This window comes from Sarcophilus harrisii, chromosome X (genome assembly GCF_902635505.1).
Source record: "Sarcophilus harrisii chromosome X, mSarHar1.11, whole genome shotgun sequence".
Lineage (NCBI taxonomy): Eukaryota > Metazoa > Chordata > Mammalia > Dasyuromorphia > Dasyuridae > Sarcophilus > Sarcophilus harrisii.
Window position 1 is genome coordinate 32820618 of NC_045432.1, and position 72089 is coordinate 32892706.

The 72089-nt window shown below is 36.2% G+C and overlaps 1 long non-coding RNA gene across 1 annotated transcript; it reads right to left on the minus strand.

The window, feature by feature from the left end:
- Positions 1–32900: 32900 nt before the first annotated feature.
- Positions 32901–55144, minus strand: LOC116420272. The gene is made up of 3 exons (XR_004230572.1): positions 55005–55144; positions 35645–35705; positions 32901–34819 (listed from the first exon to the last, which is right to left on the minus strand). It is a non-coding gene; the product is annotated as an uncharacterized LOC116420272 (long non-coding RNA).
- Between the last annotated feature and the right edge of the window lie 16945 nt (positions 55145–72089).

Consider the following 72089-nt stretch of genomic DNA (forward strand, 5'->3'; position numbering starts at 1 on the left):
AAACCTTGTGTTAAAAACCTTTTCTTCCTCCCTTCCCTCCATTCCCTATCCTACACAGCAAGTAATCCAATATATGTTAAACATGTGCAATTCTTCTATACATATTCCCACACTTGTCATGTTGCACAAGAAAAATCAGATCAAAAAGGAAAAAAAATGAGAAAGAAAACAAAAAGCAAGCAAACAACAACAAAAAAGTGAAAATATTATGTTGTGATCCACATTCAATCCCCGCAGTCCTGTCTCTGGATGCAGATGGTTCTCTCCATCACAAGTCTATTGCAACAGGCCTGAATCACCTCACTGTTGAAAAGAGCCATGTCCATCAGAATAATCATCGTATAATCTTGTAGTTGCCGCAAGCAATGATCTCCTGGTCCTGCTCACTTCGCTCAGCATCAGTTCATATAAGTCTCTCCAGGCCTCTCTAAAATCATCCTGCTGATTGTTTCTTATAGAACAATAATATTCCATAACATTCATATAACCATCACTTATTCAACCATTCCCCAAGTGATAGGCATCCACTCAGGTTCCATGAACTGAGTCTTTAAAAATCAACAACCTTGTATTCTAAGTGGAGGTGAGGAGGTATAGAATATTCTGGCCAGCACAAAGGCACAGATATAGAGGTAGGAGATAAAGCATTGTGTCAAATATGGCTTGACTGAAGACAGTGAGAAGTAATACACAAGACTACAAAGATATAAAGAGGCTGTGTTATGAAGAGCTTTAAAAACCAAATAGAAAATGTTATTTGATCTTTAAGGCAATGGGTATATACTGAGATTTCTACTGAGATGAGTGTATGTGTTGCTGGTTGGGGGTTAAGGTAGTTATCAATAGATTGCATTAACCTCTCCAGGGAATAGTTTTACTTTTAACCAGAGCCTTCTGGAGACATGGCTTTAAACTAAAATGGTAAAATTTCAGCTTAAAAAGGCCAAGATCTCCCATTGCATTCAGAGCCATCTCCAGTCATCCTGTCTGTATCTTGCCTTTGGACCCAGATGGCTCTGGAGGGGAAAATGAGACAGGTGACCTTGCACAGCCTTCCCCCCTCAAATCCAATTCACTTGTATGTCATCATGGTATCACCTTCCTGATGTCGCGAACCCCTCTGAGAATGAAAGACAAACAACAACAATCTCTAATATGAAGTTGTTTAGTCTCTGTGGTTGGCCAGAGGTAGAGTCTTTGAGGTAGTGTTGACATCTGCGGGGAAGAAACCTTTTATTGTCTTTCAAATCAAATTAAACCTACCTAGTAAATGGATAACCCTGGTGAAAGGAAAAACAAAGAAAAGAAACAAAAAAGACAAGATAAAGTAAGGAGTGACAATTAGTTTGCTTTCCTGGATTCCAGTCAGCATAATTACACAGGCACAAGTGTGCTTTCCCCAAAGAAGATGCTCCTTCATTCAGCTTACCATTTATAGAGCTCCCTGAGACTTATGCCTAAATCCACTGTTCTCCCAATGTAGTCTCTTGAGCAATTTACCCATTCCCTGTCTGCAGCCCTCATCCCTACATCTGTCAAATTTACGAATATAAATATACAATGAGTGTGATCCATTCATCTATCTAACTAGCTATTAGAAATTTTCAGCTGGATGTTTCATGGTTCTCTGATGCTTCATGATGGGGTGAAAATGACCCTGAATTTTTAAAGTTTATGTCAATAAAGGGAAATCTTTGAAAAGCCCTAATGAGTTGGAGACACTTTGAATACAAACTCATTGATAGATTGTAGGTATTGTGAGAATCATCATCACTGAAGTCTTAGGCCAGGGGTTCTTAGCCTAGGATGGATAGAGTTTGGCCGTCCATGAACTTGGATAGAGAAAAAAAAATTCTTGATTGTCAATTTCCTTGGTAATCCTATGCATTTTTGTTTCCTCAAAACTATTCATCTAATGAATACTGAGAGGCCTGGAGACACTTACAGGAACTGATGCGAAGTGAAATGAGCAGAACCGGGAGATCATTGTACGCGTCAACAACAATACTACATGATGATCTCTCACAGGCTAATCACGAGCAAAGCTCTTTGTAAATCTAAAAGCTTTATGAAAATATGTATTATTACTGTTGTTGCTGCTGTTAGACATCTTGAAAGTTAAAACCAAAACTTAATGAATCTTTACTTATACAGTCTTGTATAAGTAAGTATAAGCCATTTCTGATGGACGTGGCTTTCTACAACAATGAGAGGATCCAAATCAGTTCCAGTTGATCAATAATGAACAGAATCAGCAAAAGAACACTGGGAAATGAGTGTGGACCACAACATAGCATTTTCACTCTTTTCTGTTACTGTTTGCTTGCATTTTTGTTTTCCTTCTCAGGCTTTTTTCTTTCTTTCCAGATCTGATTTTTCTTGTACAACAAGATAACTGTATCAATATGTATACATATATTGTGTTTAACATATACTTTAACATATTTTACATGTATTGGTCTACCTGCCATCTGGGGAGGGGGTGGGAGGAAGGAGGGGAAAAGTTGGAACAGAAGGTTTTGCAAGGGTCAATGCTGAAAAATTACCCATGAATATGTTTTGTCAATAAAAAGCTATAATAATAATAATAATATAATAAAAAACCATTCATCTGAGAAGGAGTCTATAGGCATCACCACACTGCCCAGGGGGATTTGGGACACATAACAAAGGTTGAGAACTAGAATAGAGGCTCACTAGATAATACTAATTTCTGCTTTTAATGTGTTTGTGTATATGTATATATATATATATATATATATATATATGTGTGTGTGTGTGTGTGTGTGTATGTAAAACACTAATTCCTGCATTAATATGTTTGTGTATATATATATATATATATATATATACATATATTATATATATTGTTGAGGCAATTGGGGTTAAGTGTATATATTTTGAAACATTCTGCACTTCCCTCTTTTGTTTTATTATTTCTGGGAGTCCCTTCAAATTTATCACCTTTCTTTTTCTTGAGTACTTTTAGGTTGCAGTCCTTACTGCATACAGTTTATTTAATTTGTTATACAGGTCATGATCATCTACTCATTGTCTCATTACTCTGAGGCGACGTGGTACAGTGGAATGAGTACTGGATTTGGAGACAGAGGGCATAGATTTGAATCCTGATCTGGGTATGAATTTGGATAAGTCCCTTCCCCAACCTAGGACCTAGTTTCCCCACCTATAAAGTGAGGGGGTTAGCCTGTGAAGTCCCTTTCAGCTGTAGATCAAGGATTCTCTGTTTGACTTTGGTAAAGCCATTTCCCCTCTATGGGTCTCAATTTAATCTCCTTTAAAATAGGAAAGTTGACAAGGAGCTGAAGGGGCCTCTAAGGTCTGTCTATTCTATGTCTAAAGGATCATATGATCGATTCTATAAGAAACCTTGCAAATTTCAATTCCAGAGTCTGGAGAAATCTTTCTCTCTCAGAGTTATAAGAAATCAGTGCTTCTGTGTTACTTGGTACCATATTTCTACGATTTATGCATTCTTCCACTCTGAATAACTGGACTGGGGGAATCTAAGTGATATCTGAGAATTGGCCATGGGTGAGGGGCTGATTTAATTGGACCTACGTGGCATGAAATATCAAGGAAGAAAAGATCCCATCTTGTCTTGTACCACTATCCATTCTCTCAGCATAGAAATTCCTTCTCTATACCCTTCTGTCTTTCCCCAATCCCATTGTTTCTATCATCAGTCTATAAAATATATATTTTCCTCCTTTGGGATGGAGGTAAATGGGAGATCAGATCAGGTAACTGCTACAAGTGGCCAAGATTGATGTCTTTTGGCTGAAAGAAAGTCTTATTCAGATGCTCTCTAGATTCCAGTTTCTTAAACTGTGGGTCAGGACCCAAATGGGGTCTTATAACTGAATGTAGGGATCTTGAAATTATAATTTATTACCAAAAATGTTAGATTTATATCTCTGATTTTATATACCTATATGCCCTGGGTCATGTAAAAATTTCTTGGGTGATAAAGGGTTGTGAGTAGAAAAAGTTTAAGAAACCCTGCTTTAGAATCATGAACTAGATAAAGAATGCATAGGCAAGCTGATGATGGCCAGTGTGATTGAGGCGTTCCTGCAGCTGTTATTTATTTCATAGGGTTACTTATCACGTGGGAGTTTTTTCCTCATCTCCTCTTCTTGCTTTACTTTAAATGACTATGTATTATACTTTAACATATTTAACATGTATTGGACTATCTGCCAAGAAAGTTTTGCAAGGGTCAGTATTGAAAAATTACCCATGCATATGTCTTGTAAATAAAAAACAGAATCTAAATAAATGACTATGTATTTGGTGCTTGTAGCTTCATGATGACAAGTGGAATCAAGAAGGGCCTTCAGCATGTTGGGTGGGCCCCCTGTAGTCAACTTATAAGAAGACATGGACAAAGGATACATAAAATGGGCAGGCACGCATGAGCTGCAGTTTTTATTCTGGGAAGGTACTACCAAATAGATGTGATCACAAGTCCATTTAGTAAATATGGTACTTTTCTTACAGGATATGGAGTGAGAGTCACTTACACCGCCATCTTGCCAGTCCTATGTAAGCCCACACATTTCTAAGATTCTAGCGATTGTCAATAGTTAAAAATTTCCCAGGGTTCAAAGATTCTGTCCCATTTCACTGGTCAGGAAATTACAAATTGTAGCAGATTCTGTTCTTGGTATAGATTTCTCTGAGGCTCTTACCTGGTTTGACCGTTTTCCCTCTACTCCCTAATTAATGGCTGTCTTAGTGTCATGTAGAACATGTTTGCACTTACTTGTTAAAGTTTGCTTTTAGAAAATTCCAAGCTTACTGGCTTTTGGGAATCCACAGATGCTTTGGTTCAATCTAGCAAGACATACCTTGTTCTGAACCAGTCCATTAGGCACAGCCTTTACAATGTCACTTCTGGACAAGTACCATCTATTAACCAAGGCAGAAAGTGCTTGGAGCACCCTGCACCCTGAATATTCATATAGCCTAAAGACAGAGATAACTCCTTTCATATGGAGGTAGAGAGGTGATCTAGTTTAAAAAAAGAAAGAAACTCCCTTCATTTTCCTGTTCTAACATCTACCATTTAAAGTGAAATTATTATATTTTGTTTTTACATCCTTCTCATTTCCCAATATATCTATCCCTCCCTATTATCTATCTAGAAATGAAACTCTTATAATAAATAATAAAAATGAAAGAGGGAAAAAGAAGCCATTTAGCAAAACTAATCAATACAGCATTACAGAACCAGGGTACCTATCACCTCCTCTGTAAAAAAGAGAGGGAAGCAGATTTTTTTTGTGTGTGTGACCAAGATGAAGCATTATAATTTTATACAACATCATTTTATTTTTTTTTTTTGCTCTTTCTTACCACATTGTTGTTGTTGTTAATATGTACACTGTTTTCTGGTTGTACTTCCCTCTTTATATCCATTCATATAAGACTTTGGTCAGCTTTAGGGGTTCTTAATCTTTTTTATGTGTCCTGGACCCCTTCAGCAGTCTGGTCAAGCCCAGGAACTCCTTCTCTAAACAGTGTTTTTAAATGCATAAAATAAAATACATAGCAGTTGAAAAGAAACTAATTATACTGAAATGCAATTATTGATATATAAGAAGTTCTCTGAATTCAGGATACCAAATTATGGTCTATCTTGTCTCTAAAGTGGGAACCAGGGATGGAGTAAATATGGAAGGGAAAAAACTCAATCCTTTTCAATGAGAATTTTAAAATATTTAGGAAAAGAGAAAAAAATGTAATCTCATTTTTATCAATCCATTAAAGTTTGAAGACTACCATATCTAAAAGAAGAAAAACAAAACAAAGTGTACTGCCTTAACTTTGTCCTGAGAAATACAGTTTTAAAAACCATAGAATATTCAATGGCTCATTGGGTTATAAGTTAAGCATAATTGCAATGGCGGAAATAGCCTTAAATATGTATTTGCATTGGGGTCAGCAGAGATGGAGCTCAGTAATACCTGAGGAAAATACACACATACATGCCTCCTAGGAACAACTTATATATACTGACCTTTCTACTATGGGGTGGGGGGGGAGAAGAAGAGAAGGGGAGAAATGTGATAGTATAATACAAGTCACATAGTATGGGAAGGTGTGGTGCTAAGGAAGTGTGGTAGATGTCTGAAAAACAGGGGCAGTCTCCACCCATGCCTTAGGATATTTACCCATACCCTGCTAGGAAGGCATCTTGTTTAATTTAATAAGTCTTCTCTTTTTCCAGAAATTGGAATTTGGAATCACAGAAATTAGCATCTGGAAGCTCTTGTCATATATAATAGTTTCAGCCCTGAAAAGAAACCGTTTTTTATTCTCTCCAAGATGAATGGATTCTGTCCCCATCCCAACCCTCAGATAAGAACTAGGAGAACAACTTTAGGTTTTCCCCAAGCAGCTCTGATAATTTCTCCTTGTAGCCATTTTTCTGGTAATCGCTGTATTCACTCCTCCATGAACAGATTTAGCCAGCTTGGAATCAGAGATATTAGGGGGAAAAAGATGATCCCATATTTCTTCCTGCCACTCACTCTATCCTTTTCTAAAATCTTATACTTTGGGAAAGACTTTCATAAACTATTCTCAAATGGAGAGTTTCACATCCCAGAAAAATTTTTCCAGGTCTGATGCTGATTCATTTAAAAAAAATTCCAACCTGTTGATAATTTTATACAGCGATCACAGGGATATACACCAAATAAAAAGGTGTAAAAGTATTTTGGGACAGAGATTGGGCCTGGATTTTCACTGGAATAATGGATATCCACATAGGGAAAATTGTTCTGCTAATTCAGATCAGCACCTTCTCTGAAACTGAGAGCCTTGAATGGTGATCTAGGCCAGGCGTCTTAAGCTTTTTCCACTTGTGTCTCCTAGAAATTTTTATGCGACCCGTATAAAATAGTAATAGAAATAACAAAATATTTACTGATAATAAATGATAACTTTATGATCTTCACATTCAGTTATGAGACCCTAAATGGAGTAACAAACATCCCTGGAGTCTAGAGCAATGAGACATGACTTGCTCAGGGTCCCAGAAGCCAGAATGTATCAGAGGCAAGACTTGAATGGTGGGGACAAGGAGGAAGAGGAGGAAGAGGAACAGGAGTAGGAGACAATGGGGGACATGCAGACAGACAGATGGGGGACACACAGACAAAGAGGGGGAAACAGACAGAGAGGGGGACACACAGATGGAAATATAGACAGAGAGGGTGACACACAGACACAGGAAAGGAGAAAAATGCATTGATGACTTTGCAAAAGCAAAAAAATTAAGGCAAGTTTTCAATTTTTTTACTTAAGTATTTTTTCATAAACTCATACAAATTTTATGTATTCCTACTCTTGGAACAGGTAGGAGCTTAGTACACAAATAAATCAAGTCTGCAAAGCTGAAACATTGGTAATATCATAGGATCATAGATTCAGAGTTAGAAGTATTTTTCTCTTCCAATCCTTTCATTTGATAGAAGAGGAAAATGAAGATGAGGAGCAAGAAGTAACTTCTTCCAAGTCACAGTCAGGAAACCTAAAAGCAGGGATTTGAATAGTGGTGCTCTGATCCCAACTCCAAAATACTTCCTGCTGTTCCAAACTGCTTCATTTAGGTACTAGCTCAGTTTTGCTTTTTATGAATAGTTGCTGATGTCATTCCAAGGTTCTTACCCAAGATCCTTATGTGTTGGCACCTTGGGCCTATGGCTGCCAGGAAGGCAAGCTTTCTCCCCACTTTCTAGACGTCTATGACTTTGTATGGCTAGGTCTTCCACTTTCAGATTCAGGGTTCTTAGTCCATTACCCCCTTTAGCACAAGGGAATATGCCAAGGCCCGACTAATTTTAGACCTCTGGAGTAGGTAGGCCACTGGGCCTTGGCAAGGGACATGGTGGTTCTCGGTTCATTCACAGCTGCCATTTCGGGACTGGCAGAAAGAAGGAACATTGGAGTAGAAGCAGATCCCTTTCAGATGGGACCTGAGTGCTGAGAAATGGGTAGAAACGAGAGATACTCTGGAGGGTTGTCCATGACAGGCTGAATGATTTTCAATGTTTTCCTGGTTCTTTTCTCATCTCTCTAATCACTTTTTTTATCTCCCTCACTGGTAAATCCCCCAACATGAATTTAAGGCCCCCATCTGCATGATGTCAAAAAAAGAAGGAGCCAAAAACTGAAACATTCAGGCAAACAAGTCATTTAGAATTATGCAGCTGAAACAGGCAAACACAAATTAAAGTTTAATTTTTTTAACTGAATTTAAATATTCATATGTATAGACACGGCAGAAAATTCCAGATCCAACTGTTAAAAATAAAAGAGGATATCTAAGTAAATATTGATATAGTGAGACAGAGGCTAACATATACTGTTATTTCTTGTTTGATTATGTAGTCACACATACATGAAGATATATTGACTTAATGCTACCCAGGACAGTTCTGAGAGTTACACGTTGAATTTGCCGTATGCTTAAAAGGAATAGCAAGCTGTACACAGTAGAGATGCTTAAAAGAAAAAAAAAAACAAGCTGTACAAAATAGAGATTTGAAGTTTCATGCATCATTTCTCTTTTTCTACTCTACTTTTATATAGAAATGCTTTTAGTTGATGTTTGTTAATTTCAGTATAATTTTTAATTGCAATATATGATACATCATGGAAGGATAATGCATATAACAATTAAAAGCAGCTTTACTGGAAATTACCTTGAATTAAATTGGACTACTTTATAACCAGTCTTGCCCTAGTATCTTTCTTTCTAGACAGAGATGTCACAGAAACAGACTCTAAGGGACCCACATGACCAAACTCTCCACAGAAGACACACATGCTTGGAGAAAGCAGGCCCACTTGGCTCTGTTTTGTACCTTAAAATACGCTAGAGTTTGATTATTTCCTAATAATCACCATCTCTGTCATGCTTTATTACATAAATAGTCATCTCATCAGAGTATTTGTGAAACTTGAAGAACGTGACCTAGAAAGTTTAGCCGTTACTGCCGTTTTCCTTCCTTGGTGATTTTGCTATCAACATTGCATTAATCTTTGTCTATTTTTGAGCTTAGCAGAGACAGCATATTATCATGGAGCAGAAAAACAAATGTTAATGAAGCAAACAAATAGGTCTGTGTTTCAGAATTAAAGACTCAGGTTTGGGAAACACAATCATTTTCTACCGTCTATTCATCCACGTGGCCCACGTGGCATGTAACACGTGGCTAAGAGAGCAGCAAAGCCACGCATCTTTATTTTGTTAATATTAATATAGCTCTCTGTTCATGGCCACACATAACATTCCAGGTGACAAAGACACAATATTCTGCTGTTTCTCAAAGGGCAACATTTCAGAATGGATCTCAAAGAATAACAATCTCTGGTGATAGTTCCTTCTTTCTTGTATTGTATTACAGATCTTTGATTTCACTGGAATGGGGAAAGCCCCTCTATTCCTGCAAAACAGCAAATCTTCTACAATTTGGAATCTTTGAGAAACACTCTGAGACACTGGGAGGTTAAGTGACTTGTGATGAGGGTCATATAGTCAGTATATGTCAGAAGCAGGATGTGCCCCCATGTCTTCGTACCATTGAAGACAGCTCTGCTCACTGCTATGTTTCCCTGTCAATTTTTTAAAAGAGCATGGCGCCGACACCATCTCCCAGAACAATGCAACACAACATGAAAACATAACAAATGTGACAGGATGTTTTGACAACTCTCCTTTCAACTTGATTCTGTGTGATTTGGATATTGGCTACGGGTCGTTTCCTCTGGAACCGTCTGGAGGGTAAGATGAAGTAGAAATAAGTACAAAATGAATTTTAGAAAACCCTTAGATTGTTGATAAAATTGCAGGTGTACTATACTGTCATAACCTAACTTTTAGGGCCAAGGTTCTGAGGAGCCCCTCTGATTGTTTGTGAGCATTCATTCATTCGTTCATTCAACAATCATTTATGGAGCATGAGCAAAGTGAATGGCACCATGCTAAGTCCTGGCATAACACCACTTAACAAATACACCCGGAGCTAATTCTGTACCTCTATGATGCAATTATCTATTACTGTCAAAAATTGGTGCTAGTTGGTTGGGTCTTACAGGGCTCACCACACAGGTCCTTTATGCTATTTTCATATGAACACATGGCAGGTGGGGAGGGGGTGTGTGGGGAAAGGGATGAAAACTAATTATTGCATAAAGGAGGTAAATCTTTCTCTCTGCACGTGGTGTGCCAGGTGATCTTGACAACATGCAGGGGATTCTTAAGGTAACTCCACTGCCCCAAACAATTTTATTAGTTGCAACAGACATGGCTAAAAATTATTAAGAGACCAGACACTCCTAGTCACAGCAAGGGATGATGGAAAAATCCTTGGGACCAAAAGGATCATTTTTAATAATAAAATTGAGATATAAATGAAGACTGAACCTTTTGATATATAATAAAATGTCATTAATATAGAATGGATGAATAAATGAAAATACTCATTAAAGCTTTTGCTATTTTACAAAACACTGTTAAGCTCCAGGGATACAAAAAATTGAAGTGGAAACAACTCTTGATCTCAAGGAAATCACAATAATAATAGTGCATTCTAAAAGACAACACAGAAAGGAGGCTTCAGCTACAAATCAAATGTGAAGGCCAGATCTATTCAATTCAGTAGAAGGCTTCAATTATGGACTATTTTCTTACTACTATTAATAGTTAACTTATAATATTTTAAGGTTTGCAAAGTATTTTACATACATTCTCTGATTTAATCCTGACAATAACACTGTGAAGAGGTTTGAGGAAACTGAGGTGGAGAGAGACTAAATAACGCACCTAACATTACAAAGAAGCTAATTCCAAGTAAAGTTTCAAACTCATGTTTTCAAGTTCAACATACCATTTATTATGCCTGGCTGTCTTGTAGTGGAAAGAACATGGGACTAGGAATAAGAAATCCTGGGTTCTAATTCTCACTCAACTTCTAACTTTCTATAGGATTTTAGACAACTCCCTTCACTTTTCTGGGTCGTTTTTCTCTCATTTTTTTTTAATCTGAGTTTTTTTTTTTTAATTTTCAATGAACTCTTGTTTTTACATTGCTTTTGCTCCTAAATAGATCCCTTCTTCCTCCCCTACCTAGAAAGCCTCCCCTTGTAACAAAGAATACAAAAGAAAAGAAATGGAAAAAGCAGATCAGCAAAACTAGCCAACATATTAATAATATCTGACAAGATGTAGAACGTTCCACACCCATAGTTTCCCCAGGTTTATCTACAAAAGAAAGAAGGTAAATTTTGTCATCTTTTCTCCAAGAAGAAGCTTGCCTCATTTTTAAAACAAGATGAGATTAGATTAGATGATATCTAGAGTTCCTTCTATTTGTGAAATCAATGATTAAGAGAAACACGGTTTATACTTCTTTTGGTTGTGTATCTGTAGGGACTAAAAGATCCAAGATCAAGCACAGCAGAGAACTCTTAGCTTCTTGGGAAGAGCTGTCTGACTGGGAATGTAGGATTAGAGGTTAAAGGTTAATAAAGGGTCTTCAACAACTATGGTAATAGGTTTTCCATTTGGAAATTACCCGAGAGATCATTTACATTAGATATAGAGAGTATAGAATACCAAGAATAGCTAGCTTTTTTCTTATTCTTTTTCAAGGCAATTGGGCCAGGATCACATAACTAATAAGCTTAAGAATCCAAGGCCGTATTTGAACTCAAGTCCTCCCAACTCTAGGGTCAGTGTTGTATCCACTGACCACTGAGCTGCCCCAGAATAGCTAATTTTTTATAGAGCTTTATGGCTGGCAAAGTAATTTTACAGATATTATCTGATTTGATCCTCGCAACAACCCTGGAAGGCAGGTAGCATTATTATCATCTTGATTTTTACAGATGAAGTTGAGGTTTATTAAGTGACTAGCCAAAGAGAATATGTAAATATACAGTGCCTGCACCAGTATTTGAACACAAGATTTCCCGACTCCATCTAGGAAATAAATAGAAATAGTATAAAAATTATAGTAATAAGCAGTAGAAAAACTGACATCTATATAGATATATATTTCACTCAATCTTCACAACTCTGTTATTTAAATACTGGAGATATTTTTTAGTTCAATTTTACAGATGAGAAAAGTAGAACACAGAGGGATTAAGTGATTTGCCTGTGATCATATAGTCAGTAATTATCAATCTGGATGCAAACCTAGGTTTTTTTCTGACTCTAAATTCAACTCTTCAATCTAGTTTCTGGTAATAAGATGAAATTAATGAAAAAGTATAATTTACAATAGACCTTCATGACATAAATATATATAAGAAATTTGAAAATCCTTTACCATACCAAACTTGGAAGTTGAAAAAAATATGGAGTGGTCTGAAATGCTATGGCTTTTAATTGGATGTCTTTTATTCAAAGATAAGGCACTCAAAATTTATGGAGGGAGAAATCATGAAATCCTTCGCTTCCTCGCCAAAAACCAAAATTCCTCTGACCTAATAGTTTACAAGTTAGTGCATTGTCTGATAGATAACCCCTTTAAGAAGTTTACAAGGGAAAAGTGATTGAAAGAAATGATTAAATGCTGGGGATCTTGTGAAGAAATCATGAGGGAAGAATTTCTTATTTGATAAGAATTGCCAGAAGAACTAGAGAGCAGCTTGTCAGAAATTAGGTTCCAAACAGTATCTTATATCATTTACTACATTAAGTATGAAACCAATGTACAAATTAATTATTAGAGAACTTTTTTTTTGGCACTCTTATTCATTGATCAATAAAAATTCCAAGGAACACAAAGGTTATTGTTACATCTACAGATAAGTGGGATTTTTTGATATTTTAATTTAATTTTTTATTTTCCTCGAATTACATTGTAAAAACAATTTTAACATTATTTTCAAATTTTGAATTCCAAATTCTCTCCCACCCTCCCCTCCCCACGTTATTGAAAAGGCAAGCAATTTGACATACATTATACAGAGAACATAATTTTTTTTAAAAAAAGGAATACAAAAAGATATGACTTCTATAACCATGATAGAGAATTCTTAACTAAGCAATGGACAGAAGTGATCATAAAAAGATGGTTCTAATTAAATACACTTCAAAATTTTTTGTATATATGGAATCAATGTAGCTAGAGTACAAAAGGAAATTGTGAACAAAATAGGCCTGCATCAAATATCTCTGATAAAAGTCTGATGTTCAAGAAATAAACAACTAGAACACATATAGATGGTCCAGAGCCATCCTCTGATAGATAAAGGATCAAGGGACATAAATATTTTTCAAAAGGAAAAACACAAATTATCAACAGTTGTGTTAAAATATGTTCCAAATCAACATGAATAAAAGAAATACAAATGAAAACAAATTACATCACTCTCAGAAATTTCTCCCAAAATGGGAAATGATGGAAATAGTGTTAGAAGGTCTCTGGGGAGACAGGCAAACTAATAAACTGCCTGCTGGTAGAAATTCTAAATGATCTAACCATTCTAGAAAACAAATTGGAATAATGCTAGAAAAGTAATTAAATTGTTCACATCTCTGACCCAGCAATCTCACCACTGGCTTCATATCTTAAGGAGGTAAGAGTTTCTAACAGTTAAAAGGGAAGGATTACTTTGTTTCTAGGTTTTTCCTACCGTAAAAATTATGTGAATAGCTGGCTACTAAAACTAGAAACAAAGTAGGTGCCTACTGATCGGAGGGAGAGTAGTAAATTACTGTACATATGTATTATATGTATGTATATTTATATGTATACAATGGAATACTCTTTCTTATGGAGAAAAGACTAATATGAAAAATTCATAGAAACATGGTAAAATGCTTGAAAAGATGCAGAGTAAAATAACTAGAATTTGGAGAACATTTATACAGTTGTTACAATAATGTAAAAGACTAACATGGAAATCCTTATTAATTGAAATGATGAATCTCAATCCAGGGGAAGAGATGAAAAAGCACTTCTCTCTGGAGAGAGGGGGTGGATTACAGGTACAGAATGGTGTATATGTGCAATCAGGAGCAGTTGTTATATCAATAGGTTTTCCTTCACCATTTTTTCTTTGTTATAAAGGAAATCACGAAAGGGTACTATAAGGGAAAATTACTGATAATACAAAATTAAGAAAATTAATAAAGTTTCTTCATAAAACCAGAAATGAAAGAAATAGGCACTTTTTTGTTAATAGATTTGAAAACCAGTTGAATACATTTGGAGAACCATCTGTCACTACACAGTAAAAAATATAAAAATAATCATATCCTTTGACCTGTTAGTTCCAATCTTGCAAACACACTTTAAACGTGTGGTAAAATAAACAAAAGCAGCAAAACAAGAAGGAGCTGTAAAAAGATTTGGATAGCGGCATTATTTGTAACAGTAGAAAACTGGAAATAATCAACAACAAAGGAACAGTTAAATTGTGGTACATTGATAGTCTAGAAATAATACAATTAGACAAATAATTATTAAGAATACAAAGAAAATTACAATGACATTTATAAAGTGCAGCAAAGTAAAAAAAAAAAAAAAAAAAAAAGAGTACAACCAGAAAAACAGAGTACACATGACAACCTAAGAGGGAGAGGGAATGGTGATGAACAGACAAAGAATTGAGACAGGGAGATTTAGAAAAGGAATTGACTGACATTCTTATTGTATTCTATACACTGAAATGAATTTCACTGTAAACATTTACAGAGAATGTGTAAATAAGTGCATGGATATTCAATACTAAATTTATAATAGTTCATTTAACAATAGCAATAAGAAAAAGAAGCTTGCTGGTACAGGAAGAAAAAAAAAACCCTGGGGTTATCTTCACCACAGATATACTTTTCCATTAAATTCTTTAATATAAATTTTTTTTTCACTTATACAAAATAAGGTAACTGACTTGAGAATGAAACCTAGTGACATTTGGTCATTCCAAATGATTTTTACTCTTCAATAGTAAAATCAATCTATCTGTATTTATATTTCTATCTATGTATCTACACACATAATACATATATATATATGTATGTATGTGTATGTGTATGTATGCATGTATATAGAGAGAAGAGAATTCATTTCTTTTTAGTGTCTTTTCACACTGCTATTCCCCATCCTACCCCTCACTTTAAGAAAACACAATTTATGAACAATTGGATTTAAATAATATAGAAATTCAGTGATGATTGCTTGTTTTGGAAAAATGATTCACTGGGATTTTATAAACATCCTTTATAAATCAAACTTTCATAATAAGCATAAAATATAACTGTCAATTTTAGAAATTTAATTCTATTACACACAAATTTTCAAGAACATACCAGTTCCACAACACAAGTTGCAAATGAATTTTGAATTAGCTTTTCTCTTTCATGAAGAAAATGGTATTTTTGGATGTCAAGAGGGAGAATGATTTTTGTTGCTTCTAAATTTGCAAATATGACCAGAGTTTCATTCAGAAATTAGAGAGAATAGTCAGCCTCCTACTAATTATTGAAGAGTGATCCCTGGAGTATTCCAACTTGATTTCCATCTTACATTGATCCATAATGACTACCCTTTGGATCAGGTCATTCAATCAATTCTATATCTTCCTAAATTGTCATGTCATGATAAAGGAGCATGGGATAGTGGGAACAAAGAGTACTGATCTTTGAATCAGGAGAGACTCTATTTCAAACATGAACTCCTTTCTTTGCTACTTGTGTGACCTTGGGTAAGTCAGTTAATCTCTCAAAGCATCAGTTTCCTTCCATGCCAAATGGAAATAATTAGAACAGTTACTTCAAAGCACTGCTGTGCAAATAAAATGAGATAATGCTCATTAAACATTTTGCAATTACAATAATTTAGGGCTAGAGGTCATCAGAGGCCACTGGTGGCACTACAGTATACAGAATGCTAGGCCTGGAGTCAGAAGGACACCTTTTCCTGAGTTCAAAACTGGCCTCAGATACTTATTAACTGTGTGACTGTAGGCAAGTCATTTCACCCTGTTTGCCTCAGTTTCCTCATCAGTAAAATGAGTTGCAGAAGAAATAGCAAACCACTCCAGTTTCTTTGCTCCCCATAAAAACTCCAAATGGGCTCAGGAAGAACTGAACATGACTGAATGTGACTGAAACACAATAAAGAGATGATCAGCGTCTCAACTATAGTAATAACTTGGTAAGAAAAGACCCAGGAATACATGTGAGATATGTTTTAAAGGAAGGAGTGATGAGGCTTGGATAAGAAAGAGAGAGAAACTTATGATAAAGCCAAGGTTATGGATCTGGGAGGCTAGATGATTCCCTTCAGCAGAAAGATGAAAGCTTAGGAAAGGGCTAACTTGGAGGGCTAACTATAATAATTTTATTTTTGATATGTTGAGTTTCAAATGTCTTTGAGAATATCCAGTTTGAAATGTCCAACAGGTAATGAGTATGGGAGACTGAAATTGTAAAGGCAAAGACTGAGGCTGAATTTACAGAACTCAGAATTATCTGGATAGAGATAATCATTGAACCCCCAGGAGATGACTGTGATATGATAGGGGGATGGGATGAAAGAGAAAGAGAGGGGGGAGGGATAGAGAGACAGAGACAGAGAAAGCAGCAATGGAGACAGAGATACAGAGATACAGACAGAGATAGACAGAGACTGATAGAGAAAGACAGAGACAGAGAGACAGACAGACACAGAGTGACAGAGATGGAGAGAGAGAGTGAGAGAAACAGACAGAAAGACATAGACTGATAGAGAAAGACAGCGACAGAGAGAGAGAATGAGAGAGAGAGAGAGAGACTGATAAAGACAGAGACAGAAGGAGAGGGAGACAGAGACAGAGTGCCAGAGATGAGAAAGACAAAGACAGATACAAAGAGAGACAGAAACAGAGACAGAGAGATACACACAGAGAAAGACAGAGGCAGAGACAGAGACAGAGAAAAGGGGAAAATGAGAGACAGAGACAGAAGAGGGTCGATGATAGAGCTTTGGAGAACCCCCACAGTTAAGAAGTAAATGAATAATGAACCAGCAGAGGAGACAGGAGGGAGGAGGAGGAACTTTGAAGAGGAGGGTGAAAGATGTCACAGTAAAACTCCTGGTATCCATCTGTACAGAGCAAATGCTCTTACTCTTCACTCTTCGATTGCCTAGTTTCAGCCCCAATTCATCTCAAATGGCACGTGCTACATGAAACTTTTCCTAAATACCTCTTCCTCCCCATCTTCAGATAGTTGGACCATCCCCTTATGTGCAAATCATCTCATATCTATTTGTATGTATACCTATATCTGGAGCTGATGTCTCCCTTAGCTAGACTGTCGGTTCCTGCAAGGCAAAGACTTTGGTTTTATCTTTGTATCTCCACCACACAGACCCTGGTATATACTGGGCACATCAGTAACCTCCTTGACCGCAAAAAAAAAAAAAGAGGTCCTAGGATTTATAGCTTAGTCTAAGGGACCTTAGAGATCAACTAGACCGAGCCATCCATTTTACAATTGAGGAAAGCAAGACCCAGAGTGACTTGTCCTAGGTCACCAAGTCACAAATCCCAGATCTAAAGCAAAAAAAGATCTGCCTCTCAGTGGCATATAAGCCCACCTGCCTCATCCCCAGCTCCTAGCCCAGTGTTAGAGACACAGTAGCTTTAATACCCAGGTACAATACACACAATATAAATAATGCACTATTATACTTTTGGAAGCCTGAAGTTTCAAAAATAGTCAGTGGATGAAACTTCTGGTCCTGTTAATAATTCTGAGATCAAGAGATAAAGGCTATGCAGAGCACATAGGAGTACAGTGTCACAAACTGCCAGACTGAAAAGCAGTCCGTGGAAGGCATAAGAGTAAGGTCGTCTCAAAGACAAAGGTCTTAAGCTCTTCTCTCCAAAAGAACAATGTAGAAAATGAGAAATATAAGATCCACCCAGGCTGAAGAGAAAATACTTTGATGGGGATGAGGACGATAAAAAGGGAGAGCTGGGATAAAAATAAATACAGATCTACAATGAAATGCATTGAAGCTGCACTACTTTGGCCTTCTATGGTGGGGAGATAAGACATGTAATAGAAAATATGTAATTTCATTTTTCACAATCAATCAGATTAGGGAGAAAAGGAGGGGTGCTAAACCAAAGGAGAAAGGTAAATTCAATGGGTCTCCATGTGCTATCCAATTTCTGTACAGTCTCACCTACTTTAGAAACCTAGAATATGGAAAAATTCAAAATGCTTTCATCTAGCAACCACCAACCAATAAAATGGTCCTTGGCTATCAGGGCTGAGAAAGAAGCCAGGAGACAATGGAGATCCTTCTAAGATCCAAGGCTGAGGTGGAAAAGACAATAAGGCTTCTGGATAAGTAAAGGTACATTTCCAAGAATGCTCATGTTGTTCATTCATTTAGTCAGGTCTGATTCTTTGTACCCCCATTAGGAGTTTTCTTGTCAGAGATACTTCACTGGTTTGCCATTTCCTTCTCCAGCTCACTTTGCAATTGAGGAAACTGAGGCAAACAGGGTGAAGTGACTTGTTCAGGGTCACACAGCTAATAAACGTCTGAAGCCAGATTTGAACTCACAAAGACAGTTTATAGTACTCTGTAGCTCCACCTAGCTTTCCAGAATGCCCATGCCCAAGGCCATTCCATTTTTATGGCTCTTGTACACTCAGCCAGATACTCTTGACCTTAATCATTCCCTCGTTCTCCCTCCCTCACACCTGTAGACATTATTCCTACCTATTATATCTAGTTAAATACAGTAGGCTTTAGGGCTTTTCTGTTTCTTGCAAGAGAACAATTAAAATAGAATCCTTGAAAGTATCTTGGTTGAATATAAGGGAATGCCCAAATACCAGTGCAGTGATCACTGGCACATGCGTCATCGGGATCTTGACCCCGTCCCCACCATTACCTGTAAGCGAGACAAGTTAATGGTGAATATCACTTTACATCGCTTCCAACACCCTTGAGAGAAGGGGGAAGAAACTTGGCACACCGGCTGGGTTAAAATCCATAAATTTAAAACTGGAGAGAACCTTATGGATCATTGAGGCAAATGGCCTCATTTGAATGACACGGAAATTGACATTGGAGTGGAGAAAGAGGAATGGCAAATTCATCATTGGGGAAAGCTATCATTCTGCAAGATCAAATTAGCCTAGAAGGGGATAAGCTCCAAAATCTCCATTTAATAAGAGGGCCCAGGTCTGTAATCTCTACATTCCCCACTCAACTGTACTCCTGTTGACTTTTCCATCTTGTCTCACCTGCCACCTCTGTACCCTATGGGGTACTTTCTACTCCAAAGACACTTTTCAACTTAGTTTTCTTCTGTCTTGTCTGATTTTAGATTATAAACTTTTTAAGGGAAGAATTCAATCTCTCTCTCTCTCTCTCTCTCTCTCTCTCTCTCTCTCTCTCTCTCTCTCTCTATTTGTATCCCCAGTGCTTATTACAGTGACTGGCACAAAGCAAGTGCTTAATAAATGTTTATTGACTAATTTGGTTAACCCCATGAATAGTAAGTAATAGACCAAATATTTGTGCTGTCTTCAGACGCCGAACTCAGCTCCTTCTATTCCACACACTACCAAAATGTCACATGTATTTGTATCATTCCTCACTCAGTCTTTCACATATACTTGACTCATTTTTCCAAGCTGACTTCAAGCTATGGAACGGTAGTGATTCATGCTGCTTCTATTTTCTGTACCACAAAACAGAGAAGTGATAGCTGACATTTCTTTTTTATTTTCATCTAAATAAGATTTTATTAATGAATTCTGTTTGTTCCATCATTATAGTTATCCCAAGTATCCCTTCTCCTGCCCTTCTCAGAGCCATTCCGTATAGCAAATAGTATTTTTACAGAAAAGAATCAGCACAGCTGAAAGACACATTAGAAAAAGTCTGGAGTCATGTGCCATGGCTAATACCTGTGGACCTACCATTTCCAAAAAGGAATGGGGGGGGGGTTCTTATATCTCTTCAGTCTAGCCACACTTGGTTTTCATAACATTGGATAAGTGACATTTACATAGTGCTCTGAATATACTTCATATACACACTCAAATTTGAACAGACATAAAATATATACTTCAATAGAAGCGTTTTGCTAAGACTTTCCTCTAGATTAGGTAAGAAAATCCCCAGGGCCCTGAAGTCAGGGAAGACCTGAGTTGAAATTCGGCCTCAGACACTTAATACTTGCTACCTGTGTGATCCTGGGCAAGTCACTTAACCCCAATTGCTGTAGCAACAACAACAAAAAGAAAATCCCATGGTATGATCTGAGTCAAAGAACAATAACCATCCATTTGTAGAGTGATTTGCCTTTGATCTACCGACTTCCTCATTCTGAGATATTTCATTTCAACCACATAATAATCCAACAAATTTGCAATATCTATATACTTGTACATACAGACATTTGTTTCTGTGAACATGAGTCACATCACATAATGTCTCAGAGAAATTTTGTGAAGTTTTTTTCAACTAGAAGCTTAACCAATGGAAATCAATTGCCACAAAAAGACTAAAAAAGCCCAGCAACAAATGAGATATTTGCCAACCGAGAGAAATGGCTGCCAAAGGCAATAATGGGTTAGAATATAAATGCATTTGTAAATCTTACTGAAAAAGGATGATGGATGATTATTGACTCATAAAGCAGAGAGAGTCAGTGAAGGGTAAAAACTAGTTTGAAGAAAGCTTGGCAAGATATCAAACTTAGCTAAGTCATATCTAACCCCAACCTCTCTCCTGAGCTCTGCTGCCACATGATCAGCTGCCATTTGGACATCTTAAACTGGACATCTGTCATAAAGGCAGATATTCAAAGTCAGCATATCCAAAGAAGAACTTACTGTCTTTCCCCCAAAACTCTAGCTTCTCTCTCACTATCCAAGGCACCGCCATCTTCCCAGTCAAGCAGTCTTGCAATCTTTGTGTCTGTCATCTTGTATTCCTCACACCCACCCACCCACCATATCCCATTTGTCATTTCTGCCTTTACACCATCTCTCCTGTACATCCCTTTCTCTCCATTCATACAAGTCACCATCTTGATGTAAGCCCTCATCACTTCATATTTATTGCAACATTATTGCAGTAGCTTTCTAGTGGGTTTTCCTGCGTCCAGTCTCTCCCCATTCCAATCCATCTTCCACTTTGCTGCCAAAATTATTTTTTCTATAGTGCAGATCTGGCCATGTCATCATTCGGTTCAAATAAATGTTAGTGGCTCCCCATTCCTCCCAGGATCAAATGTAAAAACCTCTATTTGGCTTTTTAAAAACTTCACAAAACTTCCTACCTTGGAAGGTTTTTTTATCCATTACTCTCGTTTACATACTTTGCAATCCAATGATATTGTCCTTTCCGTTCCTTGTACGTGATACTCCATATCCTGGATCTGAGATATTTCAACTGGCTGTCCTCTGTAACTAAAATGTTCTTCCTTTTCACCTTCACCTCCTGACTTCTTTGGCTCCTTTCAAGACTTAACTCTCACACACAAAAGGCCTTTCCTGCTTTCACATGCCCCTAATACAAGTGCCTTTTCTCTAAGGGTATCCATCCATTATTCCCATATCTTATTTCTATATCTTATATGTATGTTTTTGTACATGTAATTTCTCCCATAAGATTGTGAATTTCTGGAGAGTAGTGTTGTCTTTCTTTGTATCCCTAGTTCTTAGCACAGGAATCCAGATAGATCATAATCACAAGGAGTAGAATCTAGCCCTAGAATAAAACAATAATTCAGGAACTAAAGCTTATGAAATGAGTAATAAAGAAAGAAGAGCACAAAACAGTATAAAAATTATCATGGATCTAGAGAATGGGGCAGACAGGCAGTGCAGTGGGCAGAACAATGGACTTGGGGTAAGGAAGACTCCTCTTCCTGAGTTTAAGTTTGAACTCAGACACTTATTAACAGATGTTAGAGGGACTGTGGGAAAGTAGGCATATTAAAGTACTGTTGATCAATCTTATAAATTGTTTCAACCTTTCTGGAAAGTACGTCCAAAAAACCAACCAAATTGTACTTAATATTTTACCCAGAAATACTCTACTCGACCTATTCAACCAAAAAGATAAAACAAATGAAAAGATGCATGTGAACAAACCAATAGGTCTATTGGTAGACCTATTCAACCAAAAAGATAAAACAAATGAAAAAATGCATGTGAACAAACTTTTTAGAGCAGTTCTTTTGTAGCAGGAAAGATACAGAAAAAAAAAGGGATGTCTACTAAGTGGAGGATGGATGACCAAGTGATGATATATGAATGTAATATAATAATATTTTGCCATAAGGAATGTCACAATGGAAAGCTCTTTAGAGAATCCCGAAAAATATATATGTAGAGTCAAATGAGCAGAGTTAAGAGAACTATTTATACCAGGACAACAAAATTATAAAGCAAAAACAACTCTGGAATTGAAGAACTTTGATCAATGCAGTGACCAATCTTGTTTCCAGAGGACATTTGATGAAGCATGTTACCTGTTTCCTGACAGAAAGGTGAAGGACACAAAGTGCAGAGTCATACTTTTTAACACCGCCATTGCCATTTTTATAGATTTATAATGGCTCAGTTTACAAGTCTTTTATTTGACTTTTTGTTAGAAGGTTTGTCTCTTCTCTTTCTTGGTTTAATTGGGCAGAGGGTAGGTGGGAGTTGGGGAGAGAAATTATCAAGAATAAAGACAAAAAAGAGGGATCTTGAAAAAATTTATAATGCACAGAAGAGAACAGAAGGAAGTTCAGAATGAAGCACAGACAATCGAGACACCTGAAAATAGGTGTAGATTATATTATATTCTTTTTAAATTTAAAAAGAAATAGTATGAAATGATTCATGGTTTCATATAGAATCCTCTTTTTGTATTCTGCTCGACATGGAAATGCTCTTTTTCACTTTTTAAGTTAAGAATAAAGATAAAAATACAAACAAAAGCATTGGATCCCACCAGTCATTAACATCTTCTGTTATTCCTATAAAGCACGGTTTGAGGTATTCAACTGAGTCCTGAGAGTATCCTGGTAAAGTTAACTACCAAGATTTTCTTTTAAATGCCATTTCTACAAATGCTATAAACCCATATGGGACTAGGATGTTAGACTACAAATCTGGTAGTTCTGTTACTTTCGATAAAGAAAAGGATTTGTTATAGTGACTTTTTATATTCTTTTCTCTTTTTCTTCTGCTTAAGAAAGAGCATGGCCATAGTTGATAAGGAGCTAGTCTCAAAGCTTGGAAAACCTAGATTTTCCAACACATGGGTAGCTCTTTGACCCTGGACAAGTCACTTCACTTCAGAGGTCTAAGCAGTTCTCTAAGCCCATAAGATAATAACATACATTGGCAGAGAATATTTACTGTCCTGAGAATTACCTACACAAAAGAAGTCATAAGTCCAGTCAATACATAGTATAATTCAATGGTGTTAATCTCAAATAGAAATGTTAACTATCTGTATTAAACCATACAGAAAGATCCCTAAATGCGCATAATAATTCAGAAAAGCACACATCAACACTATGCATGTTTCACTGTATTTGAACTTCCAGTTACATTTTAATCTGCTTCAGGCAGCACTGGGAAGTATTGTTGGTTTGATGACACAGTAGATAAATTTTAAGAGAGTTGTTGGGAGTACACAGACATGAAGTGACTTGCTAAGGTTCACTGATTTCAAGCCCAGCATGGAAATGAGCATGTCGTGCTGCTTTGTTGTTACTACTTTCTCTAAAAATAATTTTGTTGTTTTATGCATTATTTGGGCAAACTGTTTTTTTGGCTCATTCATTATTTAGGCTGTCATCACTGTCATTCTCCATTTAGTATCTTTTGCTTATGTCTCTTTTATTGATTATTATTTTTATTGTGTTTTGGTCTGTAAATGATTTATATTTCTGCATTTATTTATGATTTATTTTTCTTCTAGTCGATGATCAATTTCAGTAAAGGTGTTGCTCGAAGCTGAGAAAGATATATATTCTTTAATATCACCATACAGAAATCATCATAGATCTTTTAAATCTAATTTTTCCAACAATCTGTTCAAATCTACAATTTCCTTTACAATATCTTTCTGTTATACTTATCCACATCTGAAAGAGGAATGTCCAATTCACCTATATGTTTTGTCGGGGGTTTTTTTCCATTTTTCATTCTGGATAACCAATGCTTTTTTCTCATTAATGTATTTTCCAATTTCCGTTAGTTTTTCCTTTGAGTATTTAGTTGCTATGCCATTTGAGTTGTGTGAGAGACACAGAAAGAAAAGATGCAGATGAGGGTAGGGAGAAAAGAGGAAAAACAGAGAAAGAGACAGAGACTCCTGGAAACAAACATAAGGCCCCTGATAAGTACTTGTTGATTGGTTGACTGGATGAGGAAGTTAGTTCTCTACAATGTATCCAGAAAAGAACAGAAAATATAAAGAGAGGCAGGAAGTCCTGGATTCAAGCTTTGCCTCTGAAAAAAACTGGTTGTTACTGGACAAGCTCAATGCTTGAATGCTAGAAATTGGAGAACTGTGGCTTATTTGCATTAGAAAAGAGAATTCCCTCACAGGTTATTCCTACATTAATGAAAATCACAGGTCTCTATCAAAACTAGATTTACTAATGACATTTTGATGGTTTATAATGCCTTTAAGTATAACTTAGTTTATATCTCTTGGCAACATCCATTTAATGCTACCTTATTCAGAAAAAAAAAGGTTATTGCATTGTGCCTTTTTTGAAATTACCTGAAACATAATACATTTTGTTCTAGTCCCTCATTTTAACTCTGAATGTGTTTATGTATTCCATGTTTCTTATATGCAATGAATTAGTGTTTTTAAAAATCTGTTCTGCCATTCTCTTCTGATTAATTTCCAAGTTTATTCTTTTCATATTCAAGTTTATAATTATTTGTATTTTCCTCCATTAAATTCTCTTGTATTAATTATTTTTCTCATTTAAAATTTTCTCATTTAAAGCACTCGGTCCCTTAAGTTTGTTTTGCTTACGCTAATCTGATCACAGTCTCCTCATCTCATCCTCAGAAGCCCTTCCTTTTACCCAGAACATCTTTTCCTTCCCCAGCCCAAACCCCAACGTTCATTTCTCTGGTGCCCCTTTCCAATAAATGTTCATTTAATTCATCCCCTTGCTGACTCCTTTCCCTTTCTATGATGGCCTAGAAAGTAATCTTTTTCTATTCATTGGATTTGCACACAAATGTTCTTTCTTTATTATCTTGATGATTCTCATACCAGATGGGACTTCTGGAAGACAAAAGCCTTATCTAGTCTTCTATCCAGTCCAGCTAAAATTGTGATTATGAAATAAGCATAATTATGAATCTCTCTCCACTTCCTTCCCCATCTATTTGTTTGAAGGATTTTCTAAGGAGTTCTATCACCAGAAATATTTATGAAAGAGGCAGTATAGTACAGTGAAAGCAGCTATGAATACAAAATTAGGGAACCTGGGCCAAATCCACATCCTTAGGGGGCAGGTATATTTTCTCATTGCCCCGAAAATCGTCTACCCGATATGATTCAGGGAAACGAATGCTGTATTTAGAATCATGGCCCATAGGTTCAATTCTTAGGTCAGACACAATACCTTTCCTCTGAGTCACCTTCCCTGGGCCTTAGTTTTCATCTCGGTTAAAAACAATGAGGTTGGACTAGGCTAAAGCTTCTCAAACTGTGGGTCACAGTCTCATATGGGGTTGCATTACTGAGTGTGGGGGCTGCAAAAATTTGGCAACAGCAAAAGGTATCAGATATTCAACCAAGATTTAATTCTTGATGTAAAAATAAACAAGCACATCCATCTCATGAGTATGCAAATTTGCTTTTGTCTTTAATAAATCAAAGAATTGTTGGAAAATAAATTTCTTTATGACTTATTACTAGTAAATGTCTGATTTGTATACCGATTTTATATATCTATATACCCAGACAGAGCTTTACAAAAATTTCTTGGGCAAAAAGGGGTCTTGAGTGGGAATAAATTTGAGAAGCCTTAGACCAGATGACCTCTGAATCCCTGTCCAGGCTGATCCTATGACACTATAGAATACCAGGCTTGCATGTAACACTTAACTTTGAAAGAAGGAAGGACAAAGTCTTGTATGATAAGATCAACATCATTTAACATATATGCCAATCAGTGCCAAAAGTTTGCATAGCCAAAAGAGAAAAACGTTCACTAATGTGCCGTGTGATTCTTCTCTTAATACACATCTATCGCAGCGAGTAACACTAATAAGCGGTCAGATGGGTTAGCAAAAGAAAACATTTTTAATCCAAAATAGAGATTTAGAATAGGTCTGCCAGTTGCTGAATTAAAAGATTTTCTTTTCTTTTTCATCTACAAGGATGTGAAATAAGAATGAATAATGTTTTTAAACAAGAATGCAACTCTTCCCAAAACAAGGCTGTCGTGATCTACAATTAAAGAGAGGTCACATTGATTATTACATTGAGTACAAACAACCATTCTTATTAAAACAGTTGTGTTTTTTTTTAAATAGTTCAAGGCTTACAAAAAAGAAAGATTGTTAAATATCCTACAAACTAAATTAACTACTTCAGTGCTAGGAGCTCCTACATAGACCCATGTAATATATCCTGGAAAAAAAATCAGCTTTCCACATAAAATCAGTCCATTACTTTGGCAATTGCCTTGTATAAAAAAAAAAATCCTTCTCGATTTATGAACCAGCATGGTTAGGGTATATTTCACAGGATCTGGTGCTGGGAACAGACCTTAGAGATCCACTGATCTAAATGATTCATTTTATAGAGTTAAAAAATAGATTATGGGAAGGGACCTGTCCAAGGTCATGGAGTCTCTATATCATATAAAATGAGAACAAGATGGGGTAGAACTGTATTCAGGGCTGAAGTCACCGTTAAGTAAGCTTAAATATGTTTCAAACTATTTAAAAAAAAAATCAAACCAGAATACCACTAACAAGATAGCAAAGAATCCAAATTAATTCCTACATTTTCCCTTCCTCCATTTATCAGGTACAAAAACTAAAGACAAAGAATGTTTATTATCCAGAGATCTAATTTCCAGAAGACACATTTTCAGCCCAATTTTCTGTACTTTCTTCTGCTGCTGTAATTATTGATGAGAGCAAATATTCAGAATGATGATCATAAAGAATCACTGCAGAATCTTCAAAAACATAATTATGTTCATCATACTATACTTACAAAATCAGAAAAATAGACTCAAATATTTAATCTTATTTTTAAGATTTATTGATGCCTTTTTGACACTATATTAATTTATCCTATATTGCAAGTTTTTTCTTGTACAAATGGTTATCTACTCATGATTCTTCTTTTTAATACTAATAACATTAATTATTTGAAACCAGGTATGGGACTTTCTATTTTCTGTTATTACCCAGAAGGTTAGCTATCCCTCACAATGCTCTGGTATTAGCAAATTGAATAAGTATAACACTGATGCCTTTATCTAAATCATTGATTAAAATGTTCAATGATAATAATGATGATGATAATGATGATCTAGTGCCCACTATGTGCCAGCAACTATGCTAAGCACTTTACAAATACTATTGATCTTCAAGATAGATGCTATTATTATCTCTACTTTGTAGTTAAGGAAACTGAGGCAAATAGAGGTTAATTAAGTGACTTGAACAGGATCACACTGTTATTAAATATCTGAGACTAGATTGGAACTCAGCTTTGGGGGACTTTAGGCCCAGTGCTCTCCCTACTGTCCTGTCTAGCAGACTGCACAGGACCAAGTATAGTTCCTTGAGTCACTTGACTGGAGATCTTATGATAAATTGAAACTGCATCATAAATGACTACTCTGAGTCCAGATATTTAAGCCAGTTCACCAAATTATACCACCATCTAGTTCTATCTCCTGCTTTTTCACAAGAAGAGCATAAGATACTTATAAATATTTGGAAGAATTTTAATATAATTGCTTTCCTTTATAAATCAGCGCATTTTATTTTATTTAAACATTTTATTCTGAAAAGGAACAGACAGGTTTTACCAGATGGTCCATGATCGACAAATGGCTCATGATACAAATGGTTAAGAATTCTTTATTAAACATTTTGATAAAAATCTTGGTGATATCTATAGCACTCCCTCGTTCCACCCGTATAGCAGCCATATTAGAAAAGACAATAAGGTTCATCAAATATAGCCAGTTCTTGCTGTCTCCTTGTGATCATTTCCTTCTTTTCTTGATGTCCTCTAATCATATTTTTAATATTACAGCCTAGAATTTTGCCACTGGAACTCTATCTCATTAGTCTATATTTGCAGTCATGATTCTCTTTCTTTGAAAATTGGAATAGGCGCCCTCTTCCAATCCTGTAAGAGCACTCAAATTTTCCATGCTCTTTTATATATTGTTGACTGTCACAACAATAAAATTTGTGGTACCGAAGAATGCTGTTCATCTGGGCCACGTGGCTTGACTTCATCATGGGCATTTTAATGTTATCTCAATCTACTGCAGTGTATTACTGTTAGGTATCAACTTCTTGCCAGTCAGTTTTATTCTGTCTTTACCAATTCAAAGAGCTCTAACAGTTAAATCTCTGGGCTAAGTACCTATTATGTGCTAGAAACTGCTGCGTTTCTGGAAGTCAAGTGGTAAAGACATTTTAATCACTTTCTTCACATTACTCTAAATTATTTTCCATAATGTTGGACTAATTCACAATTTTATCGACAGTGCGATATATCCTTTTTTTTGCTTTCTACATTGGGCCTTTTAAAATTTAAGTTGGCTGGTAAATTATTTGTATGTACACATTGATCTTTTTAGCCAGTCTCTTCCTTTTTAATATTTCTCAGAATTGTGTCTTTGAGATTTCATTTTGAGAACTTTCTGTCTTTCCTTGTAGAATTTTAGTTCATGGTACCATAGTACCTATTCTTTCTCTGAACTCTTTGAAATCTATGGAAAAACCTACCACGCATGAAAGGTTATTCCAATCTTTCTTCTCTTCTAATACAAAAGCAAGGTTAGAGAGTCAACATCTATCATTATATCTGCTCTAGCAACCAGTTCTCCCATTTGTGGGAAACAAAATTAGATCTTCCTGGGGCCAGCCAAGCTTAATTCAGGCTGAGCTGAATACAATTCCAAGCTCCCATGTGTCTATGTGCAGGTGGTGGTTGTTGTTGTCCCCAAGACATAGGGGAGGTGATGCCATGACATACAAGTGAGTTGGATTGAACTGAAGGAAGGCTGGGCAAGGTCACCTGCCTCACTTCCCAAACCCAGAGTCAGCTGGTTCCAGTGGCAAAATATAGATTAGGATGACTGAAGATGTCACTGGATGAAATTGGGAGACCTTGGCCTTTTTAAGCTAAGGTCTTCAACTGGTCTCAATTCTCATACTTGGGGACTTCAATATGCATATTAATTTTCACCCAAATACTCTGGCCTCCCAGTTAATTGAGTTCCTCCACTCTTATGACATATTTTCACTCAACATCATCAAGTCACAAGATTGCTTAGATCTTAGATCTTCCTATTACTCATACCTGTGTCATGTCTATGTTCCTAAACTCTCAACTTCCTTCTCTAATAACAATTTCCCAGCCCTTTATCTTTTCTCCTTGTTTCACTCTTCTAAAACCCATTCACCATTCCTACTTTGTCCTGTGTTTCTGCCACTTTTCTTGCTGGTATAATAACTCTTTTGGCCTCAGCTCCTCCCCTTCATAATCTCAACCTTCTTTTGTGTTTTTTCTTTTTCTTTTCTTTTTCATGAACATTTATTTTTCTCTTTTTCCCATGCCCAAATTTAATGGAGAATAGAGCAAATGCCCTATACCCAGTCACATAGCGAAACAAAACAGTTTGCTGCATAGTGCATGACCAAAAATGTTTGTCCATTCTGTATTTTGAATGTCAAGTCTATAGCACAGTTCATCAGGTCTCTAGAATCACAGTTATTCTTGATCCTCTTGTTGACAGATCCCATTGTACACTATTCTCTGTCCTTGAATAGCTTGCCTCTTGTCCTTCTTTTCTCAGGACTTGCCAAAACTTAAAAGCTTAGTTTATCTACCCTCGTGACCAACCCCAGTATCTACATTTTACATTCCTAATCCTGTGCTGATGAAAACTGCTAGAGTAAGTCACAACTTGATCAACTAAAAATTTATACTATCTAATTATCTCAGTTGGACCCACCCTGCTGTATTTAATTATTCCTTGATTGAATTCTCACAGCTGAAATCACAAACTTTTCCCTCTCTCTTCAAATCCTGTCTCCTTTTTCTCAGCAGAAGACATTACTTCCTACTTTATGGAGAAAATTGAGTCCATCTGTCACAAATATTATCTCTTCCTTTATTCTACACCTCAAAACCAAATGAACATCATCACTGATTCTTACTTCCCTTTCTCCATTCTCTGAAGAAAATTTACTCTTCTAGTTGGCAAGGCCAACCCCACTACTTGTGACTTTAATCCTATCTCCTCTGAAAGCTTGGCCCTTTTATCATCTCTTCTCTCTTTCTCATCTTCCATTCCTTCCTACAGATTGCTTTCTTCCCTGTTACCTAAAAACTACCTAAGTTTCCCTATCCTTAAAACTATTTCATTTGATGCTGGTATAATATAGAACAATTCTCCTACCAGTCTTTCAAAACCAGACTCCTAAAAAGTATTTCTTCTTGCTGTCTTCATATTTCATATTCTTACTTCTAAATAGGCATCTAGGTAGCAAAGTGGATAGAGTACTGCACATGGAGTCATAAAGAGCTCTGTAAAATCCTATTCCTCATATATTTACCAGCTATATGAACCTGAATAAAACATTTAAATACCACTTGTAAATTAAGTATAATTATCATGGCTACTTATAACTATATTAGCCCTCCCATGGCTATTGTAGGACTTAAAAGACAGACAGAGACAGAAGGAAGGAAGGAAGGAAGGAAGGAAGGAAGGAAGGAAGGAAGGAAGGAAGGAAGGAAGGAAGGAAGGAAGGAAGGAAGGAAGGAAGGAAGGAAGGGAGGGAGGGAGGGAGGGAGGGAGGGAGGGAAGGAGGGGAGGGGAGAAGGGAGAAAGGAAGGAAGGTCTTTCAAATCTTAGAGTGCTAAATAAATACTAGTCATTATCTTCACTACTCTATTGAAACTCAAAGGTATGACCAGACGTATGCAATGAATGATCTTCTAGTTGTTTTCCTTATTCCTTTTCATCCTCCACTTAGCTGCCATAATAATCTTTCTAAAGTGCAGGTTTGACCATGTCACTCACTTACTCCAGGTACTCCCTATTGCTTATAGAATCAAACATGGAACTCTTTTGGGGGCTTTAAAAAACACTGACAGCATGGCCTCTTCCTATCTTTCCAGCCTGCTTACACTTTACTGCTGTCCACACACACTATAATAAAGTGACACTGGCCTTCTTGAAGTTTCTCTCACAAGAAACTCCATCTCCTTAATCTGTGTCTTTGTAGTAGTTGTCCCACATGCCTGGACCCCTCTGACTCTTCAACTCTGCCTCCTGATTTCCCTGGCTTCCTTCAAGACTCAATTCTACCTTCTGTGCAAAACCTTTCCCAGGTTCTCAATGCTAGTGCTTCCCCTTTCAGACTAACTCCAATTTATCCTATACATGTTTGTATGTCCAGTTTTTACGTAATTATTTACATGTTGTCTTCCCCATTATAGTGTGAGCTCCCTTAGGGCAGGGACTTTGCCTTTGCATGGTCAGTGCTTAGCCCAGTGGTTAGTGCATAGCACACACTCTATAAATAGTTATTGGTTTGTTACCTAAAGTACGTTAACTGATAAATCCATTGCCCTTGCCTCATTCCTTATCCTACTTGATTACTTTTTGAGACTGTTGTTCTTTCTCATAGACATTCTCTCCTCCTCTGCTTTCCATCATTCTATTTCCTCCCAGTTTCTTCTACTAAACTGATTACATCTTCTCAGTCTCCACTGCTGGATCATTATCCATCTCCTGTAACATTAGCATGACTATCCCTGAATGCTTTGTTCTTGAGCTTCTCTTCTCTTTCTTGGTTATACCATCCAATTATCATTTTTTTGTTATTAATTACCCAACATCAATATATCTAGCCTTATTTCTCTCCAGAACCCTAGTCCTGAATCAGATCATCTTCCTTCAAGATGCAGCTCAGATGTCATTTCCTTATGTCATTCATGATCCTCCCATTTTTCAGCTTCCTCTTCTTTCTCAAACTACCTTGTATTCACAAATGTGTCCGTGTTGCACCTCTTTGGGCCTTCAGAAAGGTGTCGTTTCATTTTTGTCTCTGCATTTCTAGCACTTAGCACACTGACTTATAACCAGTAGGACTGTAATAAAGAGTTGGTGATTTGAATTGGAAGACAGTATGGTATGGTGAAAAGAGCATTGCACTGGGAGTCAAAGGCCCTAGGTTCACATCCCAGCCCTACTGCTTACTATTTGTGTGACCTTGGTTAAGTCACTTGCCCTTTTTAGACCTGTTTACTCATTTGGAAAATGTTTGTGCATGTGGATACCATGTGCATTTTAGCAGACCACATTCCAAACCTTTGACTACATAAATTTGATGATATTTTTGTTCTTAAATCTAAGTCTAATTCTTCTTAAAAGTTCTATATAGTTGCTGCTATTTGGGGTTTAGTTTTGTTTTTGTTTTTTGCTTACTACTCCAACTATTAACACTACGACCACCACCACTACCATTACCGCCATCACCACCACCACTACTATTATCATTACTACTACGGCTACGACTAAGACTACTACTACTACTACTACTACTATTACTACTATTACTATTATTATTACTACTACTACTCCTTCTACTACCCTCCCTATCTCTATTATCTGCAACAGTTATATAGAGATTAACTTGTTCATGTTAAAAAGCTTGTGGAAGTCATGTTTGACTTCCTATTAAGTTTTCCATTGACAAATGAAAGCTTCTTGAATAATCATGGCTTCACCCCCTTTCTCAGTAGTCACTGATGACTCATTCCCCTGAATTTCCGTTTACAACTGAGCTTCTCAAAATAAACTTAACAGATAGAACAATAGCTATGCAAGCCCCAACCCACTGCCAGAAGAATATGAGATTTAGACTGGGGCATAACTTGGCAAACTAAAACTCAGAAGTATTGGTCCAAATTGAAAGAACAAATGTGTTCTGGGAATTCAGAATGTGTAGTCGTGCTAAAAGTAAGCACAGGGTTCTGAGAATTCTACCAAATGAGCCAGCAGAGGGGTGAGTTAGATAAAATCATAATTGAGTTCAACAAAGGCAAAATTCAATTGAACAGGGAAAGCAAGTCTTTCATACTCTGAAAAAGGTTTCATCCAGGAAAATGAATATTAAAATGAAATAATTATCAGTCAAATACCATGTAATAGGCAACATTTTTCAGATCCAATTTAAACTCATTTAAGACAACTACCACCTTAGTCCTGACCCCCTCTCGAGCAGAAATTAAATATATTTTTAAGGGTCAGGGGGGAAAAAGGTCATTTTCATTTCTTTCCTTAGTGGTAATTAGGGAGGAATTCATCAAAACATTCATAAAGATCCTATTCAGTAAAAGTCACATTTCTACATAAAATCAGGGCATACTTTTCCACAAATAGATAAACTACCAACCAGAGGAGGGGATATGTAACATATGTGCATATCGAGACACATGTGTAAGATGCATGATTAGGACACAAGTAGAGGCAAACAATTAGGGAATATTTAAACACACATGGAAGTGGAACTATATCTATAATTTTTAAAACTCTAACGTTCCTTTGAATGAGAGTATGAACAAATCTAAAGAAAGGACATCATTTCCCTCATGTCTATGCCCATTTTTCCCTTTAATATTTATGTATGGCTGGCCAACAAGACATATAGGGAAGAGAGAAGCAAGGACAAGCAATAGAGGACTGATATAAAAAGATGTTACCATATTGTAAGAATCATATCAGGAGTGCTAAAACTGACTTCTGGGAAAGAGACAAATAAAAGTCACAGGCTAAACCCAACCACCTCACGATCAATAAGAAATGGCGCCATATGCAGTAAGAACTCATTGAACAAAAGGCATCTGACTGACTAGTGACTGTCTTATCCAAGATTCCATAGAACACTGAGGGTCTAGAAAATATTACCAGCTGGATCTGTTGTTTACTCTATTCCAGGCCACAAAGAGAGGAGCTCCATGTGGGCTATTAACAGAACTTGCATCTACACTCTATAGGAAGGATCATGATAGTAATGCTGGCAATTGTAAAGCCAAAAGAAGTTCAGAAAAGAAAGAAAAGAAACAGTGAGGGGTGGGAGTCGGAGGTGGGCAAATTATGCGAAAATTGAGCCATTCTTTATGGAGAGATTTACGAAATGAGTGAACATAAAAACTTCCTAATATGCCTAATGGGCTGAAGAAATACTATGTGTTAAGAGGACCCCAGGACAAACTTCCAGAAGAAGAGAATAACTTAGTAATCATTACAAGCAGAACATCCCAAAAGAGAATAGATTTTTTCCCCTGAAGCTTTGTTTATAGCAAAGTTACTTCTTTTGCATTTACCCCTTAAGCTGATCTTAATTCAAAGTAAGTTTGATTCTTTTTCTTTCTTATTCATATCTTTGGTCCAAGTGATTTTTAAAAAAAAAAATATTATTTGGTTTTAACATTCTTTTCTTTATAATTGTAAAATTCCAAATTCCATCTCTTTTTGTCATCCCTTCCTCCACCTACAGAAAAAAAAAGAAGGAAAATTATGTCAATTATATATGTGAAATCATACAAAACATATTTCTATATTAGCTGATGAGGTCCTAGGCAACTAGGTGGATTGGCAGAGAAAGCCTGAAGTGGTGATAAGATGACTCTCTGAGGCAAGCAGGGAAGGGCACTGATAGGGATCACTCCCACCCTCTGTGGAGGTCTTTGATAGACCCACCTTACTGTATCCAATCAGAAAGCCAAGTTATATCGCACACACTTCCAGGTAAATTTCCCCTATAAATCAGTCTATGGCCTAAGGTATCTTTGCCGAATCCCTTATGGGTTAGCCCCTCTGTTCCATGATATCTTTTTCTTCCCCATTGCTGTTACTCTGCACAATGATCTCCTTGTGCTTCTCACTTCATTTTGTATCAGTTCATATATAGGTCTTTCCATGTCTTTTTGTTTCTGAAACCAACCCCCTCATAATTTCTTATAGTACATTAGTAACCCATCACAATCATATTCCACAACTTATTTAGCCATTGCACAATTGATGAAGATCCCCTTAATTTCACATTCTTTGCCCACAAAAAGAGCTTTATACTTCTTGGCGGAAAGGGGATAGAAAATAGATACAAAATGTAACAGACAATTCCAGATCACTACAACACACAATTATTTTGCTTGACTATAGTATTGTTTTTTTGGTTTTAGGAACAAGCATTTATTAAGTGCCAGATATGAAACAGGCATTATGCTAATAGCTTTTACAAATATCTCATTTGATCCTCACAATAACCCTTAAAAGTAGGTACTATGATGATCCTCGTTTAGGTTAAGTGACTTACCCAAGGACACACAGCAAATATTCAACACCAGATTTCAATCATGTCTTCCATTTCTCCAGACCTAGGTGGATAAATAGAAGTCCAGAGATGAAAAGTAGGGCAATGTTGCAAATAAAACAAAATTTAATGCATGTTTAGGAACAAGCTGTATGTAGTGAATTTATTTTGTACCTATAATCCCCATTATCTGGTCTTTGTATATGGAAATATTCATGTTGATGATTTTCAAGGTTATAATTCTATAAAAGAAAAAATAAGGCTATGTATTTCTGGACGCAGTCCCTTAGTACTAGTCAGGATTTATGTAGTTGTCTGGGAGAATAATTTTTATCCTGCAAAACTGATTCTAATACATATGTGTTACTTTAACCTTTTTTTAAAAAAAGAAAAAAAATAATCATGATTGGATTCTCAAAAACCACAATAAAAGAATAAAAACCTCTACAGAATACTCCAAGAAATTTTTAAACGATAACTACCTAGAACCTCAGGGTAAATTACAAATAAACAATTCACAGATCACTTTCCCAGAATGAAACCTTCAATCTGACATATCCAGAAATACAATTGTAAAATTCCACAGCTTCCAGGTCAATGGAAACAATGCTGCAAGCAATAAGACAAAGCTATATCATGAACTGTATCAAGATCTCAGTCAGAATCATATGAAATTACACAGTAAGTACCACAGGAGAAATAAAAGAGAGAAAGATGATATAACAAAAGGGAAAATTAAAAATCCCATAGAAAGGAATAATTCAGTCCTGAAAGCTGAGTTTAATCTTTCAAGAAAAAAGTAGACTTTTAATAGAACCAATAATCTCCAAGTGTTTTTATTGAGATAACCAGACCTGGGTAGAATATCTGAAATGCAAATGGAAGATAGAAAATAAGTCTACCAAAGTAAATTAGTTTGAACAAACAGAGAAGGCTAAATAATGATCAAAGATTTACATCATGAAAGGAGTGGGGGAAAGTATTGTCTCATTAGAATCTTAACGTCTCTTAAATGGGACTAAAGACAGAATTGGAGCCAGGAGAAAGAAAAAGAAAAGGAAATGAGAATGTAATCCCTATCCTAAAGCCCTGGTATGAAAATTTCCTGATTGCTGGGGACAAATGCCCTACAGTACATGAAGAGCGAAGTGGACTCAGCAAGAGTGAGAAAGTTTCAGTTTTCATCCAGTCTTCTTTGAGACTCTTCAAGCTTCAGGTCTTCTTCAAGCTTTGAGGCAGTTTGTATGCTACTGGCTTCCAGCTTTGAGAAGGAAGATGGAAGAGACCTATCCCGCTTCAGGTTGCTGAAGCAATATATTAGGAAGACGTGAGAGGAGTTGACCGTCTATCATATCTGTATCTCCAGCTTGCTATACAGGGATTTTCCCTTGGGTGAGAACTAGAATTTTCTCTTTTTTTGAAGCTATGTTATCTTGATCTCAATGGGAGCATTCCTTCATTCTATATTTCCTGGTGTACATTCTCCTACACATAGCTTTTGTGATCTCTGATTGGAGAAATGGATTTTTTTTTTTGCTATTTACTATGCACATTCATTGTGGAACTGGTATTTGGTGAAAAAGGGGTCAAATCTTGGATACAGAGCTTCAGATTCAATAATGAGACAAAGTTTAGATAAAGGTTATAATTCTATTTTAGCTTGAACCTGAGAATATCCTTTAAACTAACAATATCTAAGGGAGCAGGTAGCTATAATTCTAGCTTGTTACCCCTTCTCTCTGAGAACAGAATGGCCTCTGGACCCAACCTCCTGTTCCCCATCCTGGAATGATCTCTGAGGAATGAAAGTATTCCCCAGAGAAGAGTAAAAAGAAAAGAGACTAGAGATGTCTGTTCTGCCTCCCTTTAAGGCATGCATAAGGAATTCAGCTGTACATGGGGCTGGAAAAGAAAGGAAAATAAAGTGATAAAAAGGAATGGGAGAAAAAAAAACCAAAAGAACTTTTATTGGGATTGGGATTGGAAGACACAAGAAAATAATATATGAGCATAGATGTTGATAGGTGAGAGAGCATTGTTCTCATGAATTTTACTTTGAGCTGAGCCTGGGGAGGATGGAGAATGAAGAGCATAATTAAATATGCAATAGGTAAACATGAAATTAGAAGAGATAGTTTGTTAGGAAAAGAATAATTATATGAGAAGGAAGAAGAGGGAGAAAGAAAAGAAAATAGAAAGAGAAAGAGAGGGAAACAGAGAAAGAGAGAGATGGAGAGAAGCGAGAGAGAAGGCGAGACAGCGATAGAGAGAAAGAGAGAGGGAGAGAGAGAGCACTAGTAATGTGATGATCTGAGCTAGATGAAGTGGAAGAGGGGAGAGGACTAGGATCATACTGCTTAAACTAGACTTGATTTCATTGTCTTCTTTTTTTCTCCTATCTTTTTTCCTTTTAAATAGGGATAAAGGGGCTAAAAAGAAACCATTTTAAGATATAATGGAGGGAAAAACAAATTTAACAGTCAACACTGTTAATATGAATGGTAGGAACTTGCCCATAAAATGGAGGAAGGTAACAAATTAGATTAGGTAACAAATTAGATTAGATAACAAAATAGATTAGAAAAAACACCCAATAATCTGTTGTCTAAAAAAGTCATCACATTTAAAGCAAAACTAATACAGATATAAAATGAAGTGTTGGAATAGAATGTACCTTATCTTAAATAAATCCAGAAAAGTAGGACTGGCAATCATGATCTCAGAAAACAGAGTAAATTATGGTTCAACATCCTATAGATAATAAGGCTAAAATGCATTCTTAAAGAATGAATGAAGAAAGAACAGATATTCAAGAAAATTTTTCTTTCTAATGCAGGATTCAAGAGAAGCATAAAGAGGTAATAAGGAAAAGGAAATCATAAGGGACTTAATAAGGTTAATCTGTTTACATTCCTACATTAGAGGATGACATTATAGTCAGCTATATAAAAGGGCAGCTAGTTGGAGCAGCAGATAGAGTGCCAAGTCTGAAATCAGGAAAACTCATATATGTGAATTCAAATTGAACCTCAGATATTTACAAGCTGTGTGATCCTGGGAAAGTCACTTAACACAAGCTGCCTCAGTTTTCTCATCTGTCAAATGACCTGGAGAAGGAAATGGCAAACCACTGCAGTACCTCTGACAAGAAAACCACAAATGGGGTCACGAATAGTCAGACATGAATGAAATAAGTGAATATCAAACAAATGACGAGCATTCACAAAGAATTACTGAAGAAAGATTCTGGAAGAAAAAAAATCTGGGTTCAAAGATAAAGTTTAGAGTTTGTCCTCTCTCTTGGACCATGTATTTAGGGCTTTGGAGATTGTGCATTCTATTCCCCAGCATCCCTCAGAGACAGAGGTTGAGACCACTGGGTGCAATTGTTATTATTGAGGCTAAGAATGATGAATGTGTTTGATTTAGACCTGGTTGGTGAAACATTCCTCACTTTCCCTTAGAGATAATTTCCTTCTCTCATGATTAAGGAGGGGGAGGAGTGGCATTAAATATCCCACTCCTCCAGATTTTTACCTTAATACTTTTTTAATTAACTTTTTTCAGTCAGCAAAACCCTGCCCTCTCTTCCTCTCAATCACCACCCGCAATTGAGAATGAAAGAGAAACTAAGATCCCTGTTACAAACATCAAATAGCCCCTGTTACTTGCAGTTAAGAAAAATCAATTTCTACAGAGCCATGTCTAAATATACACATAAACCACTTATATCTAAGCACACACGTATATATATATATATATATATATATATATATATATATATATGTATGTATGTATATACACACATACTACATATTATTTCATACAAGTTTTCCTAGGTTTCTCTGAAAGCATCTCATCATTTCTTAGAATAGTGATATTCTATAATATCTATATATCAAAACTTCTTTAATCATTCCCCAATTGATGGTCAAACCCATAAGATTCTCATTTTTGACTCCTCAAAAAGTTATAAATGTATTGTAGACATTATTAGTGTTTATTTTGCTCAAAACCAATCCCTCCCTCAATTCCCCTAATTTCTTTCTTCTTTCTCCTCCTCCCTCCCTGTAAAGTGAAATGTATTTTTGTACTTAATTTATGTGTATATATTCTTCCATTTTTGACCAGTTCAGATGAGAGTGAAGTCTAAATACCAGTCATTCCTCCAAGTTGCTCCTAGTAGGCACTCTGATTATGTGAAATGATTTTCAATAAAATTTCTTTATACCCTTTCCTCCCCCCAATCTATCTCTCTTCTCCATTTCCATGTTTTTTGTTAAGATCATCAAATCAAGACAGAGATACTCCCTGGTCTTTTGTTTAATTAGTTTTTGTATGATCCCTGATGACGATAAAGTTCAGAGAAGCACATGTATCATCACCATATATTATATTGTAAGGAGTTCATCCTTCTTAAGTCTTTTATAAATATCCATTTATGATTGCCTTTTTATATTTCTTTTAACTGCTATGTTTGAGCTTCAAGGTTTCAATGAAGCTTTGGTATTTCCATCAAGAATTCTTAGAGTCGTCTATCTCATTAAAGATACATTTTTTCTCCTGAAGGATTATAGTCAGTTTTGCTGGGCAAATTATTCTTATCTATAAGCCTTTATCTTTTGCCTTCCAGCATGTCATATTCCAACTTTGCCATTCCTTTATAATTTAGGTGTTGTTTAAACATTAATTCATGACTGCATTTGGGGTTTTCTTGGCAAAGAACTTAGAATGATTTGACATTTGATTCTCCAGCTCATTTTAGAGAGGAGAAAATAAACAAATGATAAAGTGAATTGTCCTGGGTCACACATCTACTTAAGTGTTTTGGGTCTGATTTGAACTCAGAAAGAAGAGTCTTCAATCTGGCCACTCTATTCCTGCTCCATCTAGCTGCTCTGTCCTTTATAACAATGGTTGAAAAATTATGTGCCATCCTGAAAGTAATTCACAGGTTCTTGGATCCTTTTTTTCTGTCTTCTAGCAGGGTTTTTTTCCTTTAACTTGGATTTAATAAATTTTACCTTTAGATTTAACTGGTTAACTGGTAGATTCTTTCGATTTCCATTTTGCTCTCTGGATCTAAGCAATCTGAGCAATTTTTTCTTAAGATTAAAAAATATTTATAGATTCTCTTCCTTCCTTCCTTCCTTCCTTCCTTTTTTCTTCCTTCCCTCCTTCCTTACCTTCCTCCTTCCTTCTTTCTTTCCTTCCTTTTCTTCTTCCCTCCCTTCTTCCTTCCTTCCTTCCCTCCCTCCTTCCTTCTTTCCTTCCATTCTTTCCCTTCCTTCTTTTCTTTCCCTCTTTCTCACTCTTAGTTTTCAGATAGTCCAAAATTCTTTTTTTCTAACTGAGGGAAGACAACAAATGGAACAAAATAATCCAGTGACTTTTAATTTTTTCTCCTAAATCATTTTTCTCAGTGATTTTAAAACTATTAGATAACATATTTTCTTCTATTTTTCAGTCTTTTGACCCTTTTTATTATTTCTTGGATGTCTTGTGAAACCATTAACTTCTATTTGATCCACTGTAATTTTCTTTTTTCTTTATTAAGCACTCAAAGCATTTTAAAGGAGTTTTTTTAGTTTTCAACATTTATTTTTATAAGATTTTGAGTTCCAATTTTTTCTCTTCATCTTCCTTCCTTCCCCTTTCTCCCCAACAGCAAGCCAGCAAGCAATATGATATAGGTTATGTATGCACAATCATTTTAAACATATTTCCATATTAGTCACGGCTGTGAAAGAAAAATCAGAACAAAGGGGGAAAAGCACAAGAAAGAAAAAATAAACAAAAAAGTGAAAATAGTATGCTTCCATCCATGTTTAACCTCTACAGTTCTTTTTCTAGATAAGGATGGCATTTACCATTCCAAGTCTACTAGAATTATCATGGATCACTTGTATTGCTGGGAAGAGATGTCTATCCAAGTTCGTCATCATGCATTCTTGCTATTGCTACGTACAGTGTTTTCCTGGTTGTATTCACTTCACTCAGTATCAGTTCATGCAAATTTTTCCAGGCTTTTCTGAAATCAGCCTGCTTATCATTTCTTGTAGAAAAATAATATTCCATTACCTTCATATACCATAACTTATTCAGCCATTTCCCAATTAATGGGCATCCACTCAATTTCCAATTCTTTTCTACCAGAAAAAGAGCTGCTACAAAGATTTTTGTACATATGAGACTTTTCCCCTCTTTTATAATCTCTCTGGGATACAGACCCAGTAGTGAGACTGCTGGGTCAAAGGATATGCACAGTTTGATAACTCTTCGGGCACAGTTCTAATTTGTTTTTCAATATGGCTAGATCAGTTCACAACTACACCAACAATGCTTTAGTGTCCAGATTTCCTACATTCCCTCCAACATTTATCATTATCCTTTCATGTAATCTCAGTCAATCTAGTAGATATGAGGTACTGCCTCAGAGTTATTTCAATTTATATTTCTCTAATCAATAGTGATTTAGAGTATTTTTTCCTATGACTATAGATGATTTTAAATTCTTCATTTGAAATTGTCTGTTCATATCTTTTGACCAGTTACCTATTGGGTAATGACTTGTATTCTTATATATTTGACTCACTTCTCTATATGTTTTAGAAATGAGACCTTTATCAGAAACATGTCTATAGAAATTGTTTCCCAGGTTTCTGTTTTCCTTCTAAGCTGCATTAGTTTTGTTTGTGCAAACTCTTTTTATTTTAATGTAATAAAAATTATCCACTGTGCATTTCATAATGTTCTCTAGTTCTTCTTTGTCCATCAATTCCTCCATTCTCCTAACATCTGACAGGTAAATTATCCTTTGTTCTCCTAATTTGTTTATAGTTATCACCCTTTATGTTTAAATCATAAACCCATTTTGATCTTTCCTAGTGAAGATGTTGCTCTATGCCTAGTTTCTGCCACCTATTTTCCAGTTTTCCCAGAAATTTTTGTGAAATGGTGGGTTCTTATTCCAGAAGCTTGAGTGTTTGTATTTACCAAACAACAGATAACTTTAGTCATTGATTATTGTATCCCTAAGCTATTATTAACTACTCTATTATCATAGCTAATACCAAATGGTTTTGATGACTATGGCTTTATAATATAGTTTAAGGGCTGACACAGCTAGGCCACCTTTGTATTTTTTTTTCCATTAATTCATTTGACATTTTTGAACTTTTGTTCTTTCAGAGGAATTTTGTTATTCTTTCTAGTTCCGTAAGGTAATTTTTCTCAGTTTGATTGGTTGGCCACCGAATAAGCAGATTAATTTAGGTAGAATTGTCATTTTTATTAATATAATAGTGAACTAATATAGCTCAGTCTACCCCCAAGGAATTGATATTTTCCAGTTATTTAGATCTGACTTTTGTGTGAAAACTGTTGTGTAACTGTATTGATAAGTTTCTGGGTCTGTTTTTGCAGGTAGACCCCCAAACATTTTATATTGTCTACAGTTATTTTAAATGGAATCTTTCTGTTTCTTGTTGTTGGGCTTTGTAGATAACATATAGAAATAGCAATGGTTTATGTGGGTTTATTTCATATCCTGCAACTTTGCTAAAGTTATTAATTGTTTAAAGTAGTTTTTTTTTAGTTGATTCTCTAAGTATACCTCGGATTCCTATCCTAGTTATTCCTCTGCAGTCTCCAGAATGGGCTAGAGACTGTAACTAAGTCATAATCTACTCTTGCTGTCAGAGCCACACTGCTGCTACTTCTGAAATTTCTTCCTTGCTCAGCAAAAAGTAGGGCCTGTGACCACTCTTCACCTCAGTAGGTGCCCTGGGTCTATTACCCAGAACTGGGTAGTGGGTGACAAACTTGCCAATTGGTACTTATTTCTGCTCCCTACATGAAGTCAGGATGCTCTAGTATGGATCTGGGATCTCAATGTGCTCTTGACAGTTCCTAAATGCACTCTTGGACAGAACCTGATGCCAGTATCTGCAGACCCCTTTGTCTCACTAAACTGACCTAGATTTGATAAATGACTTTCTGTGATTTTTGTTCTCCGACTTCCTGATCAGGATTACATTTGGTTCCTTTCAAAGATCTGTTTGGAAAAGGTTTTTTGTTGTTGTTTTTTGTAGTGGTGGTAGTTGTAGTTTTAGAGGGGGAGTGTGGAAGATTGCTATACTTGTTTCTGCTCCTTTGCCATCTTGATTCCACTTTCCTTATTCTCTGTAAATGTAAAGTAGAAAAACTGATTTCTGCAACAGCTTCCCTCACCCAGTTTGTATATACTCACTATTTATTTATTTTTAAGTTTAGATGTATGTGTGTATACACACAGAAAGACATCTACATTCATAAATAAATATATCAATACACACATAATAATGGGAATAAACAGTAGTGAGGTCAAGGATATAAAGTGTATTAGGAAGGAGAACCATGGTGAATGTGTATGTATATTTGCTTTATTAATATATGTGAGAATATATTTTATGCAAGTATGCATATACATGTATATAAGTGTGTATTTAATGTTAGGCACAATGATATGGATTTAGATAAAGAACAATATGGACAAAAATAGTGTATGGGAAGGGGGACAACAAAGTAACAACGTATTCCCTTAGAAGAACAGAATTCCTTGGAAGGAAAAATAGTAAACATAAACAGATTACCAACTGTAAGTATAGAATAAATAACTGCCCCACTCCCTCCTTTGACTAGTTAAAGTAGTATTTTGTAAGTCTCCCTGAAAGAAGACGGAAAAAGGGAGTGACTTCTATGATGATCATGTGGGTCCTGTTAGATCCTTTCATGGGATCACATAAAGGCTTGCTCCTATAATATCTATCACCTATGGCATCATTACCAGTCTCACCTAAGGAAACTAGTCCATATAAAATTGACATAGCACACAGGTCACCATGTGGATCAAGTCTAATTCTCCAAATGTCCCCATAACTCATATTATACTTCGAGGGTTAAGTCCCTTATTCACTGACATAATACTTCTTGTTACAGATAGAAGCATGGAGGCAATTTATGTTCAAAATACTAAATAGCATAAAAATAAATGAATCTTTCTTAAATATGATAAATTACATAAAGAAGTATCATTATTGCAGCAGTAATTATAAAACCTTTTAAATAAAATCAGATGTAAAAAAAAAGATGTCTAATATCAACCCCTTTAGCAGTTATAAGAAAATTGATTAGAGAGGAGATATGCCAGATTCAGTCACCCAGTTGAGATTCTGAATCAGGATGGTTATAGTGTGACTAGAAAGAAGGAGATGGATGTCGAATATATTGCAGGGGTAAAAATCCAATAGACTCTCGGGGTAAGCAAGATTGACGAATAAAGGAAGACACAGGCTACAAATCTGGTGACTAAAAAAATTGTGTTGCCTCTGTTAGAACTAGTACTATTAAGAGGAATGGTGTGTTTAAGACCTTTGGCAGATTCCTTCCCAGAATAATGTTTTCAAATGCACAAAATAAAGTAGATAAAATTTCAAAGGAAACCAGTTATCTTACTATTTTGTTCAGTCGTTTTTCAGTCATGTCCAATTTTTTGTGACCCGATTTAGGGGTTTTCTTGGCAAAGATATTAGGATGATTTGCTATTTCCTTCTCTAGCTTATTTTACAGATGAGGAAACTGAGGCAAGCAAGATTAAGCGATTTACCCAGGATCACACAGCTAGCTAAGATGTTGGAGGCCAGATTTGAACTCAAGAGGATGAGTCTTCCTGACTCCAGGCCTAGAACTCCATCTGCTGCACCATCTAGCTGCCCCATACTGAAATACAAACATCAAAATATTTTTTTCTAACATTCATGGACTCCAGAATGGGAACTCATGGTTTAAGAGGAAAACTCTATTTCGGACATGTTGAGTTTGAAACATCTATGGACCATCCAGGAGGAGATCTTCAATAGTTAGATCCTCAATAGGAGATCTTCAAGAGCTTAAAATTCAGAAAATAAAGATGTAGATCTGTCCATTGTTAATAATTATAGGGTGCAGCTAAGTGGTTTGATGGTTAAAGCATTGGCCTGGACTCAGGAATACCGGAGTTTAAATCTAGCTTCCTACACTTATAAGCTGTGTAACACTGGACAAATCATTTAACCTCTGTTTACCTTTGTTTCCACAATGCAAAATGGAGGCTGTCGTAAGAATCGAGATATTTATAAAACATTTAGCACAGAACCTGGCACAAAACAGGTGCTAGATAAATGCTTATTCAACAACCCATTTTCCAAGTGATAACTGGTAAAAGGATATGAACAATTTTCAGACAAAGAAATTAAAACCATTTCTAGTCATATGAAAAAATGCTCTAAATCAGTATTTATCAGAGAAATGCAAATTAAGATAACTCTGAGGTACCACTACACACCTCTCAGATTGGCTAAGATGACAGGAAAAGATAATTATGAATGTCGGAGGGGATGTGGGAAAAGTGGAACACTAATACATTGTTGGTAGAGTTGTGAACTCATCCAACCATTCTGGAGAGCATTTTAGAACTATGTCCCAAGGGCTATCAAACTGTGCATACTCTTTGATTGGAGCGGTGTCTCTACTGGGCCTGTATCCCAAAAAGACCATAAAAAGGGAAAAGGACCAATATGTGCAAAGATGTTTGTGGCAGCCCTTCTTATAATGGCAAGGAATTGGAAAGTGTTTTTCCATCAGTTGGAGAATAGCTGAATAAGTTATGGGATATGGATGTTATGGAATATTACTGTTCTATAAGAAACAATCAGCAGGATGATTACAGAGAGGCCTGGAGGGACTTACAGGAACTGATGCTGAGTGAAATGAGCAGAACCAGGAGATCATTATACACAGCAACAATAAGATTATTTGATGATCAAGTCTGATGGATGTAGCTGTTTTCAACATTGTTTTCAACAATGAGGTGATTCAAGACAATTTCAATAAACTTGTGATGGAAAGAGCCATCTGCATCCAGAAAGAGGATTGGGGGATTGAATGTGCATCACAACATAGTATTTTCACCTTTTTGTTGTTGTTTGCTTGCTTTTGTTTTTCTTTCTCATTTTTCTGTTTTTATCTGATTTTTTCTTGTGCAGCATGATAAATGTGAAAATATTTATAGAACTGCACACGTTTAATATATATTGGATTACTTGCTGTCGAGGGGAGGGGGAGAGGAGAAGGGAGGGAGAAAAATTTAGAACACAAGGTTTTGCAAGAGTGAATGTTGAAAACTGTCTTTGCATGTATTTTGAAAATCAAAACTTATTGTTTTTAAAAGATTAAGGCTTATTCATTCTTTTTCCTCTACCTATGCTCAAAATAAAGAACAAAACTAGAGGAGAAAAGAACCATGGACAGCTTCATTTTTGAGTTTGGATATAAGGGAGGTGGGAAAATCAGCAGCTGAGTGGGAGAGGAAGGACATTTCAGGCATATTGAACCATATGAAAAAAGCACACAGATGAGAGAGTGCAAGAGATAGTTTGGAAGCAGAATAGTTCAATGTGATTGAAATGTAGATTAATTGGACAAGGGCAATATCAGTGAGACAGGGATGGAAAGGTAAGCTTTCCACATGTTCGTAATGAAAAATAGCAGAAAATAATCCTATTACGATGCCAGCAACTAAACAAAAAATGATAAAGAAATGCTTCCTTTTATTTATTTTGAATGTTGTTGCTTGACGGAAGGCAAATTTAACTAGAGAAGGATGAGAAGTTAAATGGAGGCTTAGCTGAGTTTCACAAGACTCCTGATTAATTTTAAGAGCTTTGGAAGCTGATAACTTTGGTTCTTTATTCAATCCAACAATTTTACTTTCGATCTTTCAGTCTGGAGACAGAGGACTCAGGTTCGAAATCTGGTTTTGATAAAATCTGGCAATTTTGAATGAGTGAATTCAGCTCTTAGAGCCATTGTTTCCTCATCTGTAAAATGTGTGTAATATTCAGTGATCCCTATGATCATTTTAGTTTTTTTTAATTCCTATTAGCTTCCTTTTGTGACCCTGATTAAGTCATTTCAACTCCTGAGGCATTAATTTTCTCATTTGGAAAATGAAGAGTTTAGACTATTTGACCTTTATGGCCACTTCTGTAGGTCTAGGGTTAGAGTTCTATTTTCTATTTGTGCATGCTATGATCCTAACTATTATCTGGTGTGTGAGCAATTTTTAGCCTATATACTGGAAAGAGGCAGGGAAGAGTATATTTAGGGAAAAATTTTCCTAAAGATAACTAGGAAAACATTAGGAGAGGGAAAGGAGGATGAAGGTTAACAGGGATGAAAAGTACAGGGGTGAAAAAGATTGTGAAGGAAAAGGAAAGGGGAAGGGAAAATCCAAAACTGGGGTCACAAAGAGTTGGACATAACTTAAGAAAATTTCCTTTGTAATTGTATATATTTTGTTTTGTGCACCTAAAAACATGATTTTGGGAAGGTTTCATCAGTCTTTTAAAGGGATGTGTGACACAAAAAGATTACTAACCTCTGTTAGAAAGAGAAGGGGAAGGGGGGAAAGGGGAAGGGAGAATGTAATTTACTGTAGAGATGCATATGCACACTACCTATACGTGTATGTGTATATATGGAGGTGGGTGGGGGGACTTTGGAAACCAACTACTCCAACTCCCTCATTTTAAATATGAAGAAATTGAATTTTAATCAAATTAAGTGACTTTCCCCAAGTACAGTTAATCAGCATCCAGGGTAAGATTTGAACAAAGGACCTCTGTTTCCACGGCAGCTTCTGGTTCCTCTGGGACTACACTTCAAATGGACAGAAGTGGCTGATGTCTCTACCAACAATGATAAAGGTGAATTCAATGTCATCATTTGATTCTGAATCTTCTTTGATCAAATTGCACTTCAGAATATGTTGCATGTGTTAAGGATGCTACATGGAGACCAGTGATATTTATGACCAAATTTGAGAAAATGGAGTCGTGGCCACAGACTACGGGATCCAAGTGGCTGGAAGGTAGGGAGTGGGATGGAGGAGAGGAGGGGAGAGCATCATATTTTATGCTGACATTGTCAAAAGGATGGATAATCAAGTCTCGGAGCCTCCTACAAGCTGTGACCTCTGAGCAAGCTTCAATCCCAGCAACACCCACATCTTCAGGAGGAGACAGATCTTTAATGGAAAATTGACTGGTGCATTAGCGGAGCAAGTTGGTAGAATGAAGAGGAAGCAAGATGAAGCATCTATTTTCTAGCCTGGAACAGAAGGTGGACTGTGTCGCAGGCGGGTGGGATAATTCTGAATCCCAGATACAAGACGGTGTCACTCAATGACAGCTTTGAGCAGATGGATGCCAGAGTGTCACACTGGTGAGTACTGCTAATTGAATGACAAGGGATTAGGTTTCTTAGAACTTAAAAAAAATGAAGTTAAGTGCCAACCAATTTACCAAGCCATATCCTGCCAAACTTGAGACTTGCCAAAAGGGGTCTGCATGCTGTGAGCAAAGCTGTGTGAAATGACCAATTTAAACCATGCACACCTTCTTGAATAAATATTATTGAATGATTATCCATAAACTGCATTCCACTTAACTGCAGAGTGAATTCAGGTATGACACTTTGAAAGAAAAAAGAAAACTCCACAAAACTTTCTTTCCTTTCCTAGCACTTTAAACTTCCACTTTTGCTTGTTTGTTCATCTTTCTTTAAGAAGGATGTTTCTAATTAATAAACCCAGGAAAGAATAGTATTTTCAGGAAAAAGGCATATGGACCCAATTATTTTCCCATAATCCCCCACCAAACTCTCATCGGTGTTAAATAAGATTACAACACCATGTTTGTTAGAATAATGGGCCAAGCAGTCTCCAAAGATGTCAGGATTGGGAAGGGGGATTTATAATTAATTGTCTGTACTTATATAGTGCTTTTACAATTTGCAAAGTACTTTACATATGTTATCTCATTTGATCCTTATAACTACCTGGGAGGTACGTGATATTACCATAATCATTTTACAGATGAGGAAACTGAAGAAAAGGGCTCTTAAATGACTGGCTCAGGATCACAGTAAGTGATCAAGGATAAGCTCTGAATCCAGGTCATTTAGACTCCTGGTCCCCCCACCCCTCAATCCTTTGCATCATCTTGCTGCCTAAATATAAAGAAGAATGAAGTCACAACTTCCAAGGGAAGTTCATCTAGTCTCCAAAGAGCTAGTGTCTCTTTGTGTCTTAAGATTTAGTCTTCCTTTAAAATGGTGGAAGGAAGCTCATTTATACTCACACGAAGGCAGCTAGGTGGCTCAGTGGATAGAACACTGGGCTTGGAGTCACAGTAAAATTTGAGTTTTGAGATACTAGTTGTGTGATCCCAAGGAAGTCACTTAACCTCCTGCCTCAGTTTCCTCAGTTGTAAAATGGAAATAATAATAGTGCCTATTTTACCGTATTGTGAGATCAAATGAAACAATATCTGTAAAGCATTTAGCATGGTGCCTGGCACACATTATAAATGCTAACTCCTTCCCTTTTCTTCCCTTCAACAACCATGGCAAGGGCAACTGTTTGTAATTCCATTAGGTGTGTTTGTGCTGTCATATGAGGGCTTTTGGGCTGCAATATTAAACTTATTTAGAAGTTATAAAATAATAATTGATAAAGCTTTTATGGTTTTATACTTTTACACAATGGTCCCTAATAAACATGAGAATTCACTGAATAGCAGGAGACAATGATCTCCCACTACATCTGCTATTATTCTTTCATCAGACAAAGACGCAATATTAAAAGCAATAATATCAAACGATCTCTCTATCAAGGGAACGCAAATTCACATCTTCTGCTGTTTCAAAGCAAACAAGCCCTGCTATGGAAATTGAGGTTGTTCAATTGTAGTACACATCTTTTCATATCTATATATAATTTGGAAATGCATATAGATTTCATTATCACCAATATAGAAATTGCATCAGGAAGCCCAAATGGTAGAAATGAAGCAGAAATCTGAACAAAAATATGACTGGAATATTTGCAATGTAACTCAGCAGACACAAGAGAAAAACCTAACCCTTAAAGGGTTGCCCGCAGAAATCACCAACCAAGCAAATGCCTCACTGAAAATAAAAACAGATTGTCACTGAATTCTGAGATCAACAAATATAGAGGGTCTGCAGAGTGCTGAATGCTAAACAAAGCACCACGAGGCAGGGGATGGAAAATGGAAGGAAACTACATTCTTGCCCTCAATGAGCTTACTATCTTCTTGTATATTAATCTAGAGCAAACATTCTTACTTTTTCTAGAACTATAAGATTCCTTTGGCAGTATGGTGGAGCTTATGGATCCCGCCCTCCTCAAAAGAATGATTGTAAATATGTAAAATGACATATATAAAGGATTATGAATGAAACACATTATACTGAAATGCAGTTATCAATATTTATTTACTTACTTACTCATTTATTTGTTTGTTTGCTTTTAAAGTTTATGTACCAGATCACCAAAAACACTCCTGAGCCCAGGACAGCTTGGGAACTTGATCTTTTACTTGCTTTTCTTTGCTGTGGCTCTGAGCCCATTTTTCTTTCCCCTTTCTTTTTCTCATCTAGCTTCCTTCAGCTCCTTCCATCCATCTCCCAGTGACTTCATTTTTCCCCTAGGTGTGGCCCCTTGTGATTTATTTATTGTAGAAAGTATTAATTTACATTATAATAATAAATTTGGAAAAGGTCTAAAAAATAAAAGTTTATGCACCTCAGGTTAAGGATTTCTGCTCCAGAGGGAAAAAAAAGGTAATGCTGTGCTCTTGTAAGGTATCACAACTACAGTCACCTCAGTGCTCCGTTGCGTCTTCTCCCGGAAGGTTTCAGTGAAGTAAAATATATTGTCCTAGGAGATCATCCATGAGATCACTGAGAGGGGGAGGGAGGGGAGAATAAAGAGGCCAAGCCAATTTTCTATTGAGAATGAAAATGGGCTGAAGAGTGGGAACAGGATTAAGTGTGACTGTGCCTCCTTAACACTGTAATGATGACTGTATGTCAGACTAAAAATGAAACTAGATTAATGAGAATGTGGAATATTCATATGATTGTTTAAAGTAGACTCCACTGAGCCAAAAATATGAAAAGGAGGGCAAAAGGAATTAAATCACATTTCTACAATCCACCACAAGGGTTATGCAACCATAAGGAAGAAGCTTTGAGTCAGACCAGACAGTCTACCAAATGATATCTATCAGTGACTCTGCACAGGTTGGTTGTTGCCTGTCGTGGTATATCTTAATAGGCTGGCAGTGTACAAAGCGCCTACCATAGGTTGAGGAAAGTCAGGCCTTCGTAGCTCATCATCTATTTGCTTAAAATAAAATATACCAATGAGTATACCCATTTCTGATGCACCAAAAGCAATAATGGATCTTTTGAAAATGGGAGAGTGAGAAAGGAGAAGGGGTAAAGGGCGATGATACTAAGAATGGTCAACTCAATTCCCATATGGTGCTAATGAGACCAAGATCACAGGCTCAGAGCTCTTTCTGGACCATTTAACTCTATTCCTTCCTATGCTCACTGACTACACTCCTGTCCCTCAACAATGATCCATTTCAATGGATTTAACAAAGGGAATCCAATGCGCTTATGGATTAATTAACACAAGTCCATTTCTCCCACTTGAACACATCAAACCTCATTCTTATAATGGTGGGTCATTATTATGACATGCATTTGCATGTGAAATGTAGTACCTGTAAGGTTGAGAACTAGAAAGGAACTTTTAGACTACACAGCTCAAGATCGCCATCACCACTATCACCATCATCTTATTTCTATAATATATATATATATATATGAAATATAATTTCTATTCTATTTCCCCTTCTGGGGAAACTGAAGAGCAAAGAGGTTAAATTTAACTTGTCCATATTCACATAGCTAGTAAGCTTCAGAGCTGAGATTTGGACTCCAAATTCCCTTATTTTCTCAACATCTGGTACTGCTTTTATAGTAGAGGGCTCTGTATGCACTGACGTGAGTGGGGCCAGTTATATGGCCCAAACCAATGCAAGTGTAGCCAAGAGATTCCTCCCCTACCTCCACCTCCATTAAAGCATTTGTGGATGGACCTTGGTAATCATCCTAGTTATACGTGAGAAACAAACAGATCACTTATCAGTTTCCTGACTTCTGGCCTCACTCCTACACCTCTATGTTCTTATGTCCCTACTTTCTCCCCTTGGGGAGCGGAGAGAGAAAGACACACAGTTCTGTTAATGTGCCACAATGTCTGAGCCCACCCCCAGAGGTACAATAGAGTCCTGAAAGCATGACCAGAACCTTGACAGACAAGGAATACAGCTCTCTCTTCAGTGTGCACATGGAAGAACTTAGCATATTACTAAATTGTGTCCCAAGGATGTCCAATAAGCCATTTAGAGACTCTGCCTAATTAGTATGCCTGCTGAGTATATGCACTTTATAAATCCATCACATTTTTGACAAGGTCACTTTCGACTTATTATCCCGTGGAACAGCTTACCCATTCAGCACTGGCCTTGAACATTTCCCCCACAAGTCACCTGCACGTTCCAAATGACTGGTTCTATTTTGTAGGGGTTCTGTTTTCGCCAAGCACATATATGATCATGGAGATCTTGTTCATCTTTACTATTTTAAATGAAGAGACCAACTGAATGAGAAAAGGAGGAATAAGACTAGGTTTGGCTTTATTAATTGAGTATAAAGACTACAGTTTGGAGATGGTGCATAAAGTAACATTGGGTTAACTCAGGAAAAAGACTCCCAAATGTTAAATTCTCAACACGTCATTAAGCCACTGTTTGCCAACCAATGGACTGCTCCCGACCATTTGGTCCAGTTGGTCATAAAGGCCGCAGCCAGGAGTGGTGACAAACCAGACTTTCCACTCCAAGCACTGACATTTTCCCTGTGTGGATTGCTGCCAGGGATATACTTAATGTTGGTCCCAATATCCTAAATAATAATAGAATCATAGATCTAGAGGCGGATGGGATATTTAGTCCAACCCCTCCATTTTACAGAGAAGGAAATTGAGATCCAGAAAGGTTAAGTGATTCTAAAAAAAAAGTCACACATAGAATCACAAATCTATACCTACAAAGGACCTCCTTGGGTCCAATCCCCTCATTTTACAGATGAGAGAATAGAAACTCAGGGAAATAGCTTGCACAAGGTGATTTAGATAGCAGAGGCTGCATTTGACCCCCAGACCCTCTGGCTCCAAACCCATTCCAAGCACATCACACTGTACCATTTTGTAACTATATGTTATACCTCTGTCCTTGCCAAATCACAACCTTAACTACTGTGATATGCAGCACCTAATCGAACCCCCTCCATCCCTACTACCTAGCCACAACAACTGGGTGCTCACTAGTGACAGATGCAACAAACACTAACTTTACACATGGATTTCTTAAGTAATCGAGTCAGTGTTGGGCACTGGGTTCTCTAGGCCTTAGACAAATAATCATATGCTATAATTCTCCCTCCCCAAAATGATTTATCGCCTCTGGGAATAGAAAAGGGAACTGTCACCCATTGCTCCATTGGTACATCATAGCCAATTTATAAATTTACCTGGGCACCACACAATGGAAAATGTTGGGAATGAGCGCACTAATCAATGCAGTCCTGGGGCCTGTTTGCTACAGTGATAACTGAAATCCACCAGATGGTACAAGAAAATGAAGCCTTAATCCAACAATGCTCACATACCTTTCCAACTACTGTGCAAACCATCCAGGCCTATCTGGCTCCGTATTATACCCAACAGCTCAAAAGATGATACATTTTCTAACTCCCAGTCTTGGTGGATTAATGCTCAAAAGCTCCTTATTTGGCCTCTATTATCCACTAATCTTTCTAAGCCTTGCACATGCATGAGAATGAATTTCAACTCAGTATTTTATTGCCCTGGTGAGAATGGAAGGGAGAAATGAGAAGGACTAATTTAGCCTACTTCACTTAAAATATTACCTTTTAGAATAGATATACAGTAATTGAAAAAATGAAAGCTTTAGAAAGTCTCACTAAATTCAGAAGACGTTTCCAACAGAAATATGTGCTAATGTAAATATTGGTCCGGACAGATGGGCCACTTGGTGCAGAAAGCCCAGAAATCCATTGTCTTGGATGTCCTTGGGGACACACTGATTAACACCAGGCTTTTGCAATGATAGGTAGAAAGACCAGAGGCCTTGTGCCACTGCTGCAATCGGCATGCTCATGGGGTTTTGGCCAGGCAGGGAGCTTTATACTGGATAAAGTGAGTGGTAGGTCACAGATTCTGAGACTCTTCTCTGGCAGTCAGGAAGGTGGCAGGCAGACTAGTCAGGTTGCCCAAACAATGTGATTTCCCTTATTTGATCTACCAGATTAAAAATCTTACCTTAGTTCCTTCTCTGTCTTATGATATGTATCTTTTAATTTTAGTGTTTTCTTTTCCTGAATTTTATTGATTCTTTACTTCGAAAATCACCTTCATTTTCCAACATATCACATTCTCCCAATCACTCATTAGAGAGCTGTCCCTTATGAGAAAGAATAAAAAAAGATAGAAGGAAAAAACAGTTCAGCAAAATAAATCAAAACAGCAACTAAATCTGACAGCATATACAGTTCTTCTCAACATCTCAACATCCGATCTCTACAAAAAAGAAAGGGAAATGAATTTTTTTCTCCTTTTTTCCAAGGAATAAGATTAATCATTATAATTACATAGTCTTCGATTCTCTGTTTTTGTTCTTTCCTTTGACATTATTGAAATGATTGCATAAGCTTTTTTCTGGCCTTACTTGCATTATTCTGCATCTGTTCAAAGAAGTCTTCTCCTGCTTCTTTTATGATTATGATTTCCACTGTAACACTCTTTTTCATTCATGTACTACTCTGTGTTTAAGATACTTCTTTTCTAATATGTTACAACAAATGTTATCTCAATGAGCAGGTAACAAATTTGTACAAAATATTGAGTAAGAAAAGCAAATTTCTTGCATGGCTTCAAAATTTGATAAACTAACCCTATTTCAAATGGTTTAGAAAGTTGAATGAAAGAGGAAGGATTAATTTATACAAACCGAGTAGGCCTTATATGTAAATGAAATGTGTTTAAGAGGTACCAGAGGTCTCACAGATTTCCAATATCCCTTTTTAAATTAGTGGAACCAAACAAACTATAACAATGGGCATTCAATTGTTTTACTATTTTAGTTGGAAGCAGCAGCAGCAGCAGCAGCAGCAGCAGCAGCAGCAACTAAATGGCACAATACAGCCTGGGTCTACAATGAAGAAGAGCTGAAAACAAATCCAGGCATGGACATTTACTACCTGTGTGACACAGAAAAAGTCACTTAATCGTTATTTGCCTCAGTTTCCTCAAGTATCAAATGGAAATAATAAAAGCACCTACATTTAGGGTTGTTGTGAGAATCAAATGAGAAAGTATTTTTCAAGTGTTTGGCACATACGGGGTACTTAATTAATGTTTGCTTCCTTCTTCTATGAACCAAGCATTGATTTCACAATTAAGAGACTTGTATTTTAGATCTGTCCTGAACCAGTTGTGTGACCCTGGGAAAATCACTCCACTCCTCTGAAGCTATTTTCTTCTCTGTAAATTGAAGGTGGTAATACCTGTTCTATAGTGCCTACCTCACTAATCTGAAGAATGAGATAATTTATTTGAAAAGTACTTTGAAAGCCATAAAAAGTTATACAAATGAGTTATCAGTACAACTTTGAGGAGTCTTGTGCTGAGGTGAAGAATCCTTTTAAAAATTTGTCCTGTAATTGAACTGTTTTAGGTATTCAATTTTTGCACGATGGATTTGCAAAAGAGGAACGTGCCCATATGTTAGTTCTAAGTTATATCTTTTCAACCCTCCTAGCTTATATCTACTCGACCTGAGCTCAGACATATGTGGATACGTTTTCAATTTTTTATAACTTTCTGACTGTTCCACTCCGGGAAAAAAATTAAGAACAAACTGTATAAATTATCAAATCTGCTTCTGGCTTCTAGGATTCTGAAAATATTTATTAAGTGTCCACTATGTACAAGATTGCAAATCCAGGTGCTAGGTGCTATGCATTCAAAAACAAAGAGAGAAAAATCCTTGCCCTCAAGGAGCTTATAGTCTCCCTGTAAGGAAAAACTATGCAAATAAATAAGCATAATACAGGGAAAATGGAGACAAGAGACAAATACTTCACAGGGGATCCAGAATTCCAGAGAATCTCAGGTAATCCAACTCCTTCATTTTTCAGGGGAGGAAACAGATTCAAGGCATGATGACTTGTCCAACCTAACCCATGGATCTTAGATAAAGAACATGAAAGAATCTCAAAAGTATAATCCAATTCCCTCATTTTAGAGAGGAGGAAACCAAGCGGATGAGCAGAATGATCATATATTCTTCACAGATGTGTCCAAATACCTCATAAGATGGACCTCGAATTTGGAATCAAGTCCCTGGGTTCAAATCTCAGCTCTGTTTCCTAGAGTAAACAACCTCATCATTTGCAGCCCTAGTATTTTTTGCTGTAAAGTGAAGGTGATTATTTTGTAGATAATTACTTTGTGTTGTAGAAATGGGCATTACTATGATCATGGTATGGGGAGAGGGTCTCTTTGGATCAGTTTTAAACCATTTCTTCAGGCCTTACATCCTCCTGTGATATCAGACTTTCAGCCTCCTAAGCATACATAGACATACAACCCCACATGAATATTTCCTTCTGGGTTACTCTCCCACTTTCCTTGATTTCACCATTATCTCCAGAAACTTGCTTTCTTGCAAGGGCACATCACCTCCAAAACTCACACCACCTCACTATCCCCTGTTCCCTTCCACTGATTGGAGAATGGACATCTGAGAGCTCCTTCCAGGTCCTCTGTTAAAGGAGGATGCTCAAGGCACTCCCCTTTTCATTTCATTTCCCACCTAGCTGTAGAACTTCATCATACCCCCAAGCTAGGTATTCTTCCCATTCCTCCCTATTTTTTAGCTTTTTTATGTGCTGTCTTCCCTCATTAAACTATGAACCCTTTGAGGGCAGAAACTTTTTCCTTTCTTTATATTCTTAGTACTTAGTACAATGCTCAAAGATGATTGTTGCTTATGGCATATGCATGACCTATGGAGGTATGTACCTGAGCATGTGTACACAAAAATTTCTTGATGTAATTTTCTAGGATTTCTCTTTTTTCCTTTTTTTACCTTACTCTCCCTGTCTTGCTCAGATTATATGTAGGCTTGGTCACATATACAGGTCCAAATACACTACTAATCAATATGGGGGTTTTCATTTACTCCATTATTTTGGACTCGGGTAAGTCCACATCTCGGGTAGCTTGGTAGCCATTCTAGCCAAGGGAATTATATATGATAACTGATGTTGGTCTTTTTCTTACTACATTTTTATTTTCTCATTATATTTTCTTATAATTTATATATATATATAATTTATAATAATTCTTATTATATTTTCTTATTACAGACCGCTCCCAGTCAACTTTAATCCTATTGAACCTTAGAGCTTCTAAATTCAAGTGGTCCAAAAGCTCCAGCCTCCCACAGTACCAGGAACTATATACTCAAGCACCACCATCATGTCCAATCTCTAATATTTTTGTTATGACTTGTGTTTTAGTAGTAATATAAATACTTTTTAAGTGAAGTAAATAGTGACTAGGCATTGATGTATGGCCTACTATGTATCAGGAAGATGCTAAATGCCCTTTGTTTAATTTTTAAACCATATCTGTTATTTCACTGGTGTAGGGAACTCTAGTAATAGAACTTCTTCTACCAAAGCAAGACTGCACCCACTCTCCAAATTCGAATCAGTCATCGAGAGTTGCCTGAGGCACTGGGACACCAAGGGATTTGTCTAGAGTCACATAGCAAATATGTGCCAGAAGCAGAGCTTGAAAAACAACTGGCCACAAGGCCAGCTCTCTATCAACTATATCACAGCTGTCTCTTTCTCCAATAAACATAATACCTATGCCAAATATTGGACCTGGCCAATTTAACGAGCAAACACCACTGAGTTAAATGGCTGGGGCTAGAATTGTGAATTGTCAAACTAAAGCGATAATACACAGTTTGAAGGTGGGGATGTGATCGAAGTCGGTGGTATTCTGGTCAAATGTCCCCCGGTGAAGTCCTCTTTGGATGTCTCACAGTGGGGATAGCGATGAGCCTGCATTATCAAAAGATAATCTGTGCCAGGGAAAACCAAGATGGAGAGCTCATAAGCTTCCAACTCCAGTTGGACTCCTTGTCTGTTTTATGGCCCAGCTAAGTCAGAGGGGTTGACCCCAGGGAGACCCTAAGATGCCATTGTAGGTCTTTTGGACTACAAACCACTAAATTGTAAAATGAATATAGTCTATTTCAATGATGAGAGGAGCCACATTTACAAAATGACAAGTCCTTGAAGCATATCTAGGCCCATGTGTTTCACAACAAACACTGTCTTCAGCATAATTAAAAGAAGGCAGGACTGTGAATAGGACACATGGGTTCTAATTGAAGTTCTTCCACTAACCACATCATTTTGAGCAAGTCACTTGCCCCTTTTGTACCCAGTTTCCTCTGCTGTAAAACCACGTGGTTAGTGTCAAAACCTTAGTGTCAAAAGCCCCTTTCTTGATCTGAATTTTTTTTGATTCTGATGATGCTACTGAATTCTACCCACCTCTTTTTTGAGCTCTGAGATGTCTTTCTCCCTCCTTCCTAACCCCACATTAAAGAAGGCCACCATTTAACACAGATCTATAAATATATGTAAAACCATACTATGCATACTTCTATTTTATGAGTTCTTTCTCTGGAAGTGGAGAGCATCTTCTTTCCTAGGTCCTTGGTAATTGATTTGAGTGATTATACTTCTCAGAATAACTTGGTTATTCACAATTTTTTTGAACATTATTGCTAGGACTGTATACAACATTCTCTTGATTCTGTTCATTTCACTGCATTATTTCATGCAAGTCTTTCCATGTTCCAAAATCAACCTGATTGTCATTTCTTACAGCCCCGTAGTATTCCATCATGATTATATACCGCAACTTGGTTAGCCATTCCCCAGATGATGGGCATCCCCTCAATTTCCAGTTCTTTGTCACCACTAAAAGAACTGCTGGATCAAAAGGTATGGACAGGTTTATAATGCTTTGGACATAATTCCAGATGCTTTCCAGAATGATAGGATCACTTTATAGTTTCACAACAGAGCATTTAGTGTCCCAGTTTTTCCACACCCTAACATTTGTTATTTCCCCCTTTTATCATCTTAGCCACTCTGATAGATATGAGATGGTTTCTAAAAGTTGCTTTAATTTATATTTTGAATCAATAATAATTCAGGGCATTTTATCAAATCACTCTCCATAGCTTTGATTTTTTTTTTCTTCCAAAAACTGCCTGTTCAAATACTTTGGCCATTTATCACCTGGGAGAGTGATTCATATTCTGACAGATTTGACAAAATTTTCTATATATTTGACATATGAGGCCTTTATTCAAAAAACTGTCTATATCTGCACACATGCTTCTCTGCTTTTCTTCTAATCCTAATCTAATCCAATCCTGAATCTTCTAATCCTTGGTTTTATCTGGGCAACCCCTTTTTAATTTAACACAATTAAAATTATCCATTTTCTATTTCATAATGTTCTATATCTCTGATTTATTCATAAATTCTTCTCCTGTCCATAAATCTGACAGGTAATATGTTCCATGCTTTTCCATAATATCTCCCTTTACATCTAGGTCTGTATCCATTTTGAACTTACCATGAAAAATAGTATTAAATATACACCTATACCTATAACTCCATACCTAGTTTTTATCAGATTGCTTTTCAATTTTTCCAACAGTTTTTTTTTTTACCAAATAGTGAATTTTTATTCCAAAAGCTTAAATCTTTACATTTATCAAATATAAGACTACCAAAATTATTTGCTATTGTGCATTTTATATCTACTCTATCCCACTGATCTACCATTTTTATTTCTTAGTTAATATTAGATAGTTTTGAAAATTATCACTTTATAATACAATTTAAGATGTAGTACTGCTAGACCTCCTTTCTTTACACTTTTTTTCATTAATTCATTTCATATTCTTGACATTTTGCTTTTCCAAATGAATATTATGTTATGTGTGTTATTTTTTCTAGCTCAATGAAACAATTTATTGGTAATTTAATTGGGGTGGCATTACACAAGTAGGTTAATTTGGGCAGAACTGTCATTTTTATTATATTGATGTTCATTCCAACCATGAACAATTAATATTTCTCCAATTTTTATATATGACTTTATACAAATAGTTATAAGTATTTTATAATTATAGTCATATAATTCGTGGATTTGTCTTGACAGGTATACTTCCAGGTATTTTATATTTCTTAATGTTAGTTTAAATGAAATATCTCTTGCTTTCTCTTCTTCCAGGGCTTGTTTCTATGATTCGTTTTTCTTAACCCACTATTTTTTAAGATTAAGTTATTTGTTCTCCAATAGAAATGGTGATGCTTTATGTGGGTTTATTTTCTATCCAGCTACTTTGTTAAAATTATTATTAGTTGAAGTCCTAGGATTTTCCAAGTATACCATCATATCATCTACAAAAAGAAATATTTTATTATCTAACTGCCTATTCTAAATCCTTTAATTTCTTTTTATTCTGTTATTGTTATTGCTAGGATTTCTAATATAATATTGTACAATATTGGCAATAATGGAGCTTACCCTTGTTTTATGTCTGGTTTTATTGGAAAAGCTTCCTGAGCTATCCCCACTGCAGATAATGCTTGCTGATTGTTTTAGGTAGATGCTTTGTATTTTAAGGGGAAATCCATTTATACTTATGATTTCAAGTGTTTCTTTTTAAACCCTAGGAATGAGGACCATATTTTGTCAAAAGCTTTATCTGCATCTCTTGATATAATTATGTAATTTTTGTCATTGACATAATCAATTATGTTAATAATTTTCCTTATATTAAACCAGTCCTACATTTCTGGTATAAATCCCACTTGGTCACAATATAAAATCTTTGTGATCTGTTATGTAGTGCCCTAGCTAGTATTTTATTTAAGAATTTTGTATCAATATTCATTAGTGAAATTGGAATATAATTTTCTTTCTCTGTTTTTGCTCTTCCTGGCTTAGGTATTAGCACCATATTTATTTCATAAAAGGAGTTGGATAGGACTCCTTCTTTGTCTATTATTCCAAAAAACACTATATAATATTGGAATTAGTTGAACTTTAAGTATTTGATAGAATTTACTTGTAAATGCATTGGATCCTAATACTTTTTTGTTAGGTAGTTCATTTGTGGTCTGTTAAGTTTCTTTTTCTAAACAAGGCTTATTTAGATATTCCATTTCCTCTTCTGTTAATCTGGACGTTTATATTTTTGTAAATATTCTTCCATTTCCCTTAAACTGTTAAATTTGTAGCATATAATCAGACAAAATAACTCCTAATAACTGCTTTAATTTTATCTTCATTAGCAGTGTATTCATCCACTTCATTTTTATATTAGTGATTTTGTTTTCTCCTTTCTTTTTAAAAGCATATTAACTAATGGCTTATATGTTTTATTGTTTTTTATATAAAGCAAACTCCTGGTTTTATTAATTCAATGGTTTCCTTACATTCAATTTTATTAATCTTACCTTTAATTTTTAGGACTTCTAATTCAGTTTTTAATTGGGGATTTTAAATCTGTTCTTTTTCTATTTTTAAAATTACACACTCAATTCATTAAACTGCTTTCTTTATTTTATTAGTGTAAGCATTTAGAAATGTAAATTTAACTCTAATTACTACTTTTTCTGCATTCTGTAAGTTTTGGTATATTGCCTCATTATTATCATTCCCTTTAATGAAAGTATTGTTTCTAGACTTGTTTTTTTTTTAACTCACTATTTTTAAGATTATATTATTTGGTCTCCAATAAATTTTTAATATATATTTCATGGTCTTTTATTAGATGTAATTTTACAGCATTGTAATCTAAAAAGAAGGCATTTGATATCATTTTCTATATCTAACTACTAAGTTTTTATGCCCTAATATACGGTCAGATTTTGTAAAGGAGCCTTGTACTACTGAGAAAAGGTGTAATACTTTCTAGTCCCATTAAGTTCTTTCCAGATGTCTGTCATATCTATCTTACCTAAGAGTCTATTCATCCTTTCGACTTTTTTTTCTTATTTATTTTTGGTTAGATTTATTTAATTCTGAGAGGGGAAGGTGGAAGTCCCTCATTACTATAGTTTTGCTCTCTATTTTCACCTGTAATTAATTTACCTTTTCTTAAAAATGTGGTTCTTCAAAGCATTTTTGAGAACAGGATGAAAAGAGAGAGAGAATAAATGAAGGGGAAAATACAGTTAGCAATAGTAATTGTAAAAAGAATTTCAAATCGAATTTCTCTGATGAGGACTCATTTCTCAAATGTAGAGGGAACTGAATAAAATGCATAAAAATAATGAGTCATGTCCCAATTGATAAGTGATAAAAAGATATAATCTGTGCCCAAAGGGCTATAAATTCATGTATATCCTTTGACCTAACAATACTACTAGATATGAATACCAAAAGAGATTCAAGAAAAGAAAATTAACTATATGTCCAAAAATATCCATAGCGGCTCTCTTCTCCAGGAAAAAAAAACACACTAGAAATTGAGGAGATGTCCATCAATTGTGCAATGGCTCAAACTGTGGTATATATTTGTGATGGAATATTCATGTTCCATGGGAAATGATAAGCAGGATACTCTCAGAAAAAAAAAAAAACTAGAAAGTGCTCTATGAACTCAAGCAAAGTGAAATGTATTGTATCCAAAGTAATAGCAATGTTCTGGAATGACCAGCTGTAGAGGACTTTGCTATTCTTGGCAGTAATTGCTATTCATGACTACTCTGAAAGATTTGTGATGAAAAATCCTATCCATACCCAGAGAAGGAACTGATTGTGTCCCAATACAGCTTGAAGCATATTCTCTCTCTCCCTCTTTCTTTTTCTTTCTTTCTTTCTCTTTCTCTCTCTCTTAAAACAAATATAATTTTTGTTTTGTGAACATAACTGGGGAAAATATTAAATAAACAAATAAATCAAACACAAAAAATTAAAATGTGGTTCCTTTGGTACAAATAAGTGTAGGACTGATATTACTTTATTACTTATATTATCTTTTAATAGATTATAGATTATCTGTTTATATCTTTTAATTAAATCTACTTTTGATTTAACTTTGAAATCTTGATTGCTACCTCTACTTTTTTTTTTTTTACAATTAGCAGAAGCATAATAAAATTTACTCCAGTCCTGTGTTTTTACTCTACATGTCTCTCATTTTTAAATGTGTTTCTTGTAAATAATATATTGTCAGGTTCTTCTTTTTTATTTACTCTGCCTTCTATTTCCCAATTTATCAGTGACTCCATCTCATTTACATTCAAAGTTATAATTGTTAGTTGTGTATTTCCCTCTATCCTATTTTTCCTCACTGTTTAAGCTTTTTTCCTCTATCTTTATTACCCTATCTCCCCTCAGAAATCTTAATTTACTTCTGAACCACAGCCTCCTTAATCCACACTCTTATTTAAGGAAGTTCATCTTTTACACTTTTATCTTATCCCCATGCCCTCCAATTTCTTAATCCATATAGTCTTCTAAGAATCCCTCCCTTATTCTATCTTCTTGAACTCTTATTTTTCTCTAAGTTAAGGAGACTTTTGCACACTATTAGATATATATGCTATATCTTTTTTTATCCACTTCTGATGAGAATAAGTTTCCTAAATTACCTGCCCTCAACTGCCTTTTCCCTTCCACTGAAACAGTTCATACCTCTTTTGTATGAGATAATTTGTTGCATTTTACCTCTCCCTAAAAATTTAATTTTTTTAGAATTATCCCATCAAAGTCAACTCGACCCCAAGTCTCCTATCTCTATAAACTCTTTTGAAATACCCTAGGAATGATAACATTCTTAAGAATTACAAATAACATTTTTCCATATAAAAAATAAACAGTTTAACTTTATTAATCCTTTATAATTAGTCTTTCATGCTTATTATTTTTCTCTTAATTCTTGTAAATCAATTTCTTGTTCAGTTCTGCTTTTTTCCTCAAGAATACCAGAAAATCATTTGATTTAACAAATATCCATGTTTTCCTCATTCAGGATTACATTTGGCTTTTATGGGTAGGTTATTCTTGGTTGAAAATCCAGCTACTTTGCTGTTTAGAATATTATATTCCATTTGCCCTTCAGTATTTTAATGAAAAAGCTGCTCAACTTTATTATCCTGAAAGTAGCTCCAAAATATTTAAATTGTTTCTTTCTAGTTGCTTGTAACATTTTCTCCTTGATCTGGGAGCTTTAAAACTTAGCTATAATGTTGCTACGAGTTTCCTTTGGGGATCTCATTCTGGTGGAAATTGGTGAATTTTTTCCTATTTCTCTTTTACACTCGAGTTCTAAAACTTGAGAGAAATTTTTTCTTGATAATTTTTTGAAGAATAATGTATATACTCTGTTTTAGATCACAGCACTCAGGCAGTCCAACAATTCTTGTATTATCTCTCCTCTATTTGTTTTTCAGGTCAGTTAATTTTCTAATGAATTAGTTTATATTCTCTTCCATTTTTTCATTCTTTTGAATTTGTTTTATTATTTCGAGATGTCTTCTAAAGTCATTAGTTTTCCATTGACCAATTTGAATTTTTAAGGAGTTATTTCCTTATGTGTCTGTCTCTCTTTTTTCAATTCTTTTGTTGACTGTCTTGCATTACTTTTGCTTTTTCTGTAGTGATTCCACTGTCCTATAATCCAAGTGTCCGATAATCAAAGGCCAGGTCACTGTTCTTACAGCTCACACTTGTTCTCTAAATGTCCTCATGTACTTCTCCCTGCCCCTGCACCCTAACCCGGGCCCCCAGCACCACTGCCACAGCAAACCTCTTGCTCCCTGCTATCTTTCTAGAGGCCACAAGCTTCCTCTGCCCGTGGAGCTGACATCATAGACTCTGCTCTCTAGAAAGTGACCCCAGCCAGCAAGGTCTCTCCCCTCACCTCATCACAGCACTCACAACAGTTCTTGCTCCTATTCCCCTATAGCCACAGCCTGGAATAGCAGGGTCAGTGTGCCTGGACCCTTGCATTCAGCTCCAGTGGAATATTCCCAGAGGTTGCTGTACTTCACTCAGGTGAAGGGAGAGGTCAGATCTCTCATAACATTATCCTAAATTGTCTTAGGTTGGATGACTGCTTTACACTGATTTTTAATTATTTCTTCAGCTCCAAAATTCATTTTGGGGTTTTAAGTTGTTTAGGAGGAATTGGGGGGAGAAAGGTAATTTCCTGCCTTATTTCACCATCTTCCCATAATTCCCTTCTATCCACCTTTCATGGGCCACTTCAAGTCAAATCTATTTCATGAAGCTTTTCTTTTCTATCTAATTTACATTAAAAAAATTTCCCCCCACTTGACGCTCAAATCCCTTCTTTTGAAGGGAAAATACATCTATCTTGGTAAAGCAAGCCAGTACTAAGGCATTTTCATCTGCCATTATACTACTACAATTAAAAACTTTGTGTGTGTATGTGTGTGTGTGTGTGTGTGTGTGTGTGTGTGTGTATGTACTATGTGATGTGGGACTGCAAACATAGTATATGTTTATCACATACATTGAGGAGAGGGAAAATTCCAAGAATAGGAAAAGTCTCAACTAGCCTATGTTTTCTCATTTGTAAAACAAAGATGTTAAATTAAAAGGCTTTTGAGTTCCCTCCCAGCTCTAGATGTATGGTCCTATTGATGTGGGAAAGATTTCAATCTTTGATTCCCAACCCCCCCTAGTTAATGTAAATTACCCTTTGACTCACAAATCCTGGTCCCTTTGAATTCCAATAGAAGATCTGGACCTGTCCCAGCCCCACCCGGATCTGAGCCAACTTTGGGGCTACACCCCAAAGCCCCTCGAGTTAAGTCTCCGACTTAAAAGGGCCACACTGGGAACCCCTCTTTGCAGAGATTCCGAACATGCCAGCCATGTGAGGATCCTCTGTCCACTGGACCCTCTGTCCAGTGCCCTCTTTATCTCTACCTTCACCTATCTCCTACTTCTAAACTCAGTAATAAACTTCTTTTATCAATCTAGCTCTCCGGGCCAATAAATGCTTTTATTGGGAATTCCACGCCACTACTAGACCTCATATACCTCCGTATCCTTGTGCTGAATCCAAGGGGGTTGCAGGGGAACTCTGACTCCCTGTACCTCTAACCTGCCACTAAACCTTAACTAAACCCTAATTTCATTTAGGTACCCCAAATGTAGACCTCAACATGTGGTCTACACCTCAACATTTGGTTCCTGACCTCAACACTATGACCATATGAAATGTGATACATCATTTAATGCAAATGACCTCCAAATAGAAAGAGTAATAACCCATTCTATTCACTTTTACTCCAATAGGGTAAATGACCTTCTTCTGCTTTGTGTATGAATCTATGAGCCAATCATTTCACCAATTAGAATCAAATGCTATTTTGCAGCATCCAAATACTGTCTTAATTTTTTCACTTAATCTTTTCTACAACCCCTTTTCCCCCTTAATCTATATAAAATTAAAAATTACTTACTACCACGGGATGCTGGACATTATCTCGACAAGTCATTTTGATTTAAAAAAAACCCACCTATTAGATATTTGATATAAAAATGTAATTTATAGCTCAACTTTGGAACCATTGTGACCTATAAATGCCTGTAGAAAGGGGGAATTTTTTTTCAAGTCTTCAGTGTATAAATTCAGTCTGTTGAAAAGTCCTTGGAGATTTAAAAGGAAGCAGATTTCATTTTATTTTCTGTTCAACAGTTAAGATCAACTTTTTTGTTAAAAAAAAACCTATAATTTTTCCTTCAGGGTAGAAGAGAAAAAGTATGGTAGAAACAGGGCAATGAAGAGAAAGGGTACAGTTAAGATTTCCTTTAAACGAAGGGAAAATGATGATAAGCAATAAAGCAGACTCACAGAGGTTAAGTCACTTGCCCATAGTCACACACTTAATAGGAATGAGTAAAATGTTTGAATAATTCACAAGAGCATTAGTAAAATATATACTCTGGCAAGCTTAGATCTGTAACTAGGAAGGAGGTGCAATTTTTTCATAAAGAAAGAAGCTATGGGAAGGGGCTTGTGGCTCTAAAGGAAACCAGAGCTAAACTGCAAATGAGTCAGTAGACTGAAACACAGAGTCAAGAGAAAACACAGAAACCAGGAGACATAGCCAAGGTAGATAAGCCAAACGCTAGGGACTCTGATGGAGACAGGCTAGGGTAGTAACTAAAGAAGGAAGCCTAGAAGACTGATGTCAACTTGGATTTAGAACTATTCAGCAAAGGTTTTACTCAAAAAGACTTGGGGTCAATTTGCTTTATTTATTCTTAGGGAATAAATACAGTGTGAGTTTAAAAACAGTAATTGACAAGTCAGATGTTAGATATGTACCTACTTGTTTGTATTTCTTTAAATCTTGCTCTAATAGCACGTGTGTATGTAATGTTATTTAATACTAGTTATTGTTTATCCATAGCTGTTTTGATAAAGAGCTGTATTTTTGCTTTTAAAAAAATCATAAGGATGTAGATCAGCCGGCTGTTCTGTCCCCCTCAGTCATGAATATAGAAAGCCTGACTCTTTGTTTCCTAAGTTTCCACTGGAAACATCCCCATGCTTTCAGCAGCATCACAATCTAACAGCAGGCAAAGTCCTGGAAGGGGAAATAGCCACCCTCTTAAGTGTTAGTCTTAGAAACAGTAGCAAATAAAGTGAGAGTAAACTTGAGAGCATAGTAATAGTGTTCTGGGCAAGGATGGTAGGGCATTCATGTGGTCAAAGAAGAAATCCAGGAAAACATGAGTGCAATCATTGGTTATGGAAACATGGAGATCAAAATTACGCAGGTACCATTGTTGAATTTCCTTTATATAGAGGAGTTCAGTTGAGAAGCTTTCTTGTTCCTCAGACAAGAAAACCCTCTTTGCTTTTGTCGTTTTTCTTCTATTTCTTTTGCATATCCTCCCCCTCCCTGGCTTTAATCTCTCCCTTTGATTCTCTTTCTTCTTTTTTCCTTCATTGGATATAGGTCATTTGTGTTCTCTTAGTCTTCTAGTGTTCCCTCAATGTTTCCTCTCTTAGATGTCCCACTATTGTCAAGAGAAGAGTTCTCTTTTTCCCTGAAATCTTTGATTCTAGGAGTTTGAACAAGATCCTCAATTCCCTCAGGGAAAGAAGAGATAAAAAGACCAGGTTTCTGATTGTCCGGGCAGGCTACTGAATTAAGAGAACCGACATTGGAGAAACCAACATTATTAAAAACAGTAATAACGTACGGGCCTCTAGAAGAGTGACAAGTTATGTTTCTGCAAGAAAATTTCAGGGCATAATTGTAACAATTATCTAGATAATTGTATTCTCTCTAAAAAAAGACAAATAAATTATCCTTGAAAAGAAGGATTCTTTTTTGATTCTCTGATTTAACCACCTAGTCTGATTGCTGGGCCGACACAGAGAAAAAAAATATATAACGAATCTGATTAGTGGTGTCAGGGGTTCTTAACCTGGAGTCAGGAGAGTTATTTCTTTAAATGCTTTGACAATTGTATTTTAATATCATTCATTTCCTCTGAAACCCTGTGCATTTTATTTTCTGCATTTCCAAACATGATTCTGAGAAAAGGTCAACAGATTTTGCCAGATTACTCAATCAAAAAAAGGTAAGAACCCCTGTTGTAGAGAAGGGGTTTTAACAGTTACTTAGAAAGGAAGAACAAAAGTAAGACTCGTTGAATACAATTTTTTCACTGATTTCTATTCTTAATTCTCAACAGCTCTTGGGGAAGGAAAGCTGATTATTTGGTGTACCATCAGAAACAGGAAAGGGAATTGCCCTTATGTATGAGAGCTATTGGCTTCCCTAACTTTGCCTCTTTGGGCACATATTTCAGTTACTGTGTGGACAGAGGAGCTTCTGTGCTGATAACTGTTCCAATGGCAGAGAACCCTGGCAGTGCATATTCCAGTTCCCCAGTGCCAGTGGTCAGCAATATGCTCTATACACAGAAGACCCTGAAGAAATTTGTTGAGTTCTATGACAGATTCCTCTATTACAGCACCTTTGCACAGGTGGGCCTCTGAAAGCATTTGAATAGGTGTGGATTTAATTAAAGAAAGTTCTTGCCTTCTTAATTGCTCTTACCAAATGTTTCAAGTTCAGGAAGGCTGCCAACAACAGTAATGCATCTGTAAAGATATTATATAGAGACCAAAAGCTTAGTGCCTTTTTTATGGGGAAGGGGGTTTCTTCTTGAGCGAAAACCTCGATAATTCATCAAAACAGCTAGACATGCACATAACTAATATTAAATTCTACAATAAGCATAAAATAAACATCATTATAGCAAGATTTAAAGGATTAAAATACCTGTATATAATGAGATAAAATGTAGTCCAAAGAATAGGCGATCTGGGATCAAAAGATATGGGTCACAGGGGTCCTCAAACTTTTTAAATAGGGGGCCAGTTCATTGTCCCTCAGACTGTCGGAGGGCCGGACTATATTAAAAACAAAAACTTTGTTTTGTGGGCCTTTAAATAAAGAAACTTTATAGCCTTGGGTGAGGGGAATAAACGTCCTCTGTTGCCGCATCTGACCCGCAGGCCGTAGTGTGAGGACCCCTAGTTTAAACACTAGCTTTGCCATGTACTTCTTTTATGAACATAAGCAAATCTTTTACTTGCTCCTCAGCAGCAGTTTTCTTCTCTGTATAATTTGAAGGGCAACAAAATGATACAGACTCATCTTCCTGAAGTCAAATCTGGCCTCAAACACTTACTAGCTGTGTGTCCCTGGGCAAGTTGCTTCACTCTGTTTGCCTCACTTTCCTCATCTGTAAAATGAGCTGGGAAAAAATGGCAAATCACTCCAAGAAAATCAAATAAGGTCATCAAGAATCATAAAGAACTGAACAACAAAGAATTTAAGAACTGGATTAGATGATTCCTAAGGTCTTCTCTAGCTCAGCATGTTATCATTTAAATGCAATTGTACAAGCGTCTGAATAGTGAATACTGGAAGTGGAACTGAAAAGATATAAGCAAGAGTGGCCGAGTGGCCAAAGAGATGCATGTATTGGAAATCTTTGGTAGAAATTAGCTTAAAAGGAAAATTTGGAGGGAAGGGGGGGAGGCTTAAAGATTATAGTAAATATATATATATATATACTTCTTTTGATAGAATACTAAAATTCTAGCCCTTTTCCTTAGTTATAAAGGTTGAAAAATCACCCACTTTGAAGAAAAATGAATAAATTTCAAAAAAGGAAAGATAACAAATGTGATGTTCTCTTCTTTAAAATATAATGGTTCTCTCTGAGCAGGTTTCTTGGGGGAGATTTTCTGGAGGCAGCCTTAGTTTCAGTGCAGAGTAATAATGACCTCAAATACAGCCAGCTGATACAATCCAAACGTTTATTTTCTCCTTCCGAGTCTTGTCTCCTTGCCTGGGGCTGGGCAGCTTTCTGGAGAGCCTTTCAAACCAGTCTTGGTCTTGGTGGGGGAAGTGCAGGAGGCCAACCACCACGGTGGTGTGAGATGAAGTGAATGAATCTGGTTCCGCCTCTGAGAGTGGGCTTCTTCTGAACTCAACTCTCCTCCCCTCTGAATCTTTTCAATTCAACTGACCTGACTGAGCCTCTGTCACCTTCTTATATATGATCTCTTAAAGGTTGACGCCTCCTCGGAGAGTGGGATTATGGGTTTCTGACTTGTGAATCTCATACTGAATACTGACTTGTGAACTCCAATGAGTTCTTAAATACATTAGTGAGCTAGAGAATTTGCTAAGTACCATGCTAAATTAGGCAACTGACTTATCACTTTGTAAGGATTCTAACAAACAAAGAAGGAAAAACTCTTGTGCACACACATCACAGAGGTATCAAACAGCATGCTGGAGAAGGGCAAAGTTAAAAAGATTTCCTCTAGATACAGTAAAAATATTGATAAGCAGCAAAGCTTAACTTCAGAGAGGTTGAATGATAGTTACACATTTAGTTTATGTAAAACGTCAAAAAATCTGGGTTCAGAACTAGGGTTCCCCACTTACTATCCTTAAAACCATTCTGAGCCTGAGATTCTTTCCCTTAAAATGGAGAATATGGCCAAGATGACCTTCAGATCCCTCCCACTTCTAAAGCAATGATCTTTTATAATCTTATGTTTGCTTTATACATGGATTTGTTGAATTATAAAGGGGCAAAGAGTGGTCACTAATGTAGCCTGGGGTCATGATTAGAGCTTAGTAGGCATGAATACCTACTTCCTAGAACTATTGTAAGGATGGCTTTTTGCCATACAATTGAAATGGA